This window comes from Octopus bimaculoides, chromosome 2, assembly GCF_046866305.1.
Source record: "Octopus bimaculoides isolate indiv1 chromosome 2, ASM4686630v1, whole genome shotgun sequence".
NCBI classification, from domain to species: Eukaryota; Metazoa; Mollusca; class Cephalopoda; order Octopoda; family Octopodidae; genus Octopus; species Octopus bimaculoides.
This window is the reverse complement of record NC_142929.1, coordinates 182,315,440-182,387,528: the sequence shown is the minus strand read 5'-3', so window position 1 is coordinate 182,387,528 and position 72,089 is coordinate 182,315,440.

Here is a 72,089-nt window from a genome sequence, read left to right as displayed (position 1 = left end):
GAATCCGAAATGTGGAATAAATTGTCAGTTTGCTTGATCTTGGAATATGGAAATAGTTTAAATAGAGAAACAAAAAGTATTTGAGAGAACAATACATCAAGCAGAATCCCTTCAAACAACAGCAAAAATCAGTAGAAACCAACAACCGCACTACTGCGTTTTAGCAAACTCTACACTATTGAGCAGTAAACTCAATAGTACTCTTATAAACCAGATATAAAGATTCTCCGCAGCAAGTGTAGTTGATCTTACTACACATGCAAATAGATATATTTATCGATACATATACACACAAATATTCATTTGTGTGTGGGGGGGGTGTCTGTGTGGGGGGGTTGTGGGGGGGGGGGGGGGTTGTGAGTGTAGGGAACGAAACAGGTGAAGAGATTTTCTTTTTTCATTTTAACTTTCATTTTCCTTTCATATCAATCCCATTAACTTAACCACACGTATAGAAGTGCAGTAGGAAGTAGCACCGAACTTTGGCCACTATAAACTCTTCTACGGGTCATGCAGAATGCAACTGGAGGTTATTTTGTTGGGGAAGTAGTCAACGTAAACAACAACACAAGTAGTTCTACCTGTGGAATATGGTTTTTGCTACGGAGAAGAAAAGAAATCAATCATTTTGGAGGTTTGGCTTCTTCTTCAGAGGGAGTCAAAAAATATAGAGAGGTTTTATTTCCACCAGGACACAAAATATCGAATGACAAAATGAATAAATTAGAGGAAGGATGAGGAAGAAAAAATGCCGTGATGGAAAGAAAATCGCCTGTGTACGATGTAGCGAGTAGCATGAGAGGGGAGAAGGTTGCACAATGTATGAAAGCATAGATTGTAGAGGACAGAGACCAAAACAATAGTAAAATATTAATGACTTAAATCAGTAAAGACCAGGTGAATGAAGTAGAAGATAAGTGAAGATGCTGAAGAAGCAAAGAACGAATAGAAATATATACATGATAGATAGGTCAGATATATAGACAGAGAAACACAATGGCGGTATGAGAGTCGTCAAAAAAGGAATGAATATAAAAAGTTCGTACCAGGAAACTTTAAGGAATTAACTAGGCTTTAAGAAATTGTCATTTTTAAGACTGGTCCAGGAAATGGATACAGGAGAGGTATAGTAGTTCGTAAAGATAGGTAGTGGAGGAAAACAGTTGGAAATATACGCATTCCGCATTTTACAGGTGCAGTATCTAAAAGTACACAGAGTAGTTACATACATATGAACACACACACACATATTTATATATATATACGCATAAAGCAATAAACACATGCATATATATATGCATATATATATATATGTATGTATGTATATATATGTATATATATGTGTCTGTGTGTGTATATATATATATATATATATATATATATATATATATATATATATATATATATATATATATATATATGTATGCGCATGTGAGCGCGCGTACGTACATACATGTGAATGTGTGGGTTTGTGCTTGTGTATGTGTCTACATACACTCCCACGTACATAAATTCTCATATCTAACGAAGAGAATGTAAGACATTCATTGATAAATATAGGCGAGGAAAAGCTTAAAGTTTAATGATTAATTTTATCTCACTGTGCTTAGGGATGAGGTTTGAGCCATGATGTCAGATATTGCAACACACGCACACACGTACGCACACACACACACTTATACATTTAATGATATATCTATATGCGTATATATATATATATATATATATATATATATATATATATATATATATATATATATATATATATATATATATATATATATACATATATATATATATATGATATATATATAAAACTATACATGTGCATGCTGATATATATATATATGCATATCTATATACATATTATACATATGCATGTATGTATGTATAGACATGCATACATATACAAAAGTAAGTCAAAAAATATTGTACGCTCCCTTGTCTCCGTAATTTATTAAAACAAAAGCAGGGATCGAACAATTACATCATTCTTCGACATAACCTCCTTGCTTTTCGGTGCACTTTTGCCAGCGCACCCCAAGCTTGATTATTCCATCGGAAAAGAAAGTCTTGGTTGCTCACGCACCATCTATGCACCGCTTCCAGCCCTTCTTCGTTCGTAGTAAATCGACAATCTTGTAATGGTAGTTTGAGCAGTCGAAAGAGGCGATAGTCGAAAGGAACGAGATCTGGACTCTACGCCAGGGGTCCCAGCAACTCGAAAACCAACTTTTGCAATGATTTCAACAATACTGACGGTTGTGTGTATGTAGACGTGCAATAACTTGATTTGACAATAGACTTTGGCGTTTGGTGCGAAGTATTGGTTTCAGCTTGTTGGTAAGTATTTCACTGTAGCCTGCATTGATGACAGCAAAGCCCATTTCTAGACGATGTTTCATCATTGGCCACTTTACGTCTCAAAAAACGGTTGACATCACTTTTTCTGTGGAAGGCTGAGTCTTGAATTCCTTTTTCATTGGTGATTCCAACTGTCTCCACTCCATATTCTTCCTTTTGGATTTGGGTTATAAATGGTGGACGTGTGGGTTTAATTTCTTTAAAATGGCTTGACCTTCATCGTTAAAGCGGCCAAGTGCTCGTTGAGAAATCTTCACATGATTGTGCATTATTGTAATCTCTTTTGGCACTCATCTCGCACTGAATTTACAGATCCACTCATACTCACTTGTGTGGCTGAGTGCTGCCCTGGTATTGTTCTGATAGCCTGCAATGAATTTCAGCCCTGACACACATTTAGACCAGATAAATTGGATCCTTGATCTCTGTTCCTCCTTGGTGAACACTGCCAGCCGAACAGCCACAAGACAGCGATCTAAGTTAAACCTTGATTACGTAACCATAAGAGTAACACCTTTAGTATGCGTGTACTAAGGTAGTGCGGTCAACCAAAAGAAATTTTACTGAAAGTACAGATAATTGTTTACTTCCTCTTGTATGTACGTGTGGGTGCGTATATGTGTATTCATATCTGTATATAATATATAAATATAGAATAATTCTATGCGTACACGTATGTGTGGATATACATGCGTAGACTGTTGCAGCAAATCTCTCCATTACGTATACAACTTGGGCTCAAGCAGTTCTCTGTATTGTTTTATACAGTATATCATTATATATTTTTACGTTCACGTCAGAAATACATGGTTCCGCGATCGATCCCATTGCTTGGCACTTCGGAAAATTAGCTCCTACTTCGGTTTCATCAATGCTTTACAGTGAAATTTAGCTGACGGGTACTGTGTGGGAGCCCGTGAAGGTTATCTTTTTTTATTCATAGTAACGCGACTTGCCTGATTTTTGGATGCCATGAGTGGAGTCCGTTTATCATAAAGGCCTTGAAAAGGTTCATATACATTGTCCTTCTTTTTACTAAACTCTTAGAATCAATGGGAATAATCTTGAGTGTGGTGGGAGGGGTTCTGCGTGTGGTGGTTTTGGGCTGCAAGGAGGGATGGCCGAGGGCTGTCAGTTAATAGGTTAATAGTGTGTGATCTGGCCCCTATTTTGCACGGTGTTCAAGTAGTTCACTTCACAGCTATATGGTCTTCAATCCAGTCTCATCTTCGGGTACCTACGTAGAGAATATGTCTTCTACTATAACCCCCTGGCCAACCAAACGTTTCTGATTTGGTTTGATAGATGAAGGTATATACGTCTGTGTGTATGCCTGTGTGTATGTACATATTCATCCATATGTGTATATGCGTATGTATGTGTATATATGTGCGCATGTGTGTGGACGTGTGTGCATGTGTACATCTTTGTGTTTGTCTTTTCCCACGCCTCTAGACAACTAGTGTTGGTTTGTAAGTTACTGCTATGACAGAAATAGAGTATTAGAACGCTTTCCAAACTCAAGGCAATGTTCCAGCATGGCCGCACTCGAACGACTGAATCATGTAAGGTAATAAAACGTAAAGAATTCGCTTCCTTAGCCAAGTCTGATTGGTGTTAAACAATAACTAACATCAACAGCAATAACAGCAATGTACACATGAAAAGAAAATCAGTTTACATTCAGATAAGAGACTCTATCTAATATATCGGTCATTCAATGAAATTACAATTCCCTCCTGCTGGCACATATATTTATTACAGTTTGACAACTTTATTGAACTGATTTTACCGACGCTACTAACCACTAATCCCATCCTCGTTCTAGACTTTTCTTTATTACACTACATTGCACCATATTAAACTACAACACATCTATACGCCAAAAGAAAAAAGAACCCACGTCAATACATTCAGACTGTTATATCTCAATATTTCATATATCTCTATTTCAGGAAATTGTTTATATCAACGTCACCATCATCATCAGTAAAGACAACAGCTGAAGCAACAGCAGTTTCAGGTCACGTATAATGTGAGGCTTAGCTGACATATAGTAGATGGCAATAAAACAAGTTTTATTAACCGACACTTCAGCCATTTTGAGAGATAAAGTATTTTCTTTACATTTTTTATTTGTCTTATAGTTCGGTTAAAGTTAATCCTTGGCAAATATATTTGATGCCTATGTCTCCAGAAACGGTAAAATACATATGTGTATTCTCCTTAGCACTTCTTACAATTTACAAGAAATAATTGAGATTTGCAGATAATGTGAGAGCATATCTTTTTACTTTGCTTACATTATGATTACTTTTTATGGTTCACTAAGGGGAGGAGGAAAAGAATTTAGCTTTTTTATTTTCCAGTCGAAGTAGATGTCATAAAAAAAGAAAAACGAAACACCAGCAGAGATTCTTAGATATCACGTGATTATAGCCATTTCTACACAACAATATGCTTTGAACTTTCAAATCATTTGAAATCTCAGCCCGCATTTCTAAGCAAAGGAGAGACTTACAAGTGATTCACCCACGTTAATCATGCTTTAGGAGAAATTGAATTGAGCACCATATTTGTGTATGCGTGTGCGTGTGCGTGTGTGTGTAAATATATAAATATATCTACGTGTGTATGTGTGTGTGTCTGTATGGGTTTATATATATATATATATATATATATATATATATATATATATATATATATATATATATATATATATATATATATATATATATCTTTTCAAGTGCCTAGTTAGGCGCGGATAATACAACTTATCTCTCTCTAGAGAAAAGTTCTACCTGAAATTCTGCAGGATTCTCCATCAAAGACACGAATCGTTGTTGTTTGCTTTTTTTTTGTAACATCTTTTTTTTCATACTTTAATTCTATTTATACTTCTTCATTTTGAAAAAAAATCTGTGCAATAACAATTCTGTTAACGTGTAATAGAATTTCAAGCCAGAATAAGTGTATTAAGATCCTATAATGGGGTTAATGTTATTTTCTGTTAATAACATAAAATATGACAACGGCATCACACTGAACTTCTAGCCTCTATGACCAGCAGAAGACTGATGTCTTGAGGCAATTATGAACTGCGAGACTTCTAAATCTCTTTGTGGATATCCATATACCAATGCGTAGGTCCAGGGTATCTGTGAATTTGTGTGTGCATGCGTATGCGTTTTGCTTTCATTTTATGAGTGTAAGTACGGATTTTTTTATGAGACGATACTAATAACAAGTTCGAGATACATTCACGATGCCATTAAACAATAGCTGTTATAGAAATATTCTATGCAACTCTAATTCTCTATTAATTACTATAGCATCACCACTTTCAGATAAGTTCAGAAATAGTTTGTAATTTAATTAAATCTGACCAAATATGTTCTTCAAGATAAGCTGTCACATCTTCATTACGGCTAATTCATATATGTGTGCATAACGTCGTCCATTGCATGAATGGAATTGACATATGCACACGCATAGATATACAGACACATGTATATATGCTCGCGCGTATTTGTATAGACAGACAGACAGACAGACAGACAGACAGATAGATAGATAGATAGATAGATAGATAGATAGATAGATAGATAGATAGATAGATAGAGAGTAATAACATCTAAAAGAACGTGCTTCTTTTTCATTCACCTTCGGTGAATGCAGTCTTGGCTAACATGTAGTACACCTTGCCACCTCGCATATTTACTGGCCATATCGATTTCATAGAGGGAGTGTGTTAACGAACAGCACAAATATTTGATTATTGTAAACAAATCATCTGTGCATCTTCTTTGGCAAGTATTTGCAGAGCCCTCACCTGCCTTTTACGACAGAAGAGCTTGTCAAATAAATACCTACCTACCTATCTAAATACATACATACCTACATACATACATACATACATACATACATACATACACAAACACACACGTACACACACACAAGCACACACACAAACACACACACAGACACACAGTCTTCAGTATTTTGTGCTGCCTCACATCTGCACAAATTACATTCACAGCTACCTCTTCCACTTATATCTCCACCGGCACATTTTTATTTACAATTACCTATATATCTTCTCGGCCACATTTTCCCCTATATACAACAAGAGTCAATGATGGAACGCGACAAGCTGTGTTTTATCTGACTGCACGACCTGCCAAACATGACAGCCAGTTATTCCATAAATCACACCCCACATTCTTTAAAATAAAGAAAGACATATTGGACAAGCTACAAATGTGTCCAGTTGTCAATGACATGAATGCCTTTGAACAATAGCTTGCAGCAATGAGATGTGAAGGGGCTAAGCAACACCAACAATTACCCTGTTCCCTTCAACCCAACAAGATCACTGTTGCTGGCAGTGTTCCTTTCATTACTCTGAAACACTTCATACTCAGGGCGAGCTGCTATTTTAGCCAAACCCATCAATCTTTCTACAGTCTTGTTACACGTAACGTTATATGTCCAGTCCCAATAAAAAGGCAATCTCTGTGACAGTATTCTATCGATCTATTATTTTAGCGTACACTTTATTATCAACTTCTTCTGTCTCTCCCTCCTCACTAACTGATAACCCTCTTTTCAATGACTGATAATATAGTTTCTGTAGAATCCGATCTGTATATACTTTCTTGCTTCGAGTATTTAATGTCAGTGGATCATGAGAAATTGCATGACAGCAATGTTGAAATATTTTACATTTAGTAAACCTTCAAAAGTATTACATACGAGAACTTCTTACCTAACATTCTCACCCATAGTTCTCCTCTCTCTTTCAACATTTTTTTATCGGAAAAATTCCAAACTGACAGCTCTATCTGCGTTATATCATCTCTGCTGTGTCGTCTTACAGACACACACTTTTCTCGATACAGTTGCAATTCCTCTTGTTACAGATTACAACACTCACTTCTTTGTATATATGTAATCACCTTCCAGTTCTCCTTAAATTTTAGAACTACAGGGTGTTATCTCCATGCCACTGGAACACCAACCTCCAACCTTACAACTCTCAATATATGTTATTCTTGTTGAATTTTCCCTTTTAGCAAACATATACTTTTTCCTTACTCGACTCTATCTTTCCCCTGTCTATTAAGTTTCTATCGACCATTGACCTCCTTAGACACATACCTGCTTTTCTAGTTTCATAGAGACACGAATACTTTGAACTGACACGTCCAAATTTCAGCGTGTAGATGTGTGTATTTAACTTAAACAGCAAAGAATTTCCAAAGAGCAGCAATTTATTGCATGTTTACCAATTTATTTCAGAGCATTTAATATTTCAGTAACGATTCTGCCTCAAGGTAAACAAGTAATTGCTTTATAGCTAATTATTAACTCATTGATCAGTAGTACCTTTTAGCGTTTGCTACATAAAGGCTGTGTCAATACATAAAACATATATATTGTTGACTTGGGAGAAAGTCGACATACATATGTACAGTATACTTAGGTTTCTTAGTCTGGGTTAAATTATATAACTGTTGTATAGTAAGAATTACATGAAGAAAGTCAGAGTTAAGGCGGTGGTAAAATATCAGTAAATAACAGGTGTTATTTACGTGTACAGATAGAGAGAGCATAGGAAACCAGTTATCAAAGAAATTCGTTGTTGATTATGGCTACGAGGAAAACAACAACAGCAGCAGCAGTAGCATCAGCGAATGCATCATGAATAAGAGGAAACCAGCTTCAATGATAATGATGTTGATGATAACAGCGATATTAACATCCGCAACAGCAGCAACAGCAACGGCAGCAACAGCATTAACAACAACAACAACAACAACAAAATACATTAAGACATTTCTGTGGCTTCCCTTTATTCATAATCTAAGCCGATAAACTGATTTCGTAAAAGAAACAGAATTATACATACATATGTACATACATACATACATACATGCATACATACATACATACAGACATATAGACAGGTGTGTGTGTGTGTGTGTGTGTGTGTGTGTGTGTGTGTGTGCACGTGCATGTATGAATGAATAAGGTCCTATGTTTAAAGTGATTTAGTATTACAGAATGAATAAACAGTCAAAACGCAAATGAAAATTATTTTCAGTTTTAGAAGATTTGTTTGGTTTGCTTTTGTTACACTCGATGTAGCCACGTAATATCTTCTTTAAAACTTACAAAGTATTGTATAAACCTACAAACTCACAAGCGTTAGCCGAATCATGACAATATGTAAGTATAATTGATAGCACAAGGCACAAAACAATAGATATATTTAATCCAATATCTTTGAACATCTCAGTTAGATTTAATAGCGTTAGTCTGTAGGCATCTGATCATTAAGCATTCGATACAAGCCATTTTGCCTGAAACAACTTTGATTTAGGAAGATAACTGTTGGTTGCGTGACTAGAAACTATAGAGAACATAATACATTGTTCACCAGAAGAACTATAAATGTTGTCATGACGACGTTGACTCAAATACATAACTACGGATTTCAAGTGTCTATCAACGTGGAAACGGTATAAAGTTGAAAGGGCTTTACGAAATCGGTCTTCAGTTTAGAATACATTCCGTCACATCACGCCAAAATCGTGATAATTAACTAACCGATAGAGAAAATAATATTTCATAACTGATATTCCTTCATGAATAAATGAGTCAAGTATTTAACAACTTCTCAGAAATCAAAAATTAAAATTCAAAACGGCGGGAGAAGTTGCGTTTCAGAATTAGATAAACTTTCAGACACAGTTTCTTGGGATCTTCCATAATATCCATGACTAACACATTATTATCAACTCAATTCCTACGTCTGTAAGAGTGTACCACATGAAAAGCTTTTATGGGATTTTTGGATGGGGGTGGGTATGAAGCATTTTTAAGTAATAGCTACAAAGGGGTACCGAAAGGTTCCTGGGCTTGGGTAAATGAAAATACTGGAGGATAATTTAATTATGATTTTATTCAACATATTCCTAACTCACAATCACACTTATTGCAACGGTCCTTCAGTTTTTCTAAGCCTTGTAGAAGAACTCGGAAGGTGGGGCCTCCAACCAGGCCTTTCGTGATACCCTTAAAGCCAGGAACTTTTCAGCACATCTTCGTATATATTTTGATATAGTATGCATTAATTGGAAGCCTTTATATTAATTTCGCTTCACTTTGTAAGTGATGCTTGTCTCGAAAGCATTGTTTTTCTTTTCTCCTCGATAATACAGTAACTGTTAAACAAGCCTAAATTATTTCATTTATAAGAACTCGAATTTAAAATTGCAAACGTTGCAACGGTGGGTCCGGGAATTTTACTGCGGAGACAAGCGCTTTCACAGAGAATCACGAGGGAAGCCAAAATCTGTCGTAAATGAAAACGAGTTAAAACAACTACTCAAAATTCGCGACGAAGAGTTCGTCAATTGTGCTTCATCAGAAGTGTGAAGAAGTTGGATAAATGGCATACACACCTATTAATAGAACGGAGATGTATCCATCGCGTCAATTCAACAGCAAAAAATGCAATATTGCTCGTTAACGTTACTTGAGGAGAGCCATGGATATTACTTCACGAAAATACAGGACTGCATAATTAAATGCCGGTGAGAGTCCAAAACATTTTCTAAAACCAGTGCTATACTAAAAAATCTCAAAATGACATTTTCTCTTAATTTATTTATTTAGTTACTTTTTCTGGAATCAACTGTATTCATAAAAGATGAAATCAGTATAGTCAAGAATAGTTAATACTGAGTGGCTCATTTTACTATGGCATAACCCTCTGCCAACGCAGTTCCCATATAACTCTGCGAACATTACGCTACGCAAGGCAATTTGATTATATAAAAATTTGATTATATAAAAAATTTGATTATATAAAAGTTAAAAAATCTAAAAGACTGCCAGTGCATTTTCAGCTTTGTTTATATATATATATATATATATATATATATATATATATATATATATATATATATATATATAGATAGATAGATAGATAGATAGATAGATATATAGATAGATAGATAGAAACGTTATCATTTCTAAATCTCTCAAAGAGATATATTCAGTAACAGTTCTTTGAAGTAAAGACAATTTGCCAATATAATGTGGCTGTCCTGGAAGGGACTATTGTTACTGTTGTTTAACCCCAGGAAACAGCGTTTCCAGCTGGTTATACGACACAATATCTGTTTCCTTATATTTTCGAAAAGGGAGTCCAGCACCCCCATCCAGCACAAAGCAACATCTGTGGACCCAAGGGTGCAGGATCTGTTTGTCATTAATGCTCGTCTGTAGTGATCTCGTTCGCCGCTGTGGGGCGGTTATCTCCCCAGTCACTACTTAGGCATGCCCTTTTTGTGCCTATAAGGATCTTTGATTCTTCCTTCTAGCAAAATAGGTACTACCCTGCACACGCAGGGACAACTGAATTTTTCGTTTTCGGCTTTATTTTGCGTCTCGCCACCTTCGTTATTCAATATTTGTGTGTGTGTGTGTGTGTGTCTGTCTATCTGTCTGTCTGTGTGTGTGTGTTTGTATGTGTTTGTGTGTCTGTCTGTCTGTCTGTGTGTCTGTTTGTGTGTCCGTGTGTGCGCGCGCGTGTGTGTGTGTGTGTGTGTGCGTGTGTGTGTGTCTGTGTCTGCCTGTGTCTGTATGTCTGTGTGTTTGTGTGTGTTCTATTTTTTTAATTATTATAAATCTTCCTTTGAGGAGGGAGCCGGTTTCGTACAAAGATACAAGGCTCCATCTTTGGGATGTAGTTAACACGTATGTATGAATGTATGTATGTATATCAATAAACCTTTTTCCAAATAATCAATAAAGACCAAAATAAAATTAATGAGTTCAACGCGAGGTGGATAAGAAGTCATTATATTTTTGAAATCGAAGGCTACATGTATTCAATGCATTTTTCTCTCAGCCACACGAACCGTGGAAGTAATAAGCTCTGTTGAACAGCGAATAAAACCGTTATGTCAGACAAAATATATTCTATGTATACATGCCTGTGTATGTATGCAATTGTGTGTTTAGACACGTGTGTGTTTCCAGTAAATGTGAATTTGTATTTGTATGTGTGGCTTCAAATTTTATGTGCGTGTGCGCGCATATAATATATATTAAACATAAACACACACAAACGCACACACATGACGCATATCTGTATATTCATGTATGCATGAATATATATATGTGTGTATACATATATATACATATATATATATATATGTATATATATATATATATATATATATATATATATATATATATATATATATATATATATAGCGCGTGTGTGCGTGTGTAAGTATGTATATAAACATTAAACATGTATATGTGTGTGTGTTGCCCTGTGTGCACCCTTGCTTCGCCAATCAGATTGATAAGTAAATAAATTCGCCTAGAAATACCGGATGTACACAGCGCCTCTATATAAATATACACCAAATGTGTTTGAAGTCTCTATAGACAATTTTTTAAATGGCTGAAATGGAAATTTCAAGTGAAAACCAAACATGCCTACAATATATTCTGACGCAAATTTTAGCAAAACTCTGTAGAATGAAAGAGTGGAAAAGTTGATTGTTGCTTTGCTTAATGGCTGCTTACTGGTCTGACAGATAAAGTAAATAGTCTTCCCGGAAGAAAGGAAGTGATATAGAAGCAGTTCCGATTACAATGAAGAAACAAATGATTCTCTTGCTTCCCTAGTAACAATGAAGTTAGATTTACACTCATTCGTTATATATATATATATATATATATATATATATATATATATATATATATATATATATATATATATATATATATATATATATATATATATATATATATATGCAGACACACACGTACGCGCATGCACAAACACACGTACATACACACATATGCAACACGAATAAATACTGTAAACCTTCACTGGCTGCTGGTTACTCTTTTTTTTTATTTCTTCCCTCTGAACACTTACTGTACTCCTAAATACAGACAGCGTCTGATATATGTCTGCCTACATACGTGCAAACACCGACAACGTGCACACAAAAAGACAGACTTCCAGACAGACACACATGCATAAATAGAATTACATACAATTACACATTCTTAAACATATAAAGTTTTGTTTTAAGACATATATAGTGTTAAATGTGATTTCAAACATTACTGTTGGTTAGAACTTGGAGATATATGGCCTTTGTAAACAGCTTGTAATCCATCGTGTCCGTAATGTGCTTTGTTATGGCGGAGATGAAGTATACATCTTGAGGTCTTTATGTCGTGACATGCTATAGTAGATGAGGGTGGTTATGGAGCATGGATGATGTGAAGAAACTTTGTACCTATTGTTGTTGCAAAAATAGGATATTTGTACTCACCAGGCTGTATTCAACCTGATGAGGAGGAGTGCTCTGTTGAAATTGGCCATGCGAACTCCAGTTTTGGCAAATTACTAGGAGCTATGAAATTTCTCGACTCTGGCTTTGAAATATCCTAAGAAAAGATGTTGACGTTGTTCAGAAAATAGGAGACAACGCCTTCATGTTCGGCGAAGAACTTCTTGATTCGTGATCCTCGTGCAGAGTTCGGTCAAATTACTATTGCTTGTTGGTGATTGATGATCTGTTTCTCAGTGTATTTCGATGTTCGTTGAATAACTACTCTGTGAATGTTCCGATGTTCACCATCAATACCTCTTCACAGAAACTTGTTTTAAGATTTCCTTTTCTTTTAGATGTCTCTTGCCTGCTCTTTAAGTCTCAAAGTAAACAATATTTTCAAACTTAAATTTCTGGAATTCCTAAACAAAAACAAAACTGTTTTTCTCTGTGGTTGGTCCGAGATTGAATTTCATCTCCACCGCATATCCTTCTAGATACAGCTTCTCAGCCAAGATTTTGCGGGCCAAATTGTCTTTCTAGCTCTTCCCTGTATAGGTTGAACAGAATGAATCCTAAATAGCGCCACTGAGACTTGAATACTGCTGCCGATTGACATTCCTACTACTTCACCAAATGTTGACCTGTGTTGACCCACGGAATGAATAAACCTATATCATATATCCAAATAACGATTATTAGATATCTTCCTCCAAGTAGCACACGCTCCTTTACATATCAACCAACTAATCACAACAGCAAGCAAAGCAATATTACAGGAGATACGGGATCAGTTATAAACTTTATTTACTTTTACTTTCATAGCCGTTGAGTCGAAGTAAATTTCAGTGAGTTGATAAACCGTTAGACGTCTGTAGTTTTCAGGTTGAATCGTTCTTGCTATCTTCGATCTTGCCACCATGAATGGCTCTGCTATACATAAAAGTATTTCGAGATATCACTCTTAGAAACATGGAAACAAGCAAGACTTTGGTAGATGAATTTAGAAGTTTTTTCTGTTATAAAGAAAAGATAAATTTATTTACTACTAACTAGTTTGACAGTTGCGAATCACTGAATCTAATTCCATCCAAATATCAAATTGTTCTATAGCAATAAAAAGCACAGCGTAGAAACAAAAACCTACTTATTGTTTTCTATTCAATCGTTAATGATTTCCGCTTGAGATTGTGTACGTGTGTAAACATGCCCTAGGTATGTTATATTGGCAGTAATATGGGATGTTTTGGAGAAATAGAACTGATGTGACAGTAAAGTAATACAACTAATGTACCAGTTCACTCGTCAGAGTTATCCTACAGTTGGAAGAAGATTTTTGGCCCAATCTACCGTATTAGCAGTCGTATATTGGCCCAGATCGGCAGTCGATTAGGATTAATTCATCTTTGGCAAGTGCTGTATTTCATCGATGCCAGAAGGATGAACGAAAAACTTTAATTCAGTGGGTTTTGAATGCAGACGGTAAAAAGGCGGAACTAATTCTGAAATTAGTTTTGTACAACACTTTACAGATTCTGCTACTCCACCGGCCACAGATAAAACGTACTTGAAGTGTTAAAACACTACATAAAGTGAAACCATTAATGGCTTTAATATCACCATCATTATCATTGTCATCATCATCATCATCATTCAAGCAGCATCATTATCATAATCTTCAACTTCTTCGTAACCACAGAGAAAGTATTGAATAGAAAATTAAAATAATGTGGTTTGTGTGTTTTATGTGTCGTGTTGCTGTTATAGTTCTTATTGTTGTCGTTGTTGATGTCATCGCTGTTGTTTTGGTGGAGGTGGTAGTGGCGCTGTCGGTGGGTTGTTCGCTGTTATTCTTGTTGTTGTTGCTTATTGCTACAGGCAGTGGAGTTTGTGTTACTATAGTTACTGATGATGAGGGGGCTCGTTGTTAAAACACAACTACTGGCCTTCATCACAGTAGCGATATTGATTTGTCTTGTCATTGCATCAACACATTTACATGTTCAGAGTATAGTCCCGTCTCTTTTTCTCCTCCTCGCTCTTCTTCCACCTCTCACTCTCTCTCTCTCCTCCACTCTTTATCTCCGTTTCTCTCTCTCCCTCTCCCTCTCCCGCCCTTTCCTTAACTGTTTCATATATTATTCAATTGAAAGCTGAAGACCGTCAATACAGCTATACACGCATCATAGATACCAACGTTCATACATAAACACATATACGCGGATATACGGGTATAGTGAATGGGTATATAGGCATATATATATTATATGTATACGAGTATTTATGTGTGTGTGTGTGTGTATGTTCATATACATATATATGTATGTATGTATGTATGTATTATGCAAGAATCTATGTTGTTTTATATGTATATAATGACAGCAATAATGATTTTCTTCCAGAGGCACCGACCTACATAATTTTATGCTGAACGTCAGTGATGTCAATGACATCAGAAAGAGAAACTCTGCGAAGGTCGGAGGAGCTGCCCTTCACAAATATATGTGCATGTATATGTGTGTGTGGTGAACAGTTAGTATGTGTGTGAGCGGGTGTTTGTGTGTCTATCTGTGTGTGTGTGTGTGTGTGTGTGTGTGCGCGCGTTTATTTTCTGCAGTTTTTTTTTTCTTTTAATAGTCTTTCTGCGAAGGCGAGGTAAGGTGGGTGCTGTTCAGCACCCACCCTACCTCCTCTTCACAGAAAGACTATTAACACAACTTCGACTAAAATGTAAGACTAACTTTACCTAACTCTATTCTTATATCACTAGCTGAATTACTTTATCCCCTAACTGTTATTCCTGCATCTCTCACACCATGAACTTTAACATACTTCTCAACATTCTGAAGAGATCTGCCAATCAAATTGGCACATCGAAACGATCGTAAATGAATCGTTATACAATCTCCACATAATTAAATCAATGACTAACTAGCCCAATTGACCTGCTTCTTCGTGTGTTTGTTTCACGATTCTCCACTTAATTATAATTATAAACTGCGGTTTAAACGATAAATTACCTGCCTCTGGATACCTTCAAACAAAGACGGTACCCACACAAGTAATCTCCAGGAGTGCCTTCGGATTTAATTATCCTCTGGTTGCTAAGATACTTGAGACTACCCCTTGAATTTTTAAGCAATCCTATCATATACCTATATGTATATATATATATATATATATATATATATATATATATATATATATATATATATATATATATATATATATATATATATATATGTGTGTGTGTATGTATGTATGTATGTATGTATGTATGTATATATATATATATATATATATATATATATATATATATATATATATATATATATATATATATATATACATATATATATACATATATATATATATATATATATATATATATATATATATATATATATATATATATATAAATATATATATATATATAATTAAGGGATCAGCAAATATTTGCTTCACCATATACCGAAGTTCAGAAATAGCAGCTAATAAAGCTGAGAATCCCACAGATAGCATCACTTGTAACTCACAAAGGCAAAAACAAGAAGAAAAAACAATGAAAACTAACCAATTCCGATGTTAAACAGTAAACGCGTTTCTAGATCATGATTGATAATAATCAATTTCCTTCATCAGTACTGTATTCCAGTAGTAAATTTGACTATGCTAGCAAACTGTGTAAGCATGGACTAGTAACATTCGACACCGACACAGGTCTGAAAGCATAACCGAATCCACCTCGGGCAGCCAGTCTAACTGTCCTTCCCTCAAGAAATTACCATGTGCGCGACAAGTGATATCGCAGAGAATCTGCGTATACTACCAGGGAGTGAATAATTATTACAAATTAAAAGGGTAAAGGATTATCAATTTATTAATTAATAAATCAATTAACAATTAACAATTTTTACCAAAGCTTTTTTAGCTGCTATTTCTGAACTTCGGTATATGGTGATGCAAATATTTGCTGATCCCTTAATTATATTTATAAATATATATGAGCTTTTAAATAAGTTCTCGACCAATAATGGTGCTTTCATACCGATGGGCTTGGTAAAAATTGTTAATTGTTAATTGATTTATTAATTAATAAATTGATAATCCTTTACCCTTTCAATTTGTAATATATATATATATATATATATATATATATATATATATATATATATATATATATATATATATATATATATATATATATATACATATATATATATACATATATATATATACATATATACATGTGTCTGTGTATGTGTATATGTATTATGTATTTATGTCTGTATGTATTCATGTGTGTGTCTGAATCTATGTTTGAACCGGTGTTGGTTTGTTCATGTCCCCATAACTTAGCAGTTCCGTAATAGAAAACGATAGATGTCAACTTATTCGACTAAATCCTCCGATGCAACATCATGGCTGCAGTCCAATGATTGAAACAAGTAAAAGATGAAATGTAAAAGTCATTTCGTTCAGAATTTTTTACTTTAAGAGAGTTAGAGCGCTATGAAGAATATGTTACGCTGTTTTTTCCGGCACTTTGCATCCAGATTCTAATAACCGCTTTCATCTTTTCAGGATCGATAAGTAAATTAAACTAGCCCAGAGCGGCAAAGATGCTTGATCGTATTAGGAGATATCTTGCCGAATCTTTCTCAGTTAAAAATTTCCACCTTATTAGAGTTCTTTGTGAATAGTGAGTTCATTACTTAGTACTATTATAAAATCCATTGTAAAAACGACAGTGCTTATAAATCTCGTATGAACTCACAAGATCTAGAGTGCTGTAAGTTCATAACAGCCAACGTATCAGATAGATTGATGCAAGAAGAAAATAAATCATTATTTATCTTGTGCACTGGACCTGACGAGCCAATAATGCTGTACGTTTTGCGTTGTGATATATAACAAAGACATTTAGTCAATTAGTCACGATCTCCCTAGTAGGCAGCATTGCTATTTCCCAGACAGTTCTTACTCTGTTTTGTCTCCGTGTTAAATTATATAGCTACCGTTATTCTTCAGTTTAGGTTTTATACTATATGAGAGTTAAGCGATGAAGATATACGGCTATCTAGTTCTATAGGTTCAAATATTGATGTACTGCGTAAACAGCTGGTGAATAATTTTAAATGTTCTGCCTCAGTCTGAGTTATCAAGTGTCTCATCCAATCATCCAAACACACACACACTCACATGCACACACACACACACACACACACACACACACACACACACACACACACACACACACATATATATATATATATATATATATACATAGAGAGGTGTGTGTATGTGTATACACCATATTTACTCGTGTATAAGTCACTGTATTTGATGCTGGGTTTCAACACGAAAACTAAGGTACGTCTTATAAACGAGGAGTATGTATATATATGTATATGTATATATATATATATATATATATATATATATATATATATATATATATATATATATATATATATATATAGGGAGAGAGAGAGAGAGAGAGAGAGAGAGAGAGAAATAGATAGATATATAGATAGATAGATAGATAGATAGATAGATAGATAGATAGATAGATAGATAGATAGATAGATAGATAGATAGATTGATGTTGGAAGTGAATTCAGTTACTGAATTTTAATAAAAACTAGCTTAAATATATTCTGCTTTTGCAGAATCAAATGATGAATACAAGGAAACATGTAGCAGTAGTTATCTGGCGAATCATGCAAAATCTTATATATATATATACGTATACATATGTATGAGTATATAAATATATGTACATGCATATACACATATACATAAGATATATATATATATATATATATATATATATATATATATATATATATATATATATGCATATGATGTATACAATTACGTGTGTATGTGTAAGTGTGTGTGTGCGTGTGTGTGTATGCCTGTATGAATGAATATTGTTTTGCTTAAGGCGGGTCACGAAACCAATTAAAACAATAGCAGGTTGTATTTCACTGCAGTTGCGTAGTTAATTTGTTAGATAATTAGATAATTATTTAATTAATTTCTTCATTAATTCATTGATCAACTGGTTTGTCAAATTTCTTTCGTCCCAAAATGTGACCTAATCGATGGCAAAGTGCTCACCATGTATTATATATTTGCTAGTACACACTGCTTGTTGTTTGCTGTTTGCTCTCTGTTTAATCGTTAATTTTGCTCGTGTTGTTATTTATATTTACATTGTATGTTCATGTATTTATGTATCTATAATTTCATATTCGGATAATAGATGTGTTGTGGGTGCTTTTATACGATATTGAATGTCTGAGAGGGTGTTATTAGTTTTGAAATGTGAACTTTGAACTTTAGTCTTGTTCTCTTTAGCGATATATGTACTTTTTTTTTATTTCGTGTAGTACGATAGATCGCCTTTCATACTGTTTAATCTTTATTATTTTGCTATATATATATATATATATATATATATATATATATATATATATATATATATATATACATATATATATATATATATATATATATATATATATATATATATATATATATATATATATATGTATATATATATATATATATATATATATATATATATATATATATATATATATATATATATATATATATATATATGTATATATATATATATATATATATATATATATATATATATATATATATTATTATTATAATAATTATTATTATTATTATGTTCTTTAATTTTTTTCAATGTGGCCTTTTGTAAGGTGGAACTTCTTTTATAGTTGATTTGATTGAGTTTCATTATAGTTTGGAGGTGACTCAATCCTCTAAAAAGTCAAATTGTTATTCTTTTCTTCAGACTGACAAGGTCCCTGGCTCTGGCGAAAGAACTTTGACAAAGTAATCGATTTAATTTTCTATTTAACTAATCATCTCGTTAATTGAAATTGATAATAAAAGTGAAATTAAACACAACTAGAATGTTTTATTGCCAACATAACTCTCTCAAAGTAAATTAATGCTTCATCACACTATTTTATATGAAGAAACTTTGAAAACAATTTTTAAAAAAGAACATATACAAGTATACATATGTGTCTGTGTTACAGTGTGCATATTGATTTTACATGTTTATTTATATTTCTAAATATAAATTCAGTGGCGTTTCCTGCGTAAATAGAAGGCAAGTAAAGCATACCTAAGATATATACTTAGGTATGCTTTAGTTTCTTGTACTCATAACCTATTCCATCCAAAACAATGCAACATGTAGGATGAAGAAGACAGGGTCGAGAGCCCTGACGGACATGAATAACAGCATAAGGAGGTTGAAGGAGTATGAAGAGGAAGATGCATCAATGATATATCTAAGATGTTGATGGCTGAAATGCTGACAGTAACGGTGACAGTAACACATAACAGGTCATGTTAGAAATTCTGGAAGCTGAAGTGGAAAAAATAATTCGGCACCTACCTATCAACAAAGCAATAAGTATCCATGAGTTTCCTGTGGCGTTACTGAAAGCAAATAACGACATGAGGACGAACGTTCTCACCAAGCTCTCTAACAATATTTGTAACGAGCGAGTTTCCTGCCGACTGGATACGATCAAATTTCATTGAAATGTGTGTTTGCTTTGTAAGCATTGTTAATTTACGGACATTGTGATATAGACCTCATTAATCATGCCAGCAAGTTCCTGCTGAGAATTTTGCTGTAGTCCAAGGAAGGTATCACAAAAGAGTATTTTACGAAAGTAAGGAAGGTGTGTCTGAGAGACTAGGCTCATGAAACCATATTTTTGATATCAGGATCGTTATGGAGAAAGTCAGAAAATATGATGTTCCACTAAACATGTCATTCATTGATTTCAAAACTATATTTCATTATGTGAAAGGTATTGCAGATTATGGAGGACTAGGGTTCATCATTCAACTTACTGCGGTGACTGTACACTGATCAGGAGGCAGATACTTGGATGAAATGCGAGCTTACCGATTTAGCATCAAGAAAGGAGTTTGGTAAGAGTATCTCATTTCACTCATCTACTTCAACCTCTACACCGAGCAAGTGATACAGAGGTCAGTAGACAATCTTGGCAGAGTCGGTGAATGTGCCAGCATCAGGAAGCTAAATGAACCACGTTATGTTGATTATTATCTCGCCAGCTAAGCTCTAGAGATTGAATGAGAATGTAAGTCGCCTCTCTAGTGATTTTCAACTAAAGATCAGTACCAACAAGGACAAAATCATACCAGACACCAAGGAAACAGAGCAGGTTAGCGTATGATGCCAATGGGTTACGCAATATTTTGGTCACATTATCAGGATTCTGTGAACATATATTCATGTTCATAGTCAACTGAAAATGGGTATGTGAACGATAAAGAGAATGATGGTGAGTTTAGGACTTAAGCATAAAACCGCAGTTGGCGAATAGTGATGATTGTTCCCAAAACCTCCGCTTCCCCTCTATCATTGCGATGGGGATACTTATTCATACATGTACATCTATGTACATGTATATGTGATTTTCTGTCTGTGTGAGCATAAGCGTGTGTGAGGTGTGTGAGAGAGAGAGAGAGGAAGAAGAAAAAAGAGAGGTCCTGTTATATATAAACCTGTACAAATTGCATGTCTATTCTCATTCTACTGTTTGACCCCGAGATAAAATCAATGTCTTGCTTTGAAATTCCTTACAACACACTGTTTTTAGACGAACTAAACTGTATTTGTCAATATTTTCCTGAAATCCTCCAGTGTTTCTGAAACAAATGTATTATTTACTTGTCACATAAATATGTCAAAATTTCCATGAAATCATGTTATATACGGTTTTCGGTGTTACTGAATCAGAGGTTTTACTTGTCATGCAAATGTGTTAGTATTTTCATGAAGCTATCTTTTATCTATGAGTTTCAATTGTACTGAAACAGAAGGTATATATATTTGATACTTGTATCTTAGCGAGATTAAAACGGATTAGTGGAGTATAAAGACAAGTATTGTATGAATATAAAAATATATTGACTCATATTGATATGTATTTACTGTCACTGGTAAATTAGATCTACGATGGCTTTTCGCAAAGCTTGCAATGAGAATCGAGCTAAGAGATTTTGCTGTTTCTACAGTTCACTGGGTTCCACTTGTGAAAGGCTACATATATAATCTACTTGCACCAGGTTCAACTCATTTTCTTAGAGCAAAAAGCTTGATAGCCCAATAATATTTAACTAGAAACTTGTTGAGCGTATGTTATGCTTAGAAGCTCATATTTATCTGTAATTAACTTCGCTGTAAATTTAGGCCAACGGGAACTTCTGGGTAAGCTTAGATAAAAATCGAACCAATAGGTTTCACTGTCATCCAAACAATCAGACAATATTAAAAGGGATTTAATAGAATACTCATCGGCCTGCGTTATGCATAGAGCCTGTGTAAAACATTAATTTCTCATGCATCTGTTTTGATCTGTTAGTTTAGCATGTGTTATTAATTTAACTTCATAAACTATTGTACCACGCTGTTTAGCACCGGAGAAAAAAGGAGAACGAGAGAGAACGAAAGAGAAATAGACAGACAGACAGAGAAACATAGAGATAGAGAGAGGAAGAGAGACAGAGACAGAGACAGAGAGAAAGAGAGAGATAGAGAGAAAAAGTGAGAGCAAAATGAAAGAAAGAGAAACTGAAGATAGGAATGGAAAGAAAGATGATGATAAGAAGGGAAGTATGAAAGAAAAAGTTCAGGACTTTTAGAGGAAATAGAAGGGGTTGTAGTGAGATAGATAAATATATAGAGAGACCGAGGTACAGAAAGAGAGACAAACAGAGTGAAAGAGTCAGAGAAACAGAAAGAGTTAGAGAAAGAAAGTCACAGACAAATAAAGAGAGTTTGTATTCAGTCATTTGTTTCTTATAGAATAAAATGTTAACTAAATATGAACCTGATCGACAGCGTAGGTGTTTTCTTTCTCCGTCTATTTTCCTCCTCTCTCTCATTCTTTTTCTCTCTCTCTTTCTCTCAGTGTGATGTTGATAGCGTGGTGACCTCTGTAGGCTGGTATAATATTTAAACTGTATAAAGAAAGGTTACTTCCTGTCATAGTCCATCCTCATTCAGCAGGACACTGTTAGCTTTCAAACATTTAACACTTTTAACCGATATTATTATCCTCTTCCTAAGCACCAAACATAAAGGATGTCCTCTGCTATTTGATTCATCGACCTCCAGCTGGAGTAAATGAAAGATGAAACTGGACGCAAAACGCAGAGCTATCACACTAACAACCACGTGTTAGATATTTACACCGACATTTCAACATGTCCAAGACGTTTTCTTAGCTATCAGTGTAAATCTTAAAAATATATATATCAATTGCTGAGACAAATATGAAAGGCTTCTATAATATTAATTACAACCATTTCAATTTCCTACTTATGACAGAATTTGCATCTAATACTGCAAAAACAGCGGAAACTACGTTCACATGTCTAGATCAACAATCTGTCATTACTTCCACTTTATGTGAGACCAGATGTGACGTGCGCAAAACATCCGGTTAATATGAAAAGAATAAAATATTGAAAAAGAGTACGGGGTTAAATGAACATCAAAAGATGCGGTATCCAAACGTAGGCTTTGTTCTTACAACCAGCCTACAATAAAGTATATAAAATTTACAAAATAAAATATGTTTGTATATCTTGCATGTGGATGAGTTTGGTGTTTCGAGAAAGATCTTTCATTGAAGAAAATGTTATGTAATTTTATTGTTTCCTATTCACAGGCTTACGCTCTGATTTCTTTCTAATGAGAAGGCACCCCAAAGAATCATGGACTCTGTTCTCCTTCATGGCGTTGGAACTCGTAAGCAAAGGAGCTTCTGCATTTGTGTCATAATTGGGCGAACAAGAAATAAGTTATAGCTGTCCTAAATAGCAATTTACAGTATTAAAAAACTGTGTACTTCGGATAATATAGTCCTAATACACTATGTCTGAAAGAAAAAAAAAAACGAAACGAGTATAGCTGTTAGACATTTTATTATCGGACACTTCAATCAGGGCTGAATAAGGTGGAACAAAAATTTATATTCCTTGAAAATTCATGGGATACTTATTTTTGTTGGCTTATTTTCTTTTAGTGTGGAATTCAAGGCATCAATAGTCTCTTTGAAATATGTACTAGTAAATATATCAGACACTTATATCTGTGTAACACTCTGAACCAAACAAAAATAAACAATCGAGTGCATCATACTATGATTTGCATCGTTTTTATTTAAGTAACCTCTGTACTGTTTTAAGTATGTTACATTTAAATATCCCATATAAATCACGTACAACATTTTTGCAACAATCAGTAACAACAGCAGTAGCAAGAACAACAATATGCAACAGCAAAAATAACAACAAATGTTCCTGAAGTAGATTTCGTGCCAAATTCAACAAGTGATTTTTCTTGTACTTTAGCCATCTAAAATGAAAAATGGTGACCCTAAGACCATTCATTCCCTGGTGTGCAATCTACTTTGTTGTAAATTCCAGTCTTTACATTAGAAATAGCAGAGATGAACTTTCTTAAGAACCTTTTCATCATTAGAGTTGCACTTGCTTTTCATTTGTGCCGACATGGATAATAATACAACTTCTAATGATGTAAAAGATATTTTACTGTTAACATTACATGGCTATTGTGTAAGCTGTATGTGTTATTCGCACTGCTGGTGATCTGGCAAGCTCAAAGCTCCTGGTGCTATAGGATTGGTGAATGGGAAATTAATCACTATTGTCATCGACTACATTTCTAACGTGGTCCATGGCTAAAACAGGTTATGAATGAAGTTATATATGCATATATCCATATATATATATATATATATATATATATATATATATATATATATATATATATATGCGCATACATCGGCCTTCTGACTGAATTTGGAGTACCTAATTCTTCTACCTTCGGATTACTTTACCTTATTCATTCGGAATACGCCATTTCTGCACCTTGCTTGTGAAGCATTATAATTTGTCCGTGACTCTTCCACTAACTTGTCTTCCCTCAACCTTTCTTCTGTTCTACTTTCACTCTCCTTCCACTTTCTCTGTCTCTTTTCCTTTTTTTGTCGCCACCAACAACACCTATAGAGACCATCTTCCTTTCCTTTCCTGCGCGTCTGCTAATACATTACAAGTACCACGTCCTCGCGGTGTTTTTCATGTCTTCTTTTTGGGGATTTACAATATATATATGTGTGGGTGTGTGTGTGTGTGTACATAAATTTGTAGTGTAATATAAGGATCCTTATACTACACTTATGTTACATTATATAGGCACATCTAGCAAAGCTAACTAGCACACTACATAGTAATTCAATACGGAGGAGTATAATGCAATTTCTATGCAGTTGAAGTCCAGCTGTAATGGTTAAATCAACCGTAATTGGTTAATTAAAATATATTCAACTCTCATACCTCCTGAATATGGGGTTTTATATAACTACATATATGTTGTGTGTGTCTGTATGTCCACAACAAGATAATCTGAATACATACGTTTACCTCAATGTGATTGCGAACACTACAGCGTTGATTCTGATGGATTTACATCAGAACTTGAATTCTACGCATAAGTATTTGACTTACTGCAGTATGCGATACGTAAAAGGAAAGCAATATATACCTTTCATCTCGTTTCGTTTTCTTTTGGTGGTGGAAATCTACTATTGCTAAGAGTATTGCTCTTTCCGTTAATTCGAGAACCGAGCTGTAAGCGGTAATTATAATTTACTATATTTCCAAACACTTTTGAAGAAATTTAAACAAGTGAGTATTGCAATACATGCGGTGAATCTGTTAAAAAGAGGAAATAACAAGCTTATAAGAAAAATTATGTTGACTAATCATGGTGGAATTTGCTGTCGGCAAATTAACAGTTATATTATATGAAACATGAAGTATTATAAAGAGCAACAACGGAGTGCTGCTTCTTCAATAAATTTCAAAGCAATAAGAAACGGTATCATTACAATGTCTGAATGGAACGTCTTTTTTTCAAGTTGGATCAAAAATTTCCATCAAAAGCTCGTTCTTTTAAGTAAAATTACTATCAAAGGACAGGTTGTTAGTCTCTTTGTAGCAGTGATAAGAAAACAGAACAAAAACAAAACTGAAGATTACACTAACGAAATATTTTCTAGATGTTTTGCTAACTTGACAGATTTCGGAAACGATTTAAAATTTATTACTCTAGGGTTGTACGGAAAAGTGCAAGAACAGTCGAAAGGAAAATAGCCAAGTATCTCAACATATCACTGATAAAAACTTGGTTGGTGAAGGAAGAGAAATTCCTAGAATTTATGCCCATATCTATTTCCATTTATTTTTCTGTTCGGAGAACAATAGGATATTTTCGCATCAGCTCAATCGCCAGAACTAAAACACGTTCAAATTAATAGCTTTAAAACTATCTTCATTACACTTTTTCAAATATGTTTTATAACGGCTCTCCTATATGAATATATGACCCGATTAATGTATTATATGCATATGATGACAGCTGCTCATGTTATACTCTGATAAATTGTTGTTAGATATAGTAATTTATATTATAAATACCCTATATCAAGAGGAATAATTTACGTTTCTAATCTAGGACAATATTTCCAAAAAGAATGTTAAAAGATTCCCAATAATTTTGTTTAATTAGAGAACTACTATGTTTTTTACATCCTATCAACTGCTAGAACGAAAGCTTTTTCATAAATAACGTATTTCAACTATTCTGAATCACAGTGTTTTGGGATGGGCTACTCGACCTGAAGAAAATTCTAACTGGACCCCACCTGGAAGGTCATGCGCTGTTTATCTTGATGTGAGATCACCATGTCCCGCACATGTGGTTGGGATGAATGTGTCTAGTATACTTTTATCAGACGGATAGTCATGATGGCTATATTGGGCTTCGTAAATTTGTACCCCAGTCTCATTTTGATGACGTGCTGCTCTCTCACTCAATAATAATAATAATAATAATAATAATAATAATAATAATAATAATAATAATAATAATAATAATAGTAATGTGATTGATAAGTATGGCTTGGACAGAGCACGGAAATGGTACGAACCTGAACCAGAAGGAGTCACCGCGAACAAGGAATATTAGATACCATGAGATTTTATAATCCAATGTAATTGATGCTCGGACCAGATATTGTAGATAAAGGAAAAAGGTGAGCTAAGATTATAGATATTGCAATACCTGGGAATGCACGCATATTTAAAAAAGAACTAGTAAAGATTGAAAAGTACAGACTAATAAAAGACGAAATCGCAAGAATTCATCCTTTCAGGTTCAATAAAATAAGTATCAGTTGAGCACTGAGGTGATGTAATCGACTTCCTCCATCCCCAAGACTTGCTGTCTTTGCGCCGAAATTTGAAACCAGTAGTAGTAGTAGTAGTAGTAGTAGTAGTAGTAGTAGTAGTAGTAGTAGCAGCAGCAGCAGAAGCAGTAGTTTTAGTAGCAGCAGCAGCAGCAGTAGTAGTATAATAATTGTACATACACACATACGTAATACATAACGATAATAAATAATGAAAAGCAGCCGTTTGTAATATTTCTGAGTTAACTTTAATTTCAGTCTATTGGCAATTTTCGAATAGCCTAATGTGTCTAGAAGTACATCGAAATACATAACTTGTTATTGGTGCTTATATTACAAGAAGAAATATTCTAGGTGTGGCAATGTGGTATCACTTACTGCTTTATAAGCAGTCGACGTTATTCCGTTATAGAGTGAATATATTCATTATTGATGATCGAAATGAGGTCTCCAGATTACAGGATATTAAATATTACCTATTCATAGTGTGCTTCCAATATTTGGATTGTGTGCCGAAGTGAATGATGAAAGTCATATATATATATATATATATATATATATATATATATATATATATAATACATAATATATACATATATAATACATATATTATATATATATATATATATATATATATATATATATATATATATATATATATATATATATATATATATATATATATATATATAATATATGCCAGATTAGTAAAGTTAGTATTAGCAATAGGGATATGGGTGATTCTGGTAAATCCCGTAATTGTAGAAACCCTAGGTTATATCCCTTGACGGATTCTGTCTGACTACTAATGTTATATATAAATGTGTTGTTAAAAAGGAGGGTAATTTGGATAGGTTTTACATAGGTAGTACTGTCAATTTTAAGGCAATGTATACAGCCTTCATGAATTCGTTTTCGAACGAAAACTACTGTAACTTCAACCGGTCAGCCAAGCGGTGTCCTATTTGCCCGATGTATAGAGAAGGGCAGGAGATGCAGTAGATATGGATAGAGGTGCAGGTGAAGGATTTGGTGAAGGTGAAGGCTCGATGATGGGTGCCAGTGAGAAGGGTGGTGTTGGAGAGGTAAGGGCAAGTGCGGCAGTGGACGCCTTATAATAAAAACAATTAACAGGCTTGGCAGTAACTTGTCGGACATCATAACATTCTGCTGAAATTTTGAACTTACTCTATCCCCTCTTCTTGTGTGTGTGTGTGCGCGGGCCTGTGCGCGCCTGTGCGTGTATACATACATATATACATACATACATATATATATATATATATATATATATATATATATATATATATATATATATATATATATATGCATATATAGTATGTATGTCTAAATATATTTGTGTGTGTGTGTCTATCGATCCATTACTCCACTGGAACCTTCCACAAGTGTCGTAGAACGCCGTGTTATGTCCTTTCGAGGTCTACGAAGAAAGCATACACGTCTTAACCATAGTCCTACGATTTCTTGAAAACCAGTCAGCAGTGTGAACATTTGCTTATGAGAATTTATAAACTTTCGAAAGAACGTGGAAAAATTCACTTTTCGGATCTCTCGAAGTACATATAATGCTATAAATAACACTATGAAAATATTTTGCCCACGGACAACCTTCGACTTTTTCTATCCAAAAGAGTTTTTCAACGTGTGTGTGTGTGTGTGCCTTTCTGTCTGTCTGTTTGTCTATATCTCTGTCTCTCTGTCTGTCTGCGCGCACGCATGTATGCACTCGGGTGTGTGTGTGTGTGTGTGTGTGTGTGTGTGTGTGTGTGTGTGTAATCTTCTTCGCCTGCTTATTCCTAGCGGATTCGCGGTTGCAAGGTCTTCAAACACGATCTTCCAACGGGTCCTGTCAGACGTGCGCTTCCTCCAATTGATTAGGTTGAATCTTACCAACCAACACACCTACAACACACACACACACATAGACATGCAGCTTTTATACGCATGTGTGTATATGTATACATGTATATATATATATATATATATATATATATATATATATATATATACAGAGAGAGAGAGAGAGAGAGAGAGAGAGAGAGAGAGAGAGAGAGTCAAATGGTGATATAGACATTACATATATCTTCGGAGATATGTGCCTGTATCGCGACATACATGTGTGTAGTACATTTGTGTGTCAATGAAAGCTTGCCTCAAAGAAACAACTCCTTCAACAGTATGTTTCTACCTCCCAAACATCTCGGTTCAATATATTGGAAAGCACTAAGAAGAAATTAAACAAAAGAATCGTAAATCATAAACATATGTCACAGTTCTTTATGTATGCTGTCAATAGAGTTCTGAAAATTGTTATCTCATCTCAAATTTAGTTAATGATTAATATTCTGTATAGCTGAGTTAGATAAACTCGACTAGAAATACGTAGTTCATGCTTAGGATATATTCGTTAGTGCATATATTGATTATTGATATGTTACTGGTGTCTCAGTAACCAAACATATTGATATGTCATTGTACTAACCAAGCATATTATGTCGATGGTATCATAGGAACCAAGTATATTGATAAATTATTTGTGTCTTTCTAACCAAGCAATAAAAAGAGTTCACATTGCTTGTAGACGTAACAGAGAGCTAAATATTGTAGATAGGTTGTATACAACATTTCTGAAAATCATATTACCAAATACATAAAATATTTCTTAAAACATCAATGCAAACTGTTTGTTTTAATAATTTGAAAAGATCAACATACATCTATATATGTTAAACTGAATGTATAAAAATAATCTTGAGATTATTTCATTGAAATGTAATTATTTATGATTGTCAAATTTCTAATTGAGCAGACATAAGAATTATTTGTTTCGAAATGTTAATATCTTGAAATAAGCTAGAGAGAACATATAAAAGATATTTATAGAAAATTCTGAAAGAGTACATATGAAAATAAAATTTTACTGAATTGTATTTGCCCAGCTAAAATCTATGAATTATTGAGTTATAACGTCAAATATTTTACAAGATGCTTTTGTGGAATGTGTTGGAATTCTTCTGATTTCTCAAACTATACTTATATAGTTAATTATTTTTGTCTCATTTTATAAATCTGCAATATTGCTTTTTGTAATCATAAACTAAATACAATATTGCGAAATTTAAATAGCAACTAAGTGTTCAATTATGATAAAAACACATTATTTATGTAATTATGTGACATTATAAGTTAAGTGCTTCACTGTATGGGTAGTTAGCCCTTCTTTCCTCTGCTTCCTATTTCCATATGATAGTTAATACAAGCACGACAAACAGCTTGAATCTAAAAAAATCATCGAGTATATTATATCGATTTGTACAGCTGCTGTCACTGGACTTCATATCATGCAGGGACACTGATATGAAAGTTTCCGTCGATTATTAAATGTTCTGGTATATCGGTCCCTTTTATTGCTTTTTTTATACTTTTGTAAAATAATTAGTAAGACATGATGAGCAAGTGGATACCGCCCGGACCTCTGATGAAACTAAATACTTCAAGATATATTAACCTTGACAACAAATACATTCTAGCTCCCTTATGTCAAATATTGTATTATATTATATATTATGTTATTGATAACACCTAAAAGTGAATGGAGCTCTGGCCAGGAGGGAGTGATGACATTAGACGGTATCCAACGATCATCATGTGTTTCGAGCCTGAACTGCAACAACCATAATATTATATTATATTATGGCATATTATATTGGGTTGGCCGGAAAGTTCATGCCGATTTATAGTAGCTTACCTTTCGACTTATTTGCCATGAAATCACCTCAATTCTGGGAAGAGGGTATTTTCAAGTTAAAGGAAAGATGGAGACGCATTGTGCAACAAAAATGGTTCATATTCAGTTGATTAAAAATGTTTCTTTCTTTTAAAAATCGTCACGAACTTTCCGGACAACCCAATACATTATATTACATTATACTAAATTATATAGACTTAACATTTTGAAAGGTAAGATTATGGAGTGTAGGTGGGAGAAAACCAGTTAATGTTAAAATCAAGGGACTGGCGTGCTAGAAAGGTGAAGGTTAGAAGGTTAGAAACCAAGGCGAATGCTGTATTCCATATGCATATGTGTGTGTGTATGTGTGTGTGTGTGATTATGTGAACCTATTTCCGTGTTTGTGTATACACATTTATATGTATATGTGTGCACGTGTGCGTATATCTATATGCATATTTGTCTTTCTCTCACTGATTTATCAGTCCCCACTATCACTTTAGCTAGTACACTCTCTGATTTAATGCTCACTCTAGATTTACTACTCACTTTTAGTACCTGACGCCTGTACCAAATTCTTTATCTCTCCACCTTAGTCACTTTTTAAACAGATCCCCCACCTCCAACGTCTCACACATACTCCTTCCTTACATTCTTATCTCTTCTTTCTATCCCTCCCCCTATTCCTTTTTATTTACTGATAGCTCTCCTCTTCCCGCCCCCTCACAATATCTTGAACAGCATCTAGCACGCCTTCTTTTTTCCTTTTCTCCTTTCCTTTTCCTCCTCTAATCATTTTGACTAACACCATTTTTCTTCCTTCTAACATTCTTTTTTATTCTTTACTCTCATCCCCCTACCAGTATATACTCTTTTACTCTTTTACTCGTTGCAGTCATTTGACTGCGGCCATGCAGGAACACCACCTGTAGTCGAGAAAATCGACCCCAGGACTTATTCTTTGTAAGCTTAGTACTTATTCTATCGGTCTCTTTTGCCGAACCACTAAGTTACAGGGACGTAAGCACACCAGAATCGGTTGTCAAGCGATATTAAGGGGACAAACACAGACACACAAACACACACACCTATACATAAACATATACATATATACGACGGGCTTCTTTCAGTTTCCGTCTACCAAATCCGCTCATAAGGCTTTGGTCGGCCTGAGGCTATAGTAGAAGATATTTGCCCAAGGTTTAATGCAGTGGGACTGAACCCGGAACCATGTGGTTGGTAAGCAAGCTACTTACCACATAACCACTCTTGAACCTCAAAATTTCATTCACACAACAAGATCCTTTTGAATGAACAGCGCATAGAGTTAATATCTGCACACTATCCATTTGAAATAACAACATATGAACTCCTATCGGAATTTACACACTATGGACAAAAAGCCTCTTTATCCATCCTACACAGCACATTCCTTGGATAACAGAACAACAACTTTAGCATCAAACATGTATTTTTATTTTCATATTTCCCTTTACACTTTCTGTATCTATCCCTTTCAAAAATAAATTCTTATATATATAATCTCTACTAATTCCTTCTATTGAAACTCTCTTAACTCTTCTCTAATGACGGGATATCATTTATTTCCCTGAAACAGCTGTAAGACCACCTTTCTTTTAATAAATGACCTAGAAATATCACACTACCTTAGCCTTGTTATCTGTGCAATGCCAGAACAGGTCGACATTACACAGTGCCAAAGATCCCAGCAATGCCATCTCGCTTCAGGACCAGTTACTGCAACAGCTTGGGTTTCAGGGGCCCACAGCGTTATAATATTCTCCCAAGGTGCCTGAGAGACCTACACAAAGTGGATGTAGATGTCCTCGCAAGCTTTCCTTGTATCATCACCATCGTAACACATTTTGAGAGACCAAACACCATATTAATATCATTGGAGAAAATTCACACAGACTGGACTAGGTTGTCCAGTTCTGCCTCAGTTTTTGTGAATAGCTTCAGGTCGTCCGTAAATAGCAAGTGGTTTAGTTTTCTCTTACCTCTTCGCAGATCATACCCCAGCTTTGTTTTCTGTAGTATTTCACCCAAGGGGATCCTTCCCAGCACTATTATCAGTGAGGATACACTGTCCCACTGGAAGATTCCTCTCTAGATTTCCACATCGCCTAGTACTTGCCTTCTTACTGTCAATTCCGTTCTCCAGTACTGCATGCTATTCCATATAAGGCTTCTCATATTCTCTACTGCTCCATACATTTCCATTGTTCTTATTATCCAGTAATGTGGTATCATAGCGTATGCTTTCCGATATTCAATACAAGCACGACAAACAGCTTGAATCTAAAAAAAATTATAGAGTATATTATATCGATTTGCACAGCTGCTGTCACTGGACTTCATATCATGCAGGGGCACTGATATGAAAGTTTCCGTCGATTATTAAATGTTCTGGTATATCGGTCCCTTTTGTTGCTTTTTCTTTTATACTTTTGTAAAATAATTAGTAAGACATGATGAACAAGTGGATACCGCCCGGAGTTCTGATGAAACTAAATATTTCAATATATATTAACCTTGACAACAAATACATTTGTGTTCCCTTCTGTCAAATATTATATTATATTATATATTATGTTATTGACAACAATAGGTTTGTATGTCTTCTCTTGAAGTTCCTGATAATTAGAATATCAATTAAGAGCTGGTCCTTTGTTCTCCGGCTCCTTTTTCGACACCCTTTCTGTTCAATGGGTAGCAGCCCACTTTTTTCTAAGTATCTGTACAGTTAGTTCACCGGCCAAAGCACCTGACATTAGTTTCCACATTAGCGGAAGGCATGTTATTGGTCTAGAGTTGGATGCAATATTTCCCTTTTCAGGATCCTTGCCACACAACAATGTCTTTCTTTGTCATCCAGCTGGGTACTGTGTCTTCCTGCAAGCACTCATTTAGCTGTTGTGCTATACTTTCATGGAGCCCTCTCCAATTCTTCATCCAATACCCTTAGACTACATTCGGTCCTGAGCTCTTCCAATTTCGGAATTTTCTTAACTGCTTTTTTATCCTTTCTGTAGTTATCTTTATGTCTTCTTGGACTTCTATATTTCTTAACCTATCTTGGATTTCATGCAGCCTTCCGCTTCATCATTATGCTCTACAGGTTGGTCCCAGATCCCGCTCCAGAATGCCTTGCTTTTCTCTGCATTTGGTATCATTGTTATGTATATTTGCTAATCTAGTTCCTGAAGCAATCTGTTTTGCCTGAACTGTCTTTCCTTATATCTAGTTTTGCTTTGATTGCTTCTACTCTTTGTTTCAATTCTTCTAATATCACTTCATACCTTTATCTCTTATTCTAAATGTTCTTTTCAAAACTTATCATTATGCTTTCGTTCTGCAATTTCTCCCTTCTCAATCTATCAACTCGTCCTAAATGTCTTTTTATTTAACTTTGCTTCTCACAAATTCGTCTACGCTAGTATGGTTCTTTACCTTCTCTTTGTTATTTTCTTTTGTATCCAACTCTTTCTGCAACAACCATAGCTGCAGCCCAAATAATCTTGTTAGTTTCAGTTATATTTCTCGTCTGGAATAGCCCAAGAACCGAATCTAACTTTTCGGTTTCAACCTTGACCCACAGAAGAGGAAGGAGGGCCAAATAATGTTATTGTTTGGTTGTACAGCCATATTCCAACCCTAAGTCTAACAGACCTGTGTTAGAAAAAGCGTTCCAGGCGTTTTATTTTCAGACAAATGATTTCTTGGTCTATATAATCCAATTTCGCTTTCCTTGTTTAAAAGTATAAGGTAGGATTTCATGAACATTGCACTGAAAGTTTTAGCAATTTACGCTACCATGTGCAACGTTTCTAAGTAGATGTAGTAGATAACATTTTGTATCTGTTTCGAAACCTCAGACGAAAGTTATAGTGAAATGTGAAACGGGCTAAGGAGATTACTTTTCGTGGGAATGAGTCACACGGTAGTGTATTTGCATATACAGACATATTTCTGTAGAGTATGAGTAAAATTAGAGATACGTTAACCTTGTTTTAATTCATACCACTCCGCCGAGGTTGACTTAGCCTTTCATCTTTTGGGTGTTGATAAATTAAGCACCAGTTGTGTACTGGGTCGATCTAACCGACTGCCCCCCCCCCCAAAAAAAAAAAAAAATTGGGGGCCTTGCGCCTAGAGTAGAAAAGAATATTTACTCCGACTGATTATTTAGTTTCTATCATCTTCATACAAATAACATAATAATATCTATCCCTCGGGATATAATACAGCGGTCAGAAGACGTAGAGGAAAGTAGTGTATTTTCATGCGTAGAAATACTAGATCAATCATTGATGGCAGTAAATTACAGCAGCCAGGATCATACGTGACTGACAGTAATAGGTTCTGAAAATGAATTTCAAACCAGTGACAAAGCATTCATAATTTTACTACCGAGATTTGAAATAATATACTCCAACTGATGCACATTGTTGAGATGAAAACTGATTTATATCAAATATAGAAAAAGAGTTCTGAAAACAGAACTGGGAGTAGTTAGCAAGTTAGCAGGGTAGCTATTCATAAAGAAAATAATCAATGAAGTAATAGTAATGAACCGCTGGAACTTGACCGTAGTGTGGATAAAGCATCAGAGAGTCTTTGATACTGAATCGCATGAGTGGATCACTAAAGCTCTACCTTTAACTGAAGTCTCCAAACTATAAATAGCTGCCATTAAACACCTAACCGAGAGAATACATTAATAATGTTTAATACAATACATCAAAAAGGCATTCTACGGTTAAATGTGTGTCTGTACTTCTCTTTGTTATCTCTCCAAATCCACTATTATACCTGCTCAAAGAACATTGAGATTATAACAATGAATATCCCAGATATACGTAGACGATCTGAATCTGTATATAGCGAGGAAGTAGTGTTTAAATATAGGAAGTTGCCATGTCTGGGTCAGGGAATAAGACATATTTCAATAATACATGTAAAGTGGGTATTCTTAGTGATGTAGTTGCCATGATAGGAGTTCCTACAGGCGAATTATTGATTGTTTCGACAAAGTTGAATTCCAGTTACAACATACAGAGCTATTCTTTTCAAAGTATTAATACAATTGAAAATTGACGCGTATTATTACAAGTGTATTGTTATAAATGAAAATTTAGCTTGATATTTAATCATTACCATCCTGTGTTTATTTTATAATTATAAAAATATTACACAACTATAAAAACAGTCAAAAGTAAATATACAGCTTCATGTATACGATGATAAAACGAATAATTTGCGCACATTACACTTAAGATCTTATAATGTACTTAAAGTTGAAACAAAATAGTTTTGTATTTATTAACTGGTTATACACATTCAGTAGATTTTCATTTACATACATAATCTTTCAGAAGTTTCGAGAAAATTTCTTTATATTTCCTGTTTACATTACTTCAAGATATTAACATTTTGATGCAAATACTCATAATTGTTAAATAGCTAATTACAATGATATATTTTAGCGTTTCTAGAAGATACACATAAATAATTACATTTCAATAAAGCAATTTTCAGAGAAGTTTGATATATTTTAATAAGTTTACATATGGACATTTGTATTTAAGTTTACACAAAATGTTTCTTTCTACTATATGCACGAGGCCTGAAATTTTGGGAGATGGGGATAGTCCATTACGTCGATTCCAGGACTCGACTGGTACTTATATTATCGACCCCCATAAAGGATGAAAGGCAAAGTCGACCTCGGTAGAATTTGAACTCAGAACGTAAAGTCGGAGGAAATGTCGGTAAGCATTTTCCCGACGCCCTAACGATACTGCCAGCAAGCCACCTTATATTTATCTATAATACATTAAAAGTGATCTTGAATCTTGCTTGCTTGCTTGCTTGCTTGCTTGAAATTTTACCCAGCTAAACTAGCGAATAATAGGGAAATACTACGAATACGAAGAGAATAAAACAAGTTTCGCGTAAATCAGACCAGTGGTTATTGAGATATTCGAGGTTTTGAGGTATAAATACCCAAAATGGTGCATAATAGGAAAATACTCCGAAAATAACCCTTTCCATTGGACACATTATGATGGGCAAAATATTTTTATGTGAAAATGACTTTAAAAATACAGCAAATATTTCGTAAAAGACCCGTTCGTAACCTCGGTGTGAAATAGCTTTTTTTTTCCATGGGTTTCTTTCGAATGCATTCAACATATCTCACCTCCAAAGAGATGATATTTCTAGCACGCCCTGCTACTACGTAACAGTTGTTCTCGATAAGGGATCCGAAATACTTATTACATGGTAACAGGGCGTGCAAGAAATAGCAGCCAAATCTTTCCTTTTCTGGGAAAAGGAGCCGTTTACGCGTGATTTCGATGTCAGATTCCTTGAAAGTATTCGAAATAACACGGAAAAGAAAAAAAAACACGAAACAAAGCTCCGTTGCTGGGAAACTCAGACTTCCTCGGTGACCCAGTGGATCACGGGTAGTCTAGTGTAAAATATAGGTTTCAAATGTTGGCACAAGGCTAACAATTTCGGGATGGGGAATAATCTATTTCATCGACTTCAGTATTCAATTGGTACTTAATTTATTGAGCCGGAAAGTCTACCTCCGCAGAATTTGAACTCAGAACTTAAAGACGAACAAAATGCTGCTGAGTATTCTGCCAGCACGCTGTCTTTATATCTTTATAAAATATTAAAACAGTATTGTACAGTATTGCATATATCATAGGACATGTCGACTCTTTAAAATATTTAACCCAATGCTTCACTTCTCCACAATCACAACAGTTTTTACTGTTTCTTTAATAATATACAAACATCATATAAATGTATTGAGCTAGTAAGACACCGATAATAGCAATAATCAATGTATCTACAGAAGAAAATATTTTATACATTAAAATATTTTGCTTCGATTCGAATCTGTCTAATTAAATTCCGCTGAATATTAATCATTATTCGAGGTAAGCTTATGATTTACAAAAATACATTGATAATACACAAAAGATATTATTATATATTTGTATGATTTATACAACATATTTCATTAATATTGACATTTATTTCGTATATTAATCAAATTTAGTTTAAATATCTTTGTGAGGTAGTTTATTTGTCTTTGTTAATCTCCCAGTCTATTTTACTGAAACGTTATATTAATATTTTATACTGAGAAGGTATTGTCCAGTAGAATGATGCGTTTCTTTGCATTCATACACAGATATATGTATACACATACATCAGTCTGTAAACATGCGGTAACAAGTAAAATAATCGAGATATTAGTGTCCTTTATTATTAAATTACGACTATTTCGACCGCTGTTAGGTCGTAAAAATCATTGTCCATGGCAGGAAGCATACGGCCATGATTATAGACTATCATCTTGTAATTTCAGGCCATATTACACGCGAACCACCTGTCATCTAGTCTGATTTGTTCATTCCGCAAGGCCCCTTTCATATATATATATATATATATATATATATATATATATATACATACACACACACACACACACACATACATACATACATACATACATACATACATACACACATACATACATACATACATACATACATACATACATGCATACATACATACATACATACATACATACATACATACATACATACATACATATATTCGTTTATTCTTTTACTAGTTTCAACTCGAGAGCTGCCGCCATACTTGGGCATCGTCTTAGCGTTGTTTCACAACTTAAAACCGCTTCAGATATGTAGCATTTGGGGTTGAAGGAGTTTGAAGTTGCTGCTCTCATATGCAATGCCTGATGCTAGGTAGGTTTATCCGGAACTCTTCAGAAGAGGAGATTAAACTTTGTTTTTGAAGACATTTACATCCATCCTATGTAGGTCCCTAAGGCTTTTTGGGCGGATGTTGAAGAAATGTAATCTCTTGAAACCCAAGCTGCTGCAGTATCTTGTCCTGTATCCTGATGGCAATGTTAGGATCTTTGACAATATTCAGTGGCGCCTAGTTCTGCTGTACAAGTCCTTCTAATGTTACTAGATGTTTATCACTCCATATCCTTCCCGCCTTCGTTCTAGGGAGTTGAGTCTTAACTTTTTCAGCCTCTCCCAGTAGATGACATATCACATTGAGACGATCTTCCTTGAGTAGCTTTGCCAGATTGATTCGAGTTCTGACATTAATTTTACATTGTGGTGTTGGTCATATTTGGAGACAGTAATCTAAATGGCTGAGGACAAATGTCCTCTAGATGACCCTTATAGATTCCTGGTCACTCGATGTCAAAGTTCTAAGGATCCAACCAGCCAGCCACCTGCATTTTATTTGTCAACTCAGTACTATTACTCGTGTCAATAGCCAGGGCGCACACTGATTTTGATTCAGAGATTGCAATCCCTCCTGGGCCAATGGATCCTGTTTACTTTTCATTCTGCTTCGTGTATTAGTAGAGCAGAGCTAGGAATTTTCCAGCATTCAACAGTATTTTATTGTCCTCATTCCACCTATATTTTGCGTCCAGTATTTGTTGAAGATGCACATCTCCAGGATTTTGTGTTCTTTGAGGGACTTTAGTATCGTTTGCATAAATAGCAAGAGTGGCTATCTGAGCAGTTGAGGATATGTCTGAGTGAGCTACTATGACTAGTAGGAATTCCAAGATGCCGAATGGATACCACTCATTATTTGCGTTTCCTTGGAAAGAATTTGTATTTAATCAGACAATAAATACACTAACGACCGTGAAATGACACAGGATAAACGGACTGCGAAAGCTTGCGGAATTAAAATTTCACAAATTTATGTTATAGAGCCCGAAATCGAGTTCCGTATGAATACTTTAGAATTTTATTTCTGAACTGCGTTTCTGATATATTTTAAGAAATATGGATATTAATCTCTCTAGCTGCAGCGATAAATATCTTTAACAATACTTTCTCTAGCAATACATCCACGTCAGTTTAAGAAATTTGAATTTCGCAGCATTTTTATTCTGTTTATTCTATTTACACCACACAAATTTACAGTTGCAAGTATGTGTGTGTGTGTGTGTGTGTGTGTGTGTGTGTGTGTGTGTGTGTGTGTGTGTACGCGCACACACTCACGGTCACGCACACACACACACAGATGCACACTTGCAAGTATAAATTTGTATGATGTAAACAGAATACAAAACTTGGGAAATTCAAATTCCTCAAATTTACGCGGATGCTTTGCTGAAGAATGCATTGTTTGACATATTTGTGGCTACAGCTACAGAGATTAATACACATATTTCCTAGAATATATCAGAAATACATTTTCGAGCCAAAATCCTTAAGAATGCCTACGAAACTAGATTGTAATACACACACACACACACACGAGTGTCGTTTGCAAGGCTAACCAACATTATTTTATGGAATTTGACCAAATGAGGTTTATTTTTCAACATAGCCCTCCTTGCGATCCGAACACTTCTTCCATCGCTGGTGCAGTGCTTTGATCCTGTTGATGAAGAAGCATACTGATCAAAAAGTTATCAACAGCGTATGATGTCATCATCACTGCGATACTGGTTCCAAGTCAGGGAACAGATGATAGTCAAATGGCGCCAAAGCAAGAGAATACGGACGATGACCAACCAGTTTAAAGCCACAGTCTCGTAAAGCAGCCATTAAAATCAGTGACTAATGTGCTGGAGCATTGTCCTAGTGAAAAAAGTCACCCCACCACCAGGTTTTTTTTGCTAGTTTTCCTAGCATTTGATCTTGAGTGCCTCACGTATCTGCCTCAGCAACTTGGCATATTACTCTCCAGAGATGGTGTGGTCCTTTTCAAGATATTCAATAAACACAGTGTATTTTGCATCCCAAAACACTGAGGCCGTTACCTTCCCTGCAGATGAAACGACGTTGGCCTTCTTTGGAGCAGGTGAGGATGTGATGTCACCGCTGCATGGATTGTCGCTTTGTGTCTAGCTCAAAGTGATGAATCTAACACTCATCTTGGGTTAGGAAACATCCAAAGAAACTAGCTGAACCTGTTTCAAACAATTTCATATGTTTACAGCAAGTGATCAACCACGTGCGAATATGATCATGCGTCAGAAGATGTGGTACACACCGAGCAGAAATCTTCATCATGCCAAGTTCATTATGCAGAATATCCTCAACCTGGGATATTTTAATAGTATTGGCTATTTGATAACTGATCACTTCCCTGTCATCCATAACCATTGTATTAGCATATCTCTCCTGGGGTATGCTTATAGCATTTGCCATTTGATATGCAATCAATTGCCTATCATCTATCAACATGTGGTGAACTCGATCAAAGTTTCCCTCTGTGATGGCGGTTTCAGGATGTCCATAGCTTTGGTCATCTTCATGTCTCTTCTTTCCCTCCCTAAATTCAGATTCCCGCTTTTGCTCTGCTAATGAAGTTGAAGCTTCATCTCTTAATCTAGCAACTATTTCAGCATGACTATCTTTGTGGGTAAAGCCTTTTCTTTGCAGGTAACATGCCAATTTTTTTCCATTTACAAGAGAAGTCTCTACTAGTTACTTCTGAAGTCTTCTTTGAACAGTCAAATATCAGTTTATCTGATATTAATAAGTAAAGTTGAAATGAACGCATGCAAGATTTCACAGCCCTAGTGTGAGTCCTTCATAGACAGTCTATGTACTTTTCAACCCCACCTCGTATACAATTAGGTATTTGGCGATGCCATGTCTAAATTAATAGGAATGTTGGAGCAATCTTGTCATGTCCAGCAAAGAGTTGTTGCTTGCTGAAATGTATTCGAGTACCAATGGTTTGTCTGAAATTAACATATGTGTGTGAGAGTGTGAATATGAGCGTGCGCGTGTATCTGTATGTTTATCGGTGTCTCTATCCATGTAGCTATGCATCAATTGATCTACGACCAGCCCTTATATATATATATATATATATATATATATATATTATGTATGTATTAATGTCTCCCTTGCTATAACACTGAATGCCGACGCTCACATTACAAACACGTACATACATGAATGCGTATATATATATATATATATATATGTAAGTAAATAGCTATATATATGACATGTTTTCGGGTAGAAATACCTAGCTATTGTTTCTGCTGCATTCATATAGCAATTTTTAATATTAAATTCAGTATTAGATGTCAGTTCTACTTTCATATACCGATGTCAGAAACAATATTCCCAGTTATAATTGCTAAGTAATATATATTGTTTGTTAGTTTTATTGTTTAGATACAGGTCAACCTTAATTAATAATATTCATTATCATCACATTTTTCTCATTGAACTGTGATCAGAGAAAAGTTTGACTTGTATCTGTAGATGGTCAAGCCAGTGTTTAATGGATGTTTCAATGAATCTCATTTTGTGAATCACTCAAAGGATCTTTTTCAGAGCGAGTATTGAATTTAACCTTCAAATGAAACGTTGGGATCGTATATTTGTACGAGACTATAAACACGTATTATCTGGCGTTAGGTACTGTGTATGCGTGACTCAGTGTTCCTGTATTCTATCCGCAAAATAACTTAATATAGATTGCATTGGTCTGTATGCCTATAGATATTGTTGCTGGTGTGATGTTGTTGTTTTTAGTGTATTGTCATGCTCCAGACTTGATGTTTAAACAGTTGAGGTAAAACACTTCACTGTTAGATATCTCTAAAAGCTTTATCCACTGGGGGAAAATAAAAATATGACTATATATGGTAATGCATCTAGTCAAACTCGACAGTCTCTGCATAGTCTTGATATCTACTGCACGCTTACCATAGGGTCACATCTAGAAACATTTGATCGTACCTCTGCTTAATCAAGAGTAGCCTTGGGTTAAACGGCAACAACCAATCATATTCAGTTTTATATGAAAGAATATATCATATCAAATTATCTCATTTAGTTGTACGAAATAATAAGTAATTTATAATTGTAATTAGTAACTCGTTAGTAAAAATGCCTAATTATTACGGGATTGGAACAAACGGTTTTTAAAAAGATTTCTCCGTGAGGTTGTGATGCAAATGAAGTCATTACTGAGATTTTCAATTTAGTATTGCGTGCCTTCGTTAAATCAAAGAAAGAGATACAAAGAGGTTGGTTCTCTGTTCATGACATATCTGTTGCGGTTGTGGAACAACGGAGATAATATCATTAATTCATGTGTGAGATCTGAAATATTCTGAAAGTCAGATAATTCATCTGCCGATGGCAGACACTCTACATAACTTTTAACAAACTTGCTATCTCTCTTGTAGTAAACAGTAATGATTGCATCCCTAAATATAAATAGCGTCAGCTGGAGTTTTCCTCCAATCTAAATATCAATCAGTATAAGGCTAGGATTATCGGTATTATTGTTAAACATTTCTATATGTGTATGCGTATATAGACAATTGTGCTTATGCGCGCATAAATGTATATAGACACACACACAGATATATATATATATATATATATATATATATATATATATATATATATATATATATATATATATATATATATATATATATATATATACATACATACATACATACACATATATATATATATATATATATATATATATATATATATATATATATATATATATACGGTAATATTCTTTATTTGTGGGTCAACAAGCCAAGGGATGATTTCGTGTAGAGAGAAATCTTTCAACATATATATTTATAAAGATAGAGGGAAAGAGAGAGAAAGAGTGAGAGATAGAGAGATACATACATGCACATATGCATTTGTGTGTATCCATGCACATATGTGTATCAAAGTATGTAGGTGCATGCATTTTTTTAATACTGTGGAAAAAGAACATGCGTATGTTTTGGTTATTGTTACAATAATTTTAAGTCACACTAAAGAGACAAGTAATCAAATACAGACAATAATAATAATGTACACTTTCTTGAGGGCTGACCTTACTACCCTTGTCTAGTTTCCGCAGTTAACTATACATTGGCACAAAGTTTATTACTGCTGCAGTTTCTCACCATACGACTCTTATTTATAGAATAATGTTATCAACAATACATTGATTTTTTGAAAATATCTAATTTTAAATAGAACTATAACAGAAGACGTCTATATTTGTTAGGATTCTGTTAAACGTCGTGACCATTCTATGGATTCAGCTCGACTTCTCCGGCTATGGAGAACTACTTTGTCATGAAATTTAACGTTTCAGTATAGTGTGAACAAGTACCATTTGCTGATAAAGCCTTCAATACCAAGACAGCTGCCGAAAATGTTGTTTATTATGTGCCATTGAACCCGAAACCACATAATTATGAATAAAACTTCCTTACCCACTCAATGATTTTTGCCGCCCAAATGATTGAATTAGATTCTTTTCCCTACATTATGAAATATTTGCATATGTACAGTAGAAACATTATTCCGGGAGAGGTATCCACAATGCAGACCGTACTTATATTTCGTAAAATATTAGCAAATAATTAAGATAAGAGAATATTCAGTGGCTCTGAAGAGAAATCCCGTTTTGTTATATACTTTTACCAATATATTTATGAAGTTGCTATGAAATATCCTTAGAAATGGTGAAATCAAATATTTGTATCGACTTCCTGAATGCTAATTGTGTGCTGTTCTTGTGTTCAGTCTGCATACTAAATATTGTTTTCCTGAAATGTCTAAATGTCTGTAGCTTATGTGTTTGTACTATTGAAAGTTATTATATTACTATGGTCCCTGTTGAAAGATGTTTATTCAATTTCTGTTAATGGAGGCTGTGCAGGTTTGATAGGAAGAATGAGCAAACATTGATGTTCTAACAGAAATCACGAATCTCTTATTCAGATACCAGCATTAGAGAAACGTTTAGCACTGGAGAAAATTATAAACTTCCTTAGTGATATAGGAATTCAATATAACAGTAATTTAAATAAATATTTTGATATAAATAGTATATATATGACATTTGTATGTAAAATGTTAAGAATAAGTGAACTATAGTAATTTTTATATCGGATTTAGAATTGGTAACATGTGTCTCTTTAATCTACACCAGAAAGGGATGTAGTAATCAAGAGCTAATGGAGTGATAATGGCTATAAGGCTGAGTCCTTTCTAACATTCATTAAAAGCGGAGCGACCTGTGTACAAATGAGAAACGAACAGAGCCCATATTTGGACAAATTAGCTAAGGAAGCTATATGAAAATGCTAAGTCGAAGACACTGCCGAAGTTATGTGCAACACTATTGCTTCTGCTGAAGTTCTCCAAGGAGAGGTATCAGCAGTTCTGAGCGGCGTATAAGTGTAACTATCCGATAAATACGGCCCCGCACTGGCTGTACTTGTACATCAGAAATATAATCCAGGCAGCGACATCTGTCAAATTAAGCAAGCAGATTCTGGCTGAAATTAAGCACACATAGAATCAAGATATGTATTCAAATTACTGATTTACTGAATTGCTAAATCATCAAGTTTACAATTATCTCCAGAGCTAAATTTGCTTATAATGCTGAACTCTGAATTATAGATTCATGATTCCTGTTAGAATTCGAAAGTTTGCTCAATCTTCCAACTTAATCTGTATAAATCTCTTGATTTCTCTACAGTCAGTATTTATCATTTCGACATAAAATACAGGGTATGCTGAATAGAAATCTCCAGCTGATAACGAGAACTAAAATGTATAGTGAAGCAGAAGAGACTTACTGCGTTGATGTCGACACAGGTGCTGTTCAAGATTTCAATTGAATGTTGCAAAAGTGTAGACAGTTAGACTTATAGAGTACAATAGAAACTGTGTCAGAGATTAACCAATAATCTTAGGTCAAGACTGTATTTCCGACTGTCAGAACAATCACGGTTCTGGGATAACACTTCCTGACAGCATGCAATGCCGAAAGAAATCCGAATAGAAATGGATTGAGAAGACAGTAATAAAACGAGGAAAGAGAAAGAGAATATAAAAAAGAAAAAGAAAACAAAAAGATATTGAGATGGAAAACTTCAAATAAAAAAGATAAAACAGTACATATATTTTATTTTATTTTACACATAATTGCATTGTCTCTGTCAAGACAAAATTTTTTCAAGTATTCTTCTATTGAAGTAACAAAAAAACATAGCTTAGAGATCTCAGTCTATGAATGGTGTAGCATATTAGTAATGTTGTGAGTTGAGAGACTTCTTAGAACATCGAACAAAATGCTTTCCGAAATTTCTTCTTACTCTTTCTGTACTAAGTTCAAATTCCGCCCTAGACATCTTTGACTTTCATACTTTCGAGATCACTAGAATAAAGTACTAGGGACGAGATAATTGTCTTTTCCTTCTTGGCATGGTGAAACATTTGCAATGTTTATTCGGGCGGCGATCTGGCAGGAAAGTTAGAGTACTGAACAAAAGTATTAACGGCTTCTCATCCGCTTTTACGTTGTGAATTTAAATTCCACCGAGGTTGAATTTGCTTTTCATCCTTTCAGGGTCGATAAAAAAAAGTATCAGTTGAGCACTGAGGTCCTTATAATCGACTTACCCCTCTCCGGAAGTAGCCTGTCTTGTGCCAACATTTGAAACCATTATTTCTTTTTATATTTTTTTTTTAGACCACCTAAATAAACTGTATGGGCAGGGGCCCAGACACTGGAAACCGAATGCATCGTTTATGGCGCTGAAAGCTTACGTTAAACGGATTAGTGAATTAGATCATGATGTACGCTTAGAAAAGGCGATTATAATAGAATCGATAAGATTTACATTAGCAAAAATCGAATCTTAGAAAATTAGTCAAGGGAAGAGCTAGTGAGCAAAGTAGAAGTCGTGTCTAAAAATGTTTCCGCAACCAGCATGCAAGCTGTGAAAATTGCCTTTCACCACTTTTTTCACTCGAAGTCCTCTGCCTTGGTTCACATTGGAAAGAATATGAAAAGTTCGAGGATACCTCTTGGCAAAGAATTGACGAGTAACAAATTCGCAATTAGGATGTGACCTCCCACAACGGTCGCGTGTAAAACGATTCTAGAAAAATGTGTGCCGTTTTCCTGTATTACTTTGTCTAATCATTTAGGAACAGTAAAGGGAAAGCATAGCGAAAAAATTATAACAGGTGCTGAGATTCTGTCAGAGGCGTATGGTTGTACGAAGGACAAAGCAACTAGTTTGTATAGTCTACCTCAGTAGTTCTCAGTACCGTTCGCGAACAGCAAAGACTTTGGTATTTTTGCTCATCCTCTTTCCCTACTAAAAGAGCCGAGTTTGTATTCATATAAAATGTTCTTTCGTCACTATGGTGTCAAAAAATTTTGAAGAGTTGGAAATCTTCATTTTGTTCAACATGGCACATTGGCCTCTTCCAAATGCAATCGCCCCTTCCTCCTCCATCTTGAGAAGCACCGCCTTATGCTAAGGTCTCAATGGTTACACACCAAACTTGTTAAAACTACTTTGGCAGGTTCTTAGGGAACAAACTAGGAAGATTGTCGTTTATATTAAATAAGGAGCGAGCTGGCAGAATCCTTAGGACACCGGTAAAAATGCTTAGAATTATTTCGTTCGTCTTTGGATTGTCGTAAGTTCAAATTCCACTGAATTTGACTTTGCCATTCATCTTTCCCGAGTCGATGTAATCGACTTGCTCCTGTCCCGAGACTGCTGGCCTTGTACCAAAATTTGAAATCATTGTTAAATAAGGAGTGGTGTTATTGCCTTGAATGAGCTTCATTAAATGCCACCATCTACAATTTATTTTGAGCATCTCTGATGAAGCAGGATTCAAACTTTGCATCTATCACTCACAAAGCAGTTATGTGTATACACATGCATACACACCTGCGCAAGCACACACACACAGACATATATAGATATATATTAGAGGGAAAAGGACAACAAAAGCCAAGGCAGGACGAGTATCTCAAGTCATTTAGAATATTTAATTAGAATAAGGTGAATTTGAGGTAATTAATTGATTATTAGATGTCTTACAGTTGTTTGTGGGATATCTCAAGTAATAGTTTAGCATCTCCATACACTGGTTATTCCGCCATCAGAGACAATGTGAAGATATAGGAAAGTTCTAGAGAGGGAATTCACAGTTTATAAAGAAATAAAATAGTAGATACAAGAATAAAGAGTAAAACAGAAAATAGAAAAATATAGACAAGAGACCAAAGTTCAAAACTCATCTTCTTCCAGAGGGTAGTGAGTTTGGTCCCTATTTCCGTGAATGCATAGGTCTTTAGGTATAATCCCAGGTAAACCCAGGCATTATTTTGTCGGTATTCTGAATGTTGCATTCATGTTGAAGCAATAGATCAAGTAGTTAGCTGGAATGAAAACGGTCGACATGGACATATAGAGTAAGAAAAAAAGACATCATAATAGACAGATATGTGTTGTGAGTGAGTGAAAAGAAGAGAGAGGAGAAAGAGAGAAAAGAAAGGAGAGGGATAGGTGTGGGAAATAATGAATGAGAGCGAAAGTAAAATACAATCGAAATAAAAATATGAAAAATAAAGATAAAGATGAGATACCGGTATTATTTTTCATTAGGATCGGATTGGCTTGAGAAGCCGGGCATTCATGTTTTGGTAAAGTGGAGGAGGAAGGCATTTAAGACTATGAATAAAATAGCTGAATTCTAGGTTCGGCGTGGACAGAAAGAATATTTAGACCAATGGTCAGTAAGGATAGCTAAAAATAGATGCCTAACTTAAGAGAGTATATATATAGGATTAAGAATACAATTGAATATTTTTAAAATAAAGAATTAAAAATTAAATGTTAAAAATTTAAAAGATTATAGATTAAAAATTAAAAAAGATTATTGCAGCTAGCTAGCTTCTAAGATACTTTTGCAGAAAGATGAAAGAGGAAAAAACGTACGTATATTGTAACGACCGTGGATGTATATAGGCAAGTGTTATGTGTGTTGATTTTGATGCACTTGGACCCATGGAAGCATCTAAAGATACGACAGAACTTATTTTTACACGTAGAGAATGCTTCGTGCTGTTTATTGAGTAATTGTGGCGAATCATGAATTAATATTTGGAGGATTTCTTTCAGGCAGAATCCGAACATTGGAACAAAACATACGGAAGACGCCCAAAGTAATAAATTTATCAAAGAAAACTCTCTCAGTAGCAAAAATCAGTATACTAGCTAAAGGATTAAAATTTACCCCAACCCCACGAAGATCGAACCAGAATGAAATTAACGACAATATTTCGGAATTTTGCAGAAAACAGCTCCCTATCTTGAATATTATGATAAAAAAAGCTCAACAACCAAATTATAACTGACATCTAACTTAAACCAACGGACTCGAAGCAATAGCTCTTTTTTTAGCTCATGCCACCCGAACTACATCGAAAGAAACATCCCCTTTAATTTAGCGAAAAGGACTTGCATAATAGTGTCTGATAGAAATACTAGGGACCCTCATCTTCAAGACCTCAGAACAACACCAACTGAAAGACAATATCCACCATCGCTATTAGATGAGGGAATTTAGCGTGCTAAGAAATTAAACATTAAAACACTAAGGGGAACAAAGCGTAACAACACATCTCATTTCAAAACTACATATCAACTCACAACCTTAGAAGAAGGAGGTATACAACACTATTGTGCAAAATCTACCTATACTCACTAGAGATCCAACAATGAACACCATTCAACACCATCAAATGCAATAAGCAACACAAATCGCTAAAAAATGCGACGCTAACAAATGCGACGCTTTACACAACAATCACAAAAACATCGGTTAAAAAATGTGGTCACCCAAATTGTGGAATATCCCCCAACCTACTGGAAGGTTCCGAATTCCTATTCAAACAAGAAGAGAGGTTCATAATTGCAGCCAACTTCACTTGTGCTTTGCAGAATGTAATTTATGTTATAACTTGCTCATGTTGTGGACATAACTATGTAGGATATACAGAGACAGATAATCACACTACATAAGGAACAGATCCGGTTCTCGCAATACCGGCAGATTCCTTTGAGTGAACACATAGAGAGATGTACAGGTAATATTCAACTAAACTTCGCACTTTTACCCATGTACCAGTGCAAAGAAACAATTTCTATACAAGAACGTTTATGTAAAGAAAACGTGTTCATCGAAAAATACAGAACACGTCTAAATATGAACACATAACCACCTTTGATCTCAGTATATATTTTAATTCCTGATCACATACACATCACTGTACATATTTATTCTTACTACTCAGCATTTGAGTTTTTGTATAGTTATCTCCTCCCCGAAATTACCTCCCCTGTCCCCAATAATAACGATCACCTATCACTTCCCCTTAGATGTTTCTACTTGTTGAATCACTCATTCATAAACTTCTCCACACACAACATGAACTAAGATTTTCTTGAGAAAATACGAAATTTCAATGTCATGATTAGCGAAAGCAAAACCGGTCGACAAACACAATATGAAATATATTGCATAATATATTAAAACTATGTAAAACGTGTGTATTTTCCTTCGTTTATTTTATATTTTTTTGCATTATAACTCACAACGTGGGGATAATCGAAATTCCTCACTTCGTGTTATGATATATATGTATGTATATATATATGTATATATGTATATATATATATATGTGTATATATATATATATATATATATATACCACCTCCTGCATTTCGATTATCTCCCTTATACCGGAAGAAATTCCTAATTACCTCCCCTTATCTAGAACTCTTCTTTTCAGACGGAAGCGAACAAATGTTACAATGAAGTAGAGAAATTTGAAAAGACAACACGAAACCGGTTATTTCTCCAAATACAATGTTTATATACCAAAAAAATTTTATAACATTTTTCTGACATAATTTAAATATATACTTTAACCATGTAACACAAGCCTTCTGTAGTTTTTTCACTCCTATTATCTTTTATATATATATATATATATATATATATATATATATATATATATATATATATATATATATATATATATATATATATATATATATACATATACACATACATACTTACATACATATTGCAACTTACACTATTTAACCACCATTAGAAAATAAATTCCAGTTTTCTTTCCTATTATTCTTTTTACCCATGCAAAATAATTCCGATTATTCAAATTTCACATTCCATAAGTACATAGCGCACTCATACACACAAAAATGTACATGAATATGCACATCCATACATATACGCACACTTGCATTAACATACATTCTGACCATGCTCTGAAGAAATTATTTTAGACGTATCTCATTTAGAATTTCCTGCTGATTTGCCAGAGATATGCCTCACCAGTAAAAACACAAAAGATAAACATATATACATAACTCTACACAATCTTCTACGTATTTAGTACAAACCTTGACATTCACGCAATCCGTAACCAAATAACATGATTTTAGATTCAAGTTCTCCATACTATGGATAAAAGCAATATGCATTAAACCAAACCCAGTGAAGCTAAAACTAAAGCAACACCACAGCATTGCAGTTAGAAGGGACCTTCTATCCACTTCATACTACCTACGAACACTGCGCAGTTATCCATTTCTCCGTTGTTTTATCAATTCGAAGGTTCACAACCGGAATGAAACGAGACGTGTGAAACATCAAACGATAGGATTATCTAAATAAATCATTTACTCTACGAATCCTCTGTACTGCATTATTTTCGCTTTATGAGCAGTAGTACCAAGTACAACTCAAGTTCACATATATATATATTTATAAGAGTCTTGCTCCCTATCCACATGGTTTTGGGTTCAGTCCCACTGCGTGGAACCTTGAGTGGATTTGGTGGACGGAAACTGAATGAAGCCCATTGTATACATATATGTATATACTTGTGTGTGAGTGTAACTTTGGTTTTGTGTTTTCCCTTGCCACCACTTGACGACCAGTGTTGGTGTGATAGATAGATAGATAGATAGATAGATAGATAGATAGATAGATAGATAGACAAACAGACAGACAGACAGACAGACAAACAGACGGACAGACGGACAGACAGACAAACAGACAGACAAACAGACAGACAAACAGACAGACAGACACACACACACACACACAGATAGAGACGGACGGACGGACGGACGGACGGACGGACGGACTGACAGACAGACAGACAGACTGATAGATAGATAGATAGATAGAAAGATAGATAGATAGATAGATAGATAAATAGATAGATAGATAGATAGATAGATAGATAGATTACCTAGAGGATCGGCGTTACAGTTAATTGAGTTGTATTGAGAGCTTCTACTCTCACTCCAAAACCTACAGAGAGATAGAAAGGAAGATGTATTCTAGGGTAATCCACAATCCAATTTAAATGTTTGTACTGATGCAACTTCTAGCTCTCGCTAATTAAAAAGCATTTACCAAGAACCCATTGGGGACATAAACTCTTTAATGCCAGTAACATCAAAGCTAGCTACAGAAGCTAGATAATATCACCTCTAGCATTGCTCACAGAAACAATCACGTACCCACATAACCTCCAGCAACTAAAAGATTCCATTTACTGCCAAATGGGAGGAATCTGCTTTTTTAAGTCCGTGATTTCTAAGGTTCCACACAAACATACACAAACATACGATGCAAACAAACATAGATACGATTTTATACGTCATTTTGTGTCGATAATAAAAAAAATGCGTCTCAATCTTTTTGATTTTGTAGTATACGGAAGAAGAAAACAAATTCCAGGCGCCCTTTGCATGGAAAGTTTTAAAAATCGTTGTGCAATAAAAAATTACAGAAAAAATATAGAAAACGTCTTTATTCTATTGCTCATCGTTTTATATAAGAAAATTAGATATTAACACGTCTTTCAAGAACAAGCATGAAATTTCTAAAGCTTTAAAATATATATTTAAAAATCGGCGACGCACTTAGAAACACCTTGTGGCACATTGTTTGAAAACCAGCGTTTCATATATGATCTAGCGATGGTTCAAGGCGTTTATCTGCATACATAATTATGATTATATCACTAATTTACCAATGATGTTAGTTAATATATTTCTGCTGTAGAGAGATAGTCTTGTTAGTCATACTTCTGTCTGTGTTTTCCAATCAATAATTCTTGAGAATTGCTTGTAAGAATATCCAGCTGATTGGCAAAGATTCACTAGCTAATACAACATATTTTCTCTTTCTCCTTCTCTCCCTTTTCTCTCTCTCTCTCTCTCTCTCTCTCTCTCTCTCTCTCTCTCTCTCTCCACCACTCTCGTTTTTCTTCTTCTTCTTCTTCTTCTTCTTCTTCTTCTTCTTCTTCTTCTTCTTCTTCTTCTTCTTCTTCTGCTTCTGCTTCTTCTTCTTCTACCTCTCTCTCTATCTCTCTCTCTCTCTCCCTCTACCTCTCTCTCTTTGTTTTTTACTGTTACTACAACGGATTCAATTTCGGGCAACCATCATCTAGCAACAAGCGACTAACGACTAAATGTCTCTAGCAGCTATTAACTAGCGGCTACTTCCTAGAAATCTCTAGCGACAACCAAATTACAAGTACCAAACGTTAACAACTGGCAAACAACATCTAGCTTCTAGCTGCTAGACGTCTCTAACAGCTATCATCTTGCAATCTCTAACTGTCCTTAGCAAACATTCTATCAAACAACACTCACTTTGTCATCAAACAAAATATGCTCAAATCATATGAACTCCCTATGATCCGTCCCAGAAATAGAACTTATATGTGGGTTTTCGACCTGCTAGAAAAAGCAGTGAAATTTCCTTCATATCACAAACAACCATCTCAAAAAGGTAAAGACCTTTTGACCAATGCAGTCCCAGAATTACAAAAATTTTGAGATGGCCATGGCTGGAAAGCATCTAGGAGCTTTATGTAAGCATTCGATCAGTTAAAACTACCGAACAATTTTTCCTTCAAATCACACAGTCTTTAAAATAAGAATAGACTGGATAATATATTCTGTGAAATTGGCGTGATGGTCATTACTGGAATGATTTTAATTATAATTCGGTTTGTCTAAAGATAACTTGACGTTAAACAACGTCCACAACAACAGTACTAGTAGCAGCAATGATGTCCCATGGTCAGGGAGACTACAACATTTGTGCTGCATTTTTAACTAGATTCTAAACAATACGTTTACTATGTTGTCAACATTGCAAATATTTTCTGTGCAGCCAGCAGCACACCCAGGTTATATTCATTTCTTTACTGGTTTCTTACCCGTAAGTATAAAACATTTTTCATTGAATTACAATCGATAAACTCATAACTTTCTGTAAAATTTTCTGCATCAGATAAATTATTTCTTTGGTCAAGCGCGTAATAAAACCACCAGAAGTTATTACTTTTGAATAATTTTATTACACTTATAGGTTTTCACTGCACAACTGCGTGCAGTCCTTTGTGCATTGCTTTGGGTTTATGTTTTCCACCGAAAGCTTTCCACTAAGATGTGTACATTGTTATTTTCTTTGTGGTTTCTATCTCTAAGTTCTAGAATGTTGGATATGTATTTGTTAACGTTTCTTAACTCATGCCAAGTTACTTATTATTATAGGGATTGTTACTCTTTACAGTCCCCACATGCAGGACATCTCAGTTTCTTGTTATTCCGATTTGGATGTTTTCTTCATTTCATTTAGAGATGCACTGTCTTCTGATGGATGTGATACATCCATTATGAGGTATATCTGTTCCGTTTTGCTCACATTTTCCGACCTATAATTCTTAATCTCCTCACCTTTCTCTTGTCATTGCTTTATTGCGCTGGCATAATGCCAGTTTAATATATCATATCAAATTGTATTATATATTATACTTCGTTTTTATATTTGGCTTGCAAGTTACTTGATGTGAATTCGTGTGTCGAAGCAAATATTATTGTTTTCGGAGTATCTTTAAGCCAATAATAATAAATATACTCATATATATATACAATCCAAGAGAGTTAGGGGTTGAGGATCCAACCCACTAAGGGATATATCTAGCCAATATACTGCTGGGAGGGTACCCAATTATTGTTACACTAGTGTTATACCAAGTGCAATAAGTGGGTCCGGGTAAAAGGGGGTATATATATATTGCATATATATATACATATGTATTCACATGTGTGTGTGTACATGTATATATATATATATATATATATATATACATATATATAGCAAGCGAATATAACTTGAAAATGCCTATCATGCAGTCACACTACAGACACCCTCTCGACGTTTTTACATTTGACCCAGCGGAGCAATAGGATGCGATTGCCTGGGTTAAAAAGGGCTGTATCGGCACGCTTAGCTGGTAATCATTTAAATTAAATGGGAAATGAAGTTTTTTGCTCATGCGCACAAAGCACTGAACGCTAAAGAAATCAAACCCACCATTTTTTCACTTTGATTGCAACATCCTGAGCACAAGATCATGTGCTTTCAACTATATGTTTACTATATATATATATATATATATATATATATATATATATATATATATATATATATTCACTGGTTCCAGCCAGATAGAGAGGAATTTGCTAAACTTAAATGCAGTAATATATTCAGTTTCAGGGAATATGATTCGTTAATAAGAGATATTCACATAATAACACAAATGGTTACTCATAAAAATGGATGAAGAAATCAAATCCGTGGAACTGCATGTTTATTTTATGTTTCTGTAATACGCTGAATATTAACTACCATAATGCTGGATCAGTCGATATATACTTGGGAAGGAACCAATTTAGTACGAAAATTGATTTATAATAAGAAAGTCTACGATAGTTTCCCAAAATTAGATACAAACACAGAATGTTCAAGGACCAAATACGTTGGAAATTGTTGACATCAATTATATTTTGTTATCGGAATGAAAAACTAAACATAACAAAGACATCAGATAGACTCTATAATCTTGAGTTCAATTTATCTAAATACGTGAAATCAGTGTTCTTGGCGACTTTAAATTTTCCGTACAAGTAAACGATCGTTATATAATCTTTACTTCAAACTTTGATGTTTGAATATGTAGACAAACTAAAATGTCTAAACTGAAAAGATAGCGTAAACCATTGCAAGTATCTGAAGCACGTGAGATTAAGTCAGAAATAAAACACATCTGATATAGTAATAGGAAACAAATAAGTAGAAAAGAGATCATAATTCAAGAAAAATCGTTAATTAACTCTACTTTCACCATCAAAGTCAAATCGATACCAAACATTTAATTGAAATTCAAACACAGATCCAATTTTATTCACTGGGAAATGAATGAAATTTTAAAGTTGGCTATCGAGATTTCCACATTCTTCACAACAGACTGTATAATAGAAACATTCAATAACATTTTATAAAGAAAACAATAGGTGAGAGTTGTTGTACAATTTGAAGTCAGTTATAAAAGTTTTAAGGAAGGAAGAGATTTTGCCAGAAGTTCTCATAAATGTGGACGGAGTACGAGTCACTGTTAGAAATAATTTATCAACCTTTTGTCTGCGAACAGTGTTATTGTCTCTACTCAACCAGTCAGCTAAAGCTCTCGAAGTGAGAGAAATTACTGTGATGAAACCAACCAAATCAGGTGGAAGTGATTTATGAGAGGATATATCAACACAGATGTGAAATAAAATGTTCCGTGATATTTAACATACACAATTCATGACATCAGTAACTGGTATTGAAAAAAAAAACACCATTCACTTGATATCTTATCTTCCTTGAGATCAGGTGTGAATGAATTTTTGGAAATCATAATAAACAAAAAATAGTTGTTAGAAGTAAAATCGTTGATGAATGTGTAGCCTCTATACGCATTGAAAGTTTAGTACACTTTAAGAGAGAGAGTATGCAGACAGTTATGAAGAGAGTAAATAGTTATTAAAAGACATCAAAATAATGACCACAAAAATTCTTATTGATCTGAAGCTAAATTACACGTAAGGATGACACTGCTGTGAGACTCTTAATTACATCATATTGTCGTTAAATGTTATAAACCAAAACAAGTCTTTGATGTATCATGTACGTTGCATGGAAATATTTCGATAAAACGAAAAGATGTCCTGAAGACTGCCAGTATTGGCAATAATGTGAGATACGGACAATCTTCCGTACGTTAATGACTTTCTTGTATATATGTGTGTATGTATGATCGTATGTATGTTTGTATGTTTGCATGTATCAGAACATTATGTGTATGATTTGATGTATCTTGTTTAATGGTTCTGGCAAGCCTCTTTTGTTTATAGTTCACTACCAGTGGCTAATTCATATGGTAAATTAGGAATCAGCTACGTACATGTCACCTCTATCAGCACACAATCTTTTCCTCGCTCACATTTGCTTAGCATCCCCAAGGCCACACATGTACATGGGTGTTTTGCACTATCACACAAACATGACAGGGTATATCGGAACAGCAGTGGGTTCTAAAATACAATCACAGCTATTTCTATCTGTGAGCCTAGGAAGACAAAAAGCTGAGGTGATAAAACCTGACAGAAAAAGAATCTCTTTCTCAATAGACAGATATTTTCCAGTTAATTCCCTGTATCTTGGAGGAGCTACAGTTCGTCGTGACTGACCTTTCCTACGAATCTTTCCTCTTCATTGGGAAATAACGAACGGAAAATAACTGGCGCCAAAGAAACTCTTCGATATGCAGGTATGTTCTACAATGTAGGTGTTATATTATATATTATATACAATATGGGTGGTATATTATATATTATATATTATATATTATATATTAAAGAAATAACAGCAAGAAAACAAACGATGAGACAATTCATCATTTAGTTTAGCAATAGATGGTACTGGCGTATTGTGTGCAAGCGCCAAGTACCTCAGTTTGTTCTTGGTAACTCTAACTCTCAGTGTCGTTTGCGCTGCCGTCACGTGTGTTATGTGTGTCTCTCGCTCTGGATGATTATTGTTTTAACTGTGTTTATTGTGTTAGATCATGAATACGAGAGGCTGTGTGAATCACCCAGACAACGTTTGTTATGTGTGTAAAAAATTTGCCCCCCAGCCAGAGGAAGAACATTGCCATCAAATTAAAAATTGTCTATAAATATCATTTCGGGTGTAAAGTTGGGGACCAAGACAAGAGGTGGGCACCCCATATATGCTGCACCGTGTATTATTCAGGGCTTACATAGTGGCTGAATGGAAAACGGAAGTGGATACCTTTTTCTGTACTAATGTTATGGTGTGAGCCAACCAATCGTGTCTTTGATTGTTACTTTTGCATGACTAATATTAGTGGTTTTTCAAATAAAACCAAAGCAAAATATGTGTATGCAGATTGTAAGTTGGTTCTAAAACGGGTCCCACATGACTTCGAGAACCCTGTCCCAGTTTCCCTCTCACATGATTCACTTGAAGACCTTGACACATCGTACGATGAATCAAGGGATTCTCCTCTCAATGAAGAGTACGTAGTTAATTCTAAGAAAAATGGGCTACACTTTTTAAATCAATATTTGAAGGATTTAGTAAGAGACGTAGCATTGTCAAAGGAGAAGGCTGAAGTTTTGAGATTCAGACTACAGCAACAGAAATTTCCATTTTGCGTTCTCGCCATAAAGGCTCATCTGTCTTTTCCAAGCAAGAAAATAATTCTTGATCCTGTACTGACGTTAATGCACCCATGCAAAAACTAAGACACGTGCATGAGGCTAACGAATGGAAATTGTTTATAGACTCGAGTAAGGTTAGCTTCAAAGCTGTGTTGTTACATAATGGTAATGAAAACCCTCCATTCCTACGGGTCATGTTGTCAGTATGGAAGAAACTTATTAATCGATAGAACTCATTCTGTAAGGAGTTAATTACTCAGTTCAAAAGTGGAATATTTGTGGTGATTTAAAGGTGATTTCCCCTCACCTAGGACTGCAGCTGGGATATACCAAAAATATGTGCTTCTTGTGTGTTTGGAACAGCCGCGACGACAGCAATCATTACACTATAAAAGACTGACCTAAAAGAGATGAGAGCATAATTGGTCTGTACAATGTGCAGCATATGCCACTGGTAGACCCGCAAAAGATCTTCCTTCCACCCCTTCATATCAAACCCGGCCTCATGAAAAGCTTCGTAAAAGCGATGACACACGATGGCTGTGGCTTTCGGTACTGAAAAGTAAAATTAGGTGCGAAGAAAAGTGACGCAAAATTGAAAGCAGGCATTTTCATTGGACCCGAGATCAGAGAATCGATGTCTGATAGCAAATTCAGAGGAAAACTGAATCCAGTTAAGCTGGCAGCATGGGATTCATTCGTGTTAGTAGTACAGAACTTCCCTAGAAATCATAGAGTTGAAAACTATGTTGATTTAATAAAGAGCATACTAGCACCGTATGAAAGAATGGGATGCCGAATGTCCCTTAAAATTCACTTCTTGCATTCTCATCTCGACTTTTTTCCAGCAAATCTTGGAGCCGTTATTGATGAGCATGGTGAGAGGCTGCACCAGGACATATCTGAGATGGAAAAGAAGTATGAAGGCCGGTTCAATCTACACCTGATTAGTGACTATTGCTGGTTCCTACAAAGGGATACCAGCACGATGCATAAACGCAAGAGCAAGTGTCTCAAACATTTCTGAGCTGAGTATATCAAAAATAAAGTGAGTATTCCCTTAATATAAATATACTATGTACCATTATATTATAATACTATTTGCCTTGAACATAAATATACCATATACAGCACTAATATACTATTATAATAATTACTAACCTTGAACATAACTATTCCTGATACTAATATAGTAATAATCTATAATTATGCGCATAACTCAAAACCTTGACGTGTTACAGCAATTCTGACTTCAGATTCAGAATCATTGTCCTCGATTTAGTTTAGTACAGCACTGTTTGTCTGGGTAGCAGACAATAATTTTTCTTTCTTTTTCCCCAGTGTTATCAAACTTCTGGGATATTTTACTTAGTTTTATTATTTCATTAACAGCTTAGAAATTGCAATTTTCTAAAAAGCTGTGACCATTCTAGTTTTTTTTTTTTTTTTTTTTTGAAACACATTTTGTCAAGATTAGTAATGAGGTAGTTAAATATATAACCCAATGAACCAATAGTTAAAAGTTTTAATCTATGGTGAAAGCCTGGATGGAATTTTTTTTCAGATTTCTCAAAATCTCGGCTTAGATGGTTTCTTCCTCTTTTTATGTTCAAGTATATGCACATACGTATGTATGAATATATATTTATTTACGCATACACATGTGTATGTATATATGCATGTATGTATTATGTATGCATGTATCTATATGTATGTGTGTATTTATGAATTCACTTATGAATATGCGTGCAAAGTGTGTGTGTGTTTGTGTGCGTGTGCAATGTATGTGTGTGTGTGTGATTGCGTATGTGTTTATTTATGACCATGTCAAAGGAAGATATACAGTGCTTAAATTCTATATTTTCAGAATCTCCAATATATATCAGAGCGAAGAACACGACCGAATGCTTAGAGTCAAGGGTTCCAAACTGATGGTATTAAAAAAGGTGTCGATTGAAACTACTACACGAGAACATGTGTGGGTCATCAAATCAAACTATGACCTGGTAATTTTACTCTCAAGCTTTAGGTCAACCTGAGGCTTTTGTAGAAGACTTCGCCGACGATATTGCACGGTTTAACTGAATCACGAGCTACATAGTACAGACGTCTCAAAGGCCTATGTATGTTGGTGCTAAAAGGTAAGGTTAAAGCTCCTTACCGAATCATATACACTCACAGGGTCGGTTTACCGGTTTCCATAGCGTATATATTCCTCACCTGGACGAGACGCTGGTCCGTCGCAGAATTACTCAATTTTGCCAGCTGAATGGACTGCGGCAACGTAAAATGCTGTGTTTTGCTCAACAACACAACGCGTCGCCGGTCCCAGGAATCGAAACCGCAATGTTACAACCTTGAGTTCAACACCCTAACTACTAAGCTACGGATCTCCACTATTAATACATATGCGTAACTATGAACTGATGATTATATGAGATGTGTGTGAGCCTTCGTATTCATATCGGTATGTGTATTTGTGTGTGACAGATAGACATACACATACATAAACAGAGTGCTATTTATGTATATATATATTACATATATATATATAAGTATGTATATGTATATATATATATATATATATATATATATATATATATATATATATATATATATATATATATATATATATATATATCAACTTTAAATAGAGCTCAAAATTGATCCGTTGAAAATACTTTATTACAACAACAATAACAATAATAATAACAAATAAATAGACCTATGTACATTGTTATTATTATTGTTATTGTTGTTGTAATAAAGTATTTTCAACGGATCAATTTTGAGCTCTATTTAAAGTTGATATATATTCAAAAACTCAACTGTGAGTTTTTTGCTAAGATTGTTAACATATACTATATTTTTTACCAAATGTTTTGGTTAAAAAAAATATATATTTAACATATATATATATATATATATATATATATATATATATATATATATATATATATATATATACATGTACATATCTTTCGGTGGGGTATTTTTTCACTGTAAGAATTCAAGCCGGTCAGTAACAAAGTGGCTATGTATGTATGTATGTATGTATGTATGTATGTATGTATGCATGCATGCATGTATGTATGTTTGCATGCATGCATGTATGCATGCATGTATGTATGTATGTATGTATGTATGTATGTATGAAATGAATGCTGTATTTTCGCAAACCAAATTACAACGTCAATCTATCGGATGACATGTTTGATGGATGTGATTACAGGGTTATAACCATATCTTACCAGTTCCAGAATATTAAAACCGCAATCTAACAGCTCTTCAATATGGTCGATATAGTCAGCGATATTTCGGAAATTGACTTGATTTTTACAGTAGAAATACTGGAGAGATATTATAAAATAGTATTAAAAGAAAATGAAATAGACAAAGACAGACAAACGATTTCTTTGAGTATTATTAATGGAATCTATAAGATTAGTATTTTTGTTTGTTTGTTTTGTTGTTGTTTTTTAGTGTCTGCATTTGTTTATTGTGTCTACTGAAGAAGATCTAAAATGAAAGAAAAAAAAATGAGAAATTATGTTATAGCATTATTAGGAAATGAAGGAAGTTCGCAGACAGATTGTGAAGAGAATGGCAAGCCGAAATAAGTAGAAGAATCCTCTCAATTGTGACAAAGGTGAAAAATCTGAATCAGAATATGATATATCTATAATGAATGGAATAAAAGGACTTGGTGTTATTAAAAGTTGACTTAACTCTTAGCTGTTTGCATACAACAACAAGAGGAAGAACAAGCCGCATGTAAGAGTGTTATCATAAGTATTGTTTGCACAAGAATAAACTGAGAATAATGCACATTATAGAAAGGGTGAGGATGAGGAAACAAAGATGGAGGAGGAGAATGAAGAAGAAGGACAAAGTATAAGAAGAAAAACCATCGTGGAAAAGAATTTCTATGATAGAGCGGTTGATAGGTCTGCCTTGTTACAGCAGCAGTGTCATTAGATTTTCTTTCAGTTTTTATTTCTGTGGGAGGAGGTTGTTATTTTTCTCAGCATTGATTGAAGAAAATAAGGGCTTTCTACCCGATTGCGTTGTTAGAAAATGGGTAAGGAACAAGAGAAAACAACTCAGTGGTGGGAATGGATAGAGGACATTGTTAGTGGTGGGTGACAAATAGTTTGTGAATAGTTGTTCTCTTATGGAAACAACTCGTAGAAAAATAAATTATGAATATATCAAGAAAATATATTCCCGTGTACTCAATTAACAGCTAATGTTGTAATATAAAATACATCATGAAAATTATATTTCTGTGTGCTCAATTAACTGCTAATATTATAACATAAAACACATCATAAAAATACATTCCCTTGTGCTCAATTAGCAGCTCAGATTGCAATATAAATGATATCAGGTTTTATAAATACCAATTTAGACATAAAAGACTAATAATCAGTCATTTTCTATTTTCTATCTCTAATTGATGCTTATGATGTCGATTAGTATCTATCTATCAAACTAGATACGTTATCTCTATCTAACTATATGGGTTCTCTCGTGTTATCTGTCGACATGTTTTCTCTCTATCTGTTTATGTGTTCTCAGAGTCTATGTCAATGTTCCCTCAATATGTCTTAACTACGTGTTTTCTCTGTCTATCTCGGTATTCTCTCAATATTTTTTATCTATGTGTGTCCCTTTGTCGACACATATTCTTTCTATATGTAAGTGAAGCTCACCAATGAGATCTCGCCTTAAAGAAATTTAGTAAAAGTCCTTGACATCAGTAAAGGTTCCAACAATATTTAGCATACTAATCTCTCAGCGAAACCACAGCCTATGAGCTCCAACAGTTTCTTATTCTATGGATTATTAGCTTCTTATCAGACCACTCAGTCACATATGCATAGGCGGAGCTTTCTCTCTATTCTACACTCCAGCAATTCAAATGTGTCTCAGGGTTCAGTTTTGCAACTACCTCTTCTTTTTGTTCATCAACTGCCGACTTCCCGCCACGTCCAACAATACTCATTTTTATGATTCCCTCTATAACCTGTCCTAGATATGATGGGTAGATATGTTGGCTAGAAGTGAAAATGTTAATTTGTTAGATGTGACTGCTCGTTATTATTGCAAGATATGAAGGTGTTGATGACTATATCTGGATTTTTGGTGGCGAGATATCATGATAAGACATGAAAGTATTGACGGTTAGATACGGTGGATAGATCTGAGGTTTTGATGGATATATCTGAATATTTTTATAACTGTATACAATGACAAGATCCGAAGATTTGATGATTAGATATGGTAATTAAATCTACATATTTTGATGGTTAGATATGAAAATCTGAAACTTTCAGTGGGTAGATGTAATAAATTGCATATGATCATTTTTTATGACTTGACATGAGGGATAGAACAGTACAATTCATAGAATTTAGTATTTATATATTACCGCTAAATATAACGACACAAAGAATTTAATGGCTAGAAATACTTTTGAAAACGTATTTTTAGTACTTTGTTACAGAAGTATAAGTTTATTGAACATCATGAACCTGTGATAAGGGCTGGGGGTAAATCAAGAACAAAAAATGCCGCAAAGACAACAGTAATAATGAAAGTAACACAAACAGTATCTGTTATAGTTACCTATTTTTCTGTAAACTATATCAAAATTTATTTCTCAAGCACGAAACGAGTAAAGATACAGTTGAATGACCGTGTACATCTGTATTGGTGGTAATCAATATTTTAAATAGAAACGAACGGGATCAAACAGCGAACTAGATGACATGATTTTATTCCATTTGCCTTTTACTCTGTTTTAAACCCAAATAACTTATTAAATCAACAGTAATATCTCATATTTGATACATGAAGAAAACCAAGCTTCTCCATTTCCACTTAACTCAAAATAAACGTATACCATGTAAATGTATTCACTAACCCAAAGGGAAAACTTACTGCATATGATATCCTATTTTTAGAAAATATATTGACGCAACAGCTTCATACCAGAATGTTACAGCTTCAGTATTTCTCAATGGAATACTCTTAATCCAATTTCTTTATACATATATACATATGTGTGTGTATGCGTGGGTGTAAATGTGTATGTATATAGATATATGTATATATGTGTGTATCTATATATATATGTATATATATATATATACATACATATACACATATATATACATATAGGCATATTGATATATGTACACGCACACACACACACACACACACATATATATATATATATATAATATATATATATATATATATATATATATATATATATATATATATATATATATATATATATATATATATATATATATATATATATATATATATATATATATATATATATATATATATATATATATATATATATATATATATATATATATATATAAAGCAGTGCAACAAGAGAAGCTTCTAAACTAAACGAGAAAGATATGAATATTCTATTTACGTAAAAAGTGACATAAATTGACTATGGAACCACAAACTGTTTTCCTTTGGTTATTTTTGTGTTTCAGAATAATCGAATAACCTCATAAAAATATAACCACTCTGAGATAATCTCAGATTTGTCTAAACACGGCAGAAGTATACCTTTGCTATTGCTTGTTATTATACAATTTCTCACCTTCCTATCTAAAACAATTATATCTCTTCTGCTACATTTGTTTTATATTTTGTTTCATCTATTTAGATATATTTCCAATATTTCAGAAATATTGTATATCAACTACATTCTGATCAAACATATTAGTTATAATGTTTTTCCTCTTGAAGAAAAAGAGATTAAAAACGTCTTTCTGTAACAAAACTTGGAGAGTAAACTATCATAATTTCTAACAAATAAGAATTATTCAGCAAAAACTCGAACTGTGTCCATAGCGTTTGTCAGCCCAAAACAATTAGCGGTGCAGTTTAAGTAGTGAAGAGGAGCTGATGGGAATCTAATGATGATCAAAACAATATACTTGGAGAAAATCCAAATAAACACAAAACGAATCTTTTAAACAGAGGCGTAAAATTATTGTTGTTATAATGTACTAGCTTTTTTTGTTTGTTTGTTTTTTTCGTTCCAGTTTTTGGATAATTAGAATTACTTCCTCTCATTATTTACTGAACGTCGCATTCTATACGATACGCATGCGAGTAGTAATTTAGGATGATGTTTTAATTGAAAAAGAATGTATATATATATATATATACATTTTTCTACATTTTTCTACATTTTTCGACATTTTTCTACATTTTTTCTACATTTTTCTACATTTTTCTACATTTTTCTACATTTTTTCGTGCAGCTGAAGATTGCTCTTCATATTGCATTTAAGGTAATGCTCACATTACTTAAATAAATTGAAGTAGCATGAAACGTGCGTACTGCAATCACTTTTGAAATCCGTGTTGCTTATTATTTGATTTTAATCACCCATCCTTTTGGGATGTGATATTCGGGTGCCTTCGCATAAGTACCATATTCAAGCCTTGAATCTATATCTAAACCGTCTATATATATATATATATATATATATATATATATATATACGCATATATACATATATATACCCACATATACATATATATATATATATATGCAAAACAAACTTCAACCAGCTATTGTGATTATATGTCTGTGCACACGTTTGAATGTGGTGTGTGCCAGAGGGCTTGCAAATGCAATGGGGGTCTTAAAAGACATGTTAGGATCCACAATGAGCAGAACTTACCTGCAGGTATTGGTAGTGCAAATCAGAGGTGCAATCTGTGGGTGTTTTTTCAAAACATTGTCTGGTTTAAAAAGCCACATCAGACGCCATGAAAGGGCTAAGATGTAGGTGTAGGGGGTGATCTCAAACTCTGTGTAAGGAGTAGACAACCACCATATATATATATATATATATATATATATATATATATGGTGGTTGTTTACTCCTTATACAGAGTTTGACTACCTCCTGTACCTACACGTTAGCACCATCAATAGCGTCTAATATGGCTTTTTAAACCAGACAATGTTCTGAAAAAAACCCCAGATAGATTGCATCTCTGATTTTTTATTATATATGTGTGTGTGTGTGTGTGTGTGTGTGTGTGTGTGTGTGTGTGTGTGTGTGTGTGTGTGTGTGTGTGTGTGTGTGTGTGTGTGTATTTTTACTTTCATTTATATATTCATATTTATTGCATATCTTTTACTTTTATATATCTATATATAATTGTTATTTACATTTGCAAATCACATATCGTATCTTTTTTTTCTTTAATGAATGGGCTACTCCGCGTCTGTCAACGGAGTGATATTTGATCACTTTATAGAGTGTCTGAGTGTCGGTTTTGTGTCTGGAATGGGACAGCTTACATAATGGGCAGGTAGAAGTTCTTTAACCTTGGTTGGTAATCTACATAGGAGAAGGAAATCTCCGAAATAAAACCTGAGACCTTGGAAGTTCCGGGTTTCGTCAAATTTAATGTCACACCAGCGAAAGTCTTCTTGGGCCAATAGGTGGGGGTAATGCAGTGCAAGCTACACCCACTGAAAATTATTCATCTGCACAGGTACTTCCTGTACTCCAAATCTTAGTAAAATCATTCAATCGGTTGGTTGGCAGAAACCTAAAAATGGACTTGTAACTTACTCTAAAATGTCTCAAACAGATTCAGTAAATGGCAAAAAAGGCTTTGGAATGTCAAGGGAACAGGTCTGGCTCGGCAGGTGTCCTAGTGTATCACAGGTTGTATCCGGTCGTCATCCTGCCACTGTGGTCAAACAAACTTCAAGAAAAAGTAAAAATAAACATTCTTTGAACACACACACACACACACACACACACACACACACACACACACACACACAGATATATATATATATGTATATATATATACATATGTGTATGTGTATAAATATAGGTACAAATGCAAATGTATGTACATATATATATATATATTTATGTATCATAAGGCTTCAGAGATCAAAGAACCCATTCACACGAAGAAAACTCAATACATTAAATGTACAGGGAAGTATGTTTTCGTTAGTGTCCTTTAAACTAACAAGAGTTTCGAAATCGCTATGTCAGGACTCAACGTCGCTTCCTCGGAGAGTAACGAAGAAACATAAAAATAAACCGTGTGTTGATTATAAATGAAAAGGAAAGAACAATCTTGAATAGTATTCTGGGGAAAGGAGAGGGGTGGTATGTTGGTTTAGGTTATTCTGAAGAAAGAAGTGGTGTGGTGCGTTTTCCAAGTGGAGACGTTTTTCGACTTACTCATGGTCCTAAACAGAAGATTTGTGTTCTCATAAGGAAACCGCTCTACCCATTATTCACATGATACTTTATATTTTTCATTGCTCACATGTTTTTCTGTTTTTCTTGTTTTCTTTTTATTAGCCTCTGAAGCGAAATCATTGGACCTTAACTTAATAGCTTCGAACTATTTTGCTTCTTGTACAATTATAGAACACTCTGTACTTTGCACAAGCACGCACATACACATACACACATTCACTCACACACATACAACTGTCTTCATACATATCCACCACATCAATATGTATATGAATGTATGCGTATCTGTGAATAGAGTGTATATGTTTTCCAAGTTATATATATATATATATATATATTGTCCAAGTTTAAATCTGGTAAAACAGTTTAAAACATATCTTAGCTTCGCAATGTTTTCTCATTAAGAACGGTAAATGGGTAGTGGAAGGTGGACTTGCTAAGGTCTTTATTTAAGATATGAGCAGTTTCAAATAAATTGAATTAGGCACAAAATCCCGAATTAAAATTCGTTTTCAAAGGAAACTTGAAGTATTAATATCCTTTCTATATTGGTCGACGAAAGTTAATCAATGTTTTTTTTTACTTGCTTGTTTCAGGGTATTTAAATAAAATTAAATACTTGACATTAGTTGTGCATTGAATTACGCATCATTTTTCCAGTTTGATCTAGTCTTAACACATCAGCTATTATTTCTGTTGACTGAAGTAAGAAAATAATTTTCTACATCGATTAATCCGAAACTACGTTGCTAGGAAATCTGCGACCCAGGATTTCACTAACAAAGTTATTGCAGAGGAATGGACGTTTATATTATCATTCAAAATGATATCTTCAGGCAATTGTGATCTAAAAATGTAAGCCTTTAATGAAAGCACGATCCGTAAACTGACCTTCCTCTTCTTCAAGATTCAATCATAAAGACATCAGAAACAACCAAACTATTACACTAAAAATAACTAGGAATAAGATGTGTGGCAAACTTAGAAACACATCATGCTCGGACATTTGTACTGTAACACCATTTAAGCAAGGCTTTCATTAACTATAATACGATGCTACAAAGTGTAGACCGCCGACACTGTAATTGTCGTTGTCATCATCCTCCTTCTCACCATCATTAACTTTATCACTACGACGACCACTACAAACACCATCACCATTTTTCATCATCATCATCATCATTATCGTCTTCATCTTCGTCGTCGTTATTAACATCATCACAACCACCACAACTTTTGTCATCATGCTATTCAGTTCATCAACATCATATTCATTACCACCACCACCACTATTACAACCACATTGTAGTTTATGTAACTCTCAACTCAACCACCACCAATAATTCGAGGTGTGATACTTCAAGAACTTTTAATGTTTTGTCTTAGATGGATAAGTCTATATATACGCAGAACTATCTGTTCTTTGCCTGATTATTATATGCCTTATACATATACATATACATATATATACCTTGCAACTCCAAATATATTAATGATGTCACTGTAGTTGATGTTCGCATGAGAAAAGGCAGCAGCAGCAGTAGTAAAAGTAGTAGTAGTAGTAGTAGTAGTAGTAGTAGTAGTAGTAGTAGTAGTAGTAGTAGTAGTAGTAGTAGTAGCAGCAGCAGTAGCAGAGAGTTAATACCGATTTTTGCTATACACCAATATGTGTGTGTGTGTGCGTATATATATATATATATATATATATATATATATATATATATATATATATATATATATATATATGCATGCATACGTACAATATATATATATATATATATATATGTGTGTGTAAATATAGATAGATAGATAGATAGATAGATAGATAGATAGATAGATAGATATACACATGCTTTCTTAATACGTACACATATATGCAGGATAATTACATATACATATACACAGCATATACGCACATACACAAATATATAAAGAAATTCAATGTGTGCTAGTGTGTATATGCGCGAGCGCGTGCGTTTGTGTGTGTGTGTGCGCGCGCGCGTGTGTGTGTGTGTGTGTATGTCTGTGTGTGTGTGTGTGTGTGTGTGTGTGTCTTTATATACTCACGACGGGCTTCTTTCCTGTTCCGTCTACCAAATCCACTCACAAGTGGGATTAAACATGGAACTATGTAATGGGAAGCAAACAGCCAAGGTGAATTAATAAATCGATTTTAATATATTTAATAAAATATATACACATTCTTTCTTTCTCTATCTCTCACACACACACACAAATATATAAACACGCACATATATATATATATGTATGTATATATGTATGTATGTATGTATGTATGTATGTATGTATGTATGTATGTATGCATGTGTGTGTGTATATGTATATATAATTCCATTCTCAGTTCAGTTCACAATAAATCATATTCATGGGAAGTAAAGCTTTAAGTTGTTACAAAAACTTTGGCATTATCTTAAACGCTACGTGCAGTTTACATCATTATGAAAACGGCGTCATTCTTCATATGAGACTGTTGGTGTGAATATCTATCTGTTAAAATAGATAGCCATCATCATCGTGTTGCAGTTTATCTACTTGTGAACTTTAAAATAAATATTCTCTATCAGTACTTTATTCTATTCAATCGTTTCAAAGTTCGCAGATAGTCGTCAGCTTTACATCGTTATGAAGAAGATATGTATCTTACGTGTGTACAAAAGTTTCGATTAAAATGGCTGTACAATCTCTCTCTCTCCCTCTCTCTCTCTCTCTCTCTCTCTCTCTCTCTCTCTCTCTCTCTCTCTCTCTCTCTCTCTCTCTCTCTCTCTCTCTCTCTCTCTCTCTCTCTCTCTCTCTCTATTTCTCCCTCTTTCCCTCCCTCTCTGTCCTAAATGTCGTTATTTTTACTTCGATTACGTAGTCCAGGAGCAATTTATCATTGAATTTTGCTGACCTCTTTAAAATTTTTAAATGATATCCTTTGTGTCTATGTATTTACATATAGTAAAGATTACTGCAATATTTCATAACATTTCAAAGTTTGCCTAGGCAATGTTGCCTTTCATCCTTGATAAAATAAAATACCAGTCATGTACTAGGGTTAATGATACTGCCGGAATCAACGGGGTTAATGGTACTGTCATTGCCTCAAAATTGTCAGCCTTGAGTTCAATTTTTCACAGTTTGTTACCGATATCTACATCCCGAGTTCAAATCCTATGGGTTTGACTTTCAACCTTGAGAGGAAGATAAATGAAAGTACCAATCGATTACTGAAGTCAATGATATTGGCTAGCCCCTCCCCTCAGAACTGCTGGCCTGTATCTACATTAGTAACCATAATGGCGGTGAGCTGACAGAATCGCTAGAGCACCAGTAAAACGCTTTATGGTATTTATTTCATATTGATTTCATATCCCGCCAAGATCAAATTTGCCTCATCCTTTCGGGATCGATATAATAAAGCATTAGCCAAGTAATGAGGTTAATATAATCAAATAACCCTCCTCCGCACAAAATTTCTGACCTTGAGCCAAAATTTGAAAGAATCATTTTTATCATTATGGCGTAAGTGCGATTGTGTGAATAAATCGTTAGAGCGTCGGACAAAATACTTTCTGATATTTGCTCCGGTTGTTTAAGTTCTAAGTTCAAATCTCGTCTACGACTGAACTTTTACTCTCATCCTCCCAAGTCTCAGTCAAGTACTACTTTTGACAAACGCCCTTCTCTCACGATTACTGAAGTTTTGCTTAAATTTGAAAGAATTATTATTACATAAAGGTTCTATATGCGCCACATTTCCTATCATATAAAGTAATCATTATTTATTTAGATTATAAAAGTGGTGAGCTAGCAAAAACGTTTGCGGCGAAATGCTTAACAACATTTCGTCTGTCTTTATGTTCTGAGTTCAAATTCCGCCGAGTTAGACTTTGCTTTTCATCCTTTCGGTACCGATAAATTAAGTACCAGTGGAACACTGGAGTCAATGTATTCGACTAGTCCCCTCCCCCAAAATTTCAGGCATTGTGCCTATAGTTGAAATGGTTATAAAGTGGTGAGCTGGCAGAATCATTAATACGCTGGACAAAATGCTTAGCGGTATTTCTTTCGGCTTTACGACCAGAGTTCAAATTCCTCGAAGGTTGACTTTTCAGTTCGATAAAACATGTGCCAGTTGAGTACTGGGTTTGATGTAACCACTTAGTCAGCCACCACCACCACCACCACCACCTTCAAATTCCAGAATATGTGCCTGTAGTAGAAACAATTATTTATATAGACTGCAGTGTACATAAGAGAGAAGTTTTGATTGGCTGTTTGATTCACAGTAAAACTCTCAAGAAAAGTAGAGTCCAAATAATGTTAATACCCTCTATCGTTGTACCTTTTGTT